At 36.5% G+C, this 72,089-nt stretch overlaps 3 protein-coding genes across 7 annotated transcripts; 2 read left to right on the top strand and 1 right to left on the bottom strand.

The window, feature by feature from the left end:
* The first annotated feature begins 16,863 nt into the window (after nucleotides 1–16,863).
* On the top strand, nucleotides 16,864–28,658 carry LOC141438927 (odorant receptor Or2-like). Of its 2 annotated transcripts, XM_074103001.1 has the most exons (5): nucleotides 16,864–17,698; nucleotides 23,134–23,233; nucleotides 25,777–25,881; nucleotides 27,636–27,791; nucleotides 28,574–28,658. In XM_074103001.1, the coding sequence occupies exons 1-5, from the start codon at nucleotides 16,893–16,895 to the stop codon at nucleotides 28,628–28,630; spliced, it is 1,224 nt and encodes a 407-aa protein (XP_073959102.1). In that variant the 5' UTR covers nucleotides 16,864–16,892; the 3' UTR covers nucleotides 28,631–28,658. The 2 variants fall into 2 exon arrangements, with proteins under 2 accessions (XP_073959102.1, XP_073959103.1); XM_074103002.1 differs by lacking the exon at nucleotides 25,777–25,881.
* Nucleotides 28,659–29,231: 573 nt separating this feature from the next.
* Nucleotides 29,232–39,302, top strand: LOC141438928 (odorant receptor 4-like). 2 transcript variants are annotated; one of them, XM_074103003.1, is made up of 5 exons: nucleotides 29,232–30,058; nucleotides 30,931–31,030; nucleotides 35,999–36,103; nucleotides 38,196–38,351; nucleotides 39,214–39,302. In XM_074103003.1, exons 1-5 carry the CDS (start codon nucleotides 29,265–29,267, stop codon nucleotides 39,265–39,267), a joined length of 1,209 nt encoding a protein of 402 aa, XP_073959104.1. In that variant the 5' UTR covers nucleotides 29,232–29,264; the 3' UTR covers nucleotides 39,268–39,302. The 2 variants fall into 2 exon arrangements, with proteins under 2 accessions (XP_073959104.1, XP_073959105.1); XM_074103004.1 differs by lacking the exon at nucleotides 35,999–36,103.
* Nucleotides 39,303–45,369: 6,067 nt separating this feature from the next.
* LOC141439046 (lipase 3-like) lies at nucleotides 45,370–53,110 on the bottom strand. Of its 3 annotated transcripts, none has more exons than XM_074103158.1 (7): nucleotides 53,042–53,110; nucleotides 52,069–52,196; nucleotides 51,097–51,173; nucleotides 50,246–50,460; nucleotides 48,561–48,710; nucleotides 46,364–46,525; nucleotides 45,370–45,827 (listed from the first exon to the last, which is right to left on the bottom strand). In XM_074103158.1, the coding sequence occupies exons 2-7, from the start codon at nucleotides 52,119–52,121 to the stop codon at nucleotides 45,444–45,446; spliced, it is 1,041 nt and encodes a 346-aa protein (XP_073959259.1). In that variant the 5' UTR covers nucleotides 52,122–52,196; nucleotides 53,042–53,110; the 3' UTR covers nucleotides 45,370–45,443. The 3 variants fall into 3 exon arrangements, with proteins under 3 accessions (XP_073959259.1, XP_073959258.1, XP_073959260.1); XM_074103157.1 differs by lacking the exon at nucleotides 53,042–53,110 and adding an exon at nucleotides 52,682–52,763; XM_074103159.1 differs by lacking the exon at nucleotides 53,042–53,110 and adding an exon at nucleotides 52,435–52,462.
* Nucleotides 53,111–72,089: the final 18,979 nt, after the last annotated feature.

Raw genomic sequence — 72,089 nt, 5'->3', positions numbered from 1 at the left:
ACATGCTGATTACTAGCACAAAAGCATGCTACTATCATTGAGTGTTCCATAAATTATAAGCACAAACTCTAAATGCAATAAAACAGTTTGTATCGATTTCGATTAATGCATTTTATTATCTTAAAATATTAAGCAATAAATTTAACAATTTTTCTGACAAGAATTCGAAAACTTGTCAAGTATACACTGGCCATAAGCTTTAGCACAGATTTATTGATTTTGAATGCTTTCGTCCAGTTTCTTTTGAAGGCTTCGATTTGATTCGCTTGCCTTAGTTAGACCCCAAATTGTTTCAATCGCTCTGATTTCGGAGCAGTTTGGCGGATTCATATCTTTAGGCACGAAATTGCTAGGAATTGTAAACAGTTCATAAGCATGCTCATAGTAAGCATACTCATAGCACGCTTTTTAGCATGCTACTCGTATTCTGGAGCATGTGTAACCTTATATTCGAAATAAATGATATCATTCCATTACGAGATTTCACTACTTTTCAAAAGATCAAGACTTGGCACGTTGTTACAGGCACGTTTTTGTTGGGATTTAATCTGCTGTGATACAGCGGACTTGGTCATAAGTTCAGCCTTGCAATCTCGTTACATAGAGACACTAGTCTGTGTAATGGCATGGATTAATGACGCGGGGAATGAATTATTGTTCCCTTAATCGTATTACATGGCGAGGCCTGTAAGACGAGGAAGGGACTAATTGGAGGATGTTCCTCACACTGTACTGTAACGTTAACGAATACAGGACTACAGTTTTAAGTAGGTATCCATCACAGTACTGCCATGCATGCATGCAAAATGATTTGTAGTTTTTTACCAATTGTTGGCTTGAATAATACATATAGTTATACCAGATGTGTCCGCGTAGGAAAAGTGCACTTTTTGAAATAGTGCACTTTTTGAAATAGTGCACCTTACAAAAAAGTGCCCCAATTGCGAAAGTTTACCTTTGGGACCGTTCAAGTATTACGGAACGCAATTTGGGGGGGGGGGGGTCTTGTAAAACGTCACGAAGATGCGTTACAGTGGGGTTCTAATAACTACATAATATAATATCCTCAAAATGGGGATATTTGAAAATTTTGAAAGTGCCCAAATTGGGAAAGTGCACTTTTCGAGAAAGTGTACGTTTTGGGAAAGTGAGTTTTCGAGCCTGACCCATTTTCTTACACAATCTTTTCGGATATCTTCCATGTACAGACTTTCGACCCTCTTCAGCTTTATTATATGTATAGATTTTAAATATTTTGATTTTTATTTGTTATTATGTTTATTTATTCTGATAAATTTTCCGGTTATAATGCATTTTTAACGTAAAAACTTAGTCGATAAGTACTTATATAGAAACAGTTTGTTAGTCATGACGATGCATTTTATTTATAAATAAATATAAAACCATTAACCTAATCTAATGAATTAGATTATGCTATGCTACTGTTAAAACAATTATATCTTTTAAAAAAATCGAAGTGTCAATCTTGCTAAGAAGTCAGTTTGACGTTTATTGTGAAAAAATCTTGGAGATCTAAATGAAAAAAAAAATATATATATATTTCCTATCGACTATGCACCTAAATGTAAACGTTATTTTTCTTTCAATTAAGCGGTAAAACTAGAATAATAACTAAATTAAATCTTAAAATAATTATTAAATTAAGTTTTGGGTGTTTTTGGTGTGATTGAAGCCTCGGACGGTAATGTAAGTAACCAAGCAAATAGCGGGACCTGATATTGTTATAATGTAGTTAAAATCAAAATTGAGTAGGCTGCCAAAAATCCATACCTGAATAAAAAATAATTATACCTTTTTGTGCAATACCGTGTAGTGCCCCAAAATTATACTACATATTATTTCTTTATATTTAGAAAAAAATAATAATATTAAAACACTCCACTGTAGACATTTTGTAATTTGGAGAAGTAAAATACCGTCAGTACAAAAAATTCCAGAAAGAAAGGATATCAGTCAAAGATCTGGTCGCTCCGGTTCCTGATGGCTGCACCCTGGCACTGGATGTATAGCTTCTGATGCCTACACTCACTCACTCATTTATTTCGTAGAATGTCCCACACGTTTGTTTTTGGTGCCATCAGATTTCGTCCTCGATAGCCTGGAGTAATATTTTTGATTTCCTCTGGTGTATAAATAGAATTTCTTATCGTTAGCGGTATGTTTTCAAATTATTGTCTTTTACTTCCGACGTAGAATAAACTGCGTGTTTATATTCAGCTGCAAAAAATAATTTAGTTTGTCCGGCAATACATCTGTTTATACATGTCACAACACGCTTTAGGATACTACTTTGCTGCCATAACCAAAGACAAATAAAGTATTTGGCATTATTTTATTGGGTATCAGCGTTATTCGTTCCATTAGTTTTTCGTTCAATTCGTATTTCGTCTCATTCTATATTTGTCACACATTCTTTATTCGTCTTGTTCATTATATGTCTTTATCTTTCTAAGTCAGATTCTGCACATGTCTCATTCTTAATAAGTCTTAATCGTATTTCGTCACATTCTTTCTTGGACTATGTCTTTGTTTTACTCACTCGTTTGTAGTATCATTCGCACTTTATCTTTAGTCACATTCGTTATTGGTCTCTCTCTTTTTTTGTCGTTATTGGCAACTCGTCTTGTTCGTTTTTGAGCACGTTCGCTACTCGAACCCGCATTCCATTATGGGAGTAAACGTAGTTTAAGGATATATCCGTCTCTTCTACCAAGATATGACCGCTATTTTTATATTTCATGCTAAAAAAATATTTATTAATGATAATTTAAGATTAACGGGAAAAAGTAGCTACAAATAGCGACCGAGACGCAAAACGAATGTAACGAACTTAGAATTGGACTAAAAACGAATGAGACTAATAACGAATGTGACCAACATCGAACGTATGCAAAAAATTTAGTCGAATAATTGAATGAGACATAAATCGAAAAGGACGAATGAAGAATGAGTCCTAGGAAGACCGTTACGAAATACGATTAAGACTTATTAAGAATGAGACATGTGCAGAATCTGACTTAGAAAGATAAAGACATATAATGAACAAGACGAATAAAGAATGTGTGACAAATATAGAATGAGACGAAATACGAATTGAACGAAAAACGAATGGGACGAATAACGCTGATACCTTTTATTGTAGTCAACTCCGTCGGCAGTTTTGCCTAAGTTAACAAAATTTTAATGTCTCTCAATAAATAACATTGAAATCACTTTCTTAGCTTCTAACGTATCATTTAAAACTCGCAGCACGTTAATCCTAAAATTCTCTAAAACAAGCATTCAACAAACCTTAGGGATGCTGCAATTTCAAAGCTCCTTTCAAAAATGCCTGTTACTTCATTCATTTCCATTCTCCGAGGCGTCATAAAACGATTCTCTTGTGTTATTCTCAATAAAGTTTCAACCTTATGTTAGAAGCTCTTAGGTTGTGTTTTATTTTTCTTTTATAAAGGGTTAAGCGTGGCTCTTACGGGTTTCTTAGCCTTCAAACAAATGGCACTTGAGAGCGCCACGTCGGCAAGAAACTAAACCTTAAGAAATACTCGCCAATATCCGAGTTAATCCTTTTTACCAGGGGTTGCTAACCTGTCGAGAGCGATCGATTGTCATTTTGCTATAACCAAATATCACAATATCCTGCACCAAATGTTTTTAGGCAAAACATATTTTCTTAACCTTCAAATAACCTGAAATATTATATGCCTAAAGTTTAAAATGTTGAATAATCAAAATAACCAAAAGTCAAAAGTCACATTATTATAAATGTGAATTTTAAATTACACTATGTTTTTCAATTTGTTTGGGAGAAACTTCTGACACAATATTTCGTGTACTCGATTAAATTTACAGGTATAATGAGAATGAGACAGTGTCATTTTACTCTTTAGACCTGTCTACCAAATGGTATTAAGTAAGTATAAAATTAATTAATGTCCTAATATTAAGCACTTCCTGTGGTTTTCCTGTAGCGAATGATGGAAACAATTTTACAGAACTTTTGGTTTTTCACTCACCTTTAACTCCGGATATTTCGATGCGGTTAATGATGCGTTCTTCTTATTGTATTATTATCAGCGATTATAATCACAATTCCTTAAATTTTGCATGGTTCTGCTGCTGCAAACGACAGAAGACCTAAATACTTTTTATTTTTCTTCTCTTTGTGCCACCATAGAACAGGGCGCGCGCGGAGCTTAGATGGGTGGCAAAATACTTCCCATTTAAAGTAGGTTTAAACAAGCAAGAAATATAATAGGGTTTATTTATAATAATAATTTACTTTAAGTGACATTATTAAACAAGTAATTAACACTCAAAATCATAAAATATCTCATAATTTTAGTCGACGGCATAGTTCCCAGGAGACAAGCAGCGTTTCTGCGTTGAATGGTGGGTCCAAACGTTGACAGAAATAGATAGGTAGCTGCCTGCCTGGCCGCCAGCCATTACAATAAACAAAAAAATGTATTTATTTATGCTAAAGCTAAATAATGTACTTTTAATAAAATTCATAATATTCTTGAATAGATCTTGAATTATGCAAAATCCAAATTAATCAAATTAGTTTGGGAACATAAATATTTACAGAAGAAAGTACTTTTTATTTAAGTTGGTTCTCAAAAAGTGTCTCGATTATTGACAAACTTGCGGAAATTTTACAGAGATAGGATAGGGTTCGTTGTGTTAGCACTTAATCTTCTTTTCCATAAAAACAAACTTGTGTTCCTACGATTTCATCAATTTTGATTTGTTTTTAATAAATCGAGGATATACCATACAAAGTCAATTGAATTGCAAATTTCTCTACATACGCACTCTGTTCGGTTTTTCCACGGAGGCATTCTTTGCATTATTCATATGGGCTATTTGCAGGGCTCTAGTAATCCCCTGGTGTTCATCTGGGGTTTCTTTGCGAATAATTGTAGGGCAAGGACGTTTTTTAGCACTTAGGCTGCTATCTTGAACAGCGTTGAGGTTTCTGAGTGTTTTTATCGTCATTGTTGAGGCTTTGGCTATATTATGTAGGTAGCAGCAGTGGCAGCAGTGGCACTTGGCAAAATAACAACTCGATTGCCGTCGGGTTGCTTAAAAAACGATTGTCAATGATGAAAAGTATGGCAAATGTGTACAGGCGTGGAATTTAAATCACCTACCAGGGTGAGACCTTTTCATTTTCTTGATTTCTTTGGCAGATGTATGGAATGTCCATATGACATCAGTAGCACAAATTTTCCATCCTGGTTCGCAATTCAATTTCTTTGCCTGTACACTAACAGCGAGCCTTTACTTTCCTGGGTGAGGATCGCTTCGCTGTCCGTCCATCTGTCTGGCAAGGCCCTTTTTCTCAGTAACGCGTGAAGATGGCAAGTTGGAATTGACATGAAACACTTTGCTATTGTCTCACGAAATAGTGAAATATCGAGACATCAAAACATTCTCATTTTTAGGGTTCCGTAGTCAACTAGGAACCCTTATAGTTTCGCCATGTCTGTCCGTCTGTCTGTCTGTCCGTGAGTAAGCTCAGAGACCGTTAGTACTAGAAAGCTGTAATTTGGCATGAATGTACATGACAGTCACGCCGACAAAGTGTTACAATAAAAAAAGTAAAACATTATTTTAGGGTACCTGCCATAGACGTAAAGAAAGGGGGATTTTTTTTCGTCGATTAACCCTGTAGTGTGGGATATTGTTGGATAGGTCTTTTAAAACCAAGTTGGTTGCTAAAACTGTTATATTTAGTGATCTGTTTGTGAAATATTTAACTTTAAAGTGCAAATTTTCAATTAAATCGAGCGTCCCCGCCTCTAAAATCTAAAACTGTTAAGTGGAAAAATTTGAAAAAAATCAGTATGGGAGTAAATTGTATCAAATTTAGAAGTAAAGTTATAGCGGCTAAGATTGCTTGAGAATAATTAGTAGTTTAAGAGTAAATAGCAGCCTCTGGTATAAAATATACCTTAACTTGGAAGATTCTGTACACAATACGAAATACTTATAAAAATATTATTTGATTTTTTCGTAATGGCTACGGAATCATATCCTGGGCGTGTCCGACGCGCTCTTGGCCGGTTTTTAATGTGTATTTTCTTACCAAAGCCGTTACTTTTAGAAAGCTCACACAGTAAGTGTCAAAAAAATCAAAACGTTATGCTGTACAGTCGCCATCAGATATATGGTAGCGGCCAAGGTACTCAAATATTTCGGAGCAGCATTAAATTTCAATATATTAGTTACGATAGATAAGGTCTATAATATCGGACCATATAATTCGCCATAAATTGGGAGCAGCGACTTTTCAATTAATTCGTGACATACAATAAGATAAATATATCGTAACAAACAGATCGTCAATGGTATCTGAGCAGTCAGGGTGGTCATAAAGATCGGATCATTTATGGAAAATGTACCTTAAAATTGTGTAATACAATTTAAAATAGTTAAGATTGGACTCATGAAAATAAGGTTTCAGACAGGCATTGATACTATATGTTATCATTAATTTAAATTTAGAACGAAATGGTTTGTTGTGGCATTCATCGAAAAGAGTGTGTGTGGATTTGTCATCGTGACAAATATATTTCCGTCTTTTTCGAATTAGACAATTTTTTTTTTAACAAAACTAAATGCCTTAAAAACGTTGTTTCGACGCAATGTCAAAATTGGCGGGCGTAGAATGAGTAGCTTAATTTCGTCAAATTATGTCAGATACTTTATGGCGTAATTGATAGTCCCTTGACTATTAAAGCACAAAGTCATGGGTTCAAATCTGATGCAAGTAAATGCGTGAATTGTGTTTCTCTTTTTTGATTTCTTTGGATGTAAATAACATTATTATTATTATACTAGCAGCTATTATATGTACTAGCTATTTTATTCAACCCAGAGAAGTTAAAGTTTTTTTAGTAGTTAGGTATCTAGGTAGTAATAGTAGTAGTAGTAAAACACTTTATTGTACAACAAAAGAAAAATACAACTGATTAAATTACAAAGAAAAAATATTACAAATGCAAACTTAATTGTTGTTGGTAGATACTTAAAATGATTAGTATAGGTATCTTATATCTATCACGTTTGAATTGTTGATCAAGTACTAGAACCTACCTTTCACGTGCGAACTCTTTTAACGCGTGTAGTCCTAATCAAAATTTTAATAAAGTAATTTTTATGGACGAAAAGGTGTTCTGTTCAGCAGATAATGGCAGAAAGAGTTTATGGAGACCAGACAATACGCGTTATCTGGAGCAAAATGTAGTGCCTAATCGCCAGAGTGGGCGTATTACAATTGGATTTTGGGGCTGGATGTGTAAAGACGGCCCAGGGGAGCTGGTAGAAATTACAGGTCGGATGAATGCGGTGGATTACAAAGAAATACTTGAGGAGTCGTTTTTGCCTACTGCCCAAGTATTTTACCCCAATGAGCATAAAACATTCATGCAAGACAACAGCTCGGTGCATAATGCTCGCTTGGTTCAGGGATGGATTAATGATCACAGAGATGAGCTGACTCGCATAAAAATGCCTGCAAAGAACCCCGATCTCAACCCCATAGAAAATCTATGGGGTAAAATGGTGCAAGAGTCGGACGGAAACCAGTGTCGCACCAAAGATGCTTTAAGACGCCACGCTCTCAACGTTTGGGAGTCTTTTAGAGGGCGAAACGTGTGTGAAAATCTGGTCGGCTCAATGCGAAGACGATTGCAAGCTGTATTAAACGCCGAGGGAAGTTACACGAAGTACTAACGTTTTTACAGGCTGAAGAAAAGTAGTTTTATTTAGTTTACGGGTAGTGAAACACGTATTTAAAGGTTATTTTAATGGTATGAGTAAATAGTGTTTGTGTTTGATTCTTAAAATAAAAGTATTTTCTACTAAATCATTATTTTATTTATATTAAGTTTTTATATTAATATGAATACTATCAATTGATACAGTTTTCGAGAATGCTGCTTGAAATTATCTCATGTGTCTAAGAAACTCACTTGCTCACCCAAAATAGTCGTCAAAATCATCCTTGACATTGACAACTTAAGTCAATAGAACTCAAGTAGATAGTAACGAATTCAAATGTAGGTACTATGACACCAGATTTACAGTATATTTTTCCATAAATGTTCCGATCTTTATGACCACCCTGACTGCTTCGATACCATTGACGATCTGTTTGTTACGATATATTTATCTTGATGTATGTCACGAATTAATTGAAAAGTCGCTGCAACCAAATTTATGGCGAATTATATGGTCCGATATTATAGACCTTATCTATCGTAACTAATATATTGAAATTTAATGCTGCTCCGAAATATTTGAGTACCTTGGCCGCTACCATATATCTGATGGCGACTGTACGAAGGCTGTTAAGGGATTCTTCACATGTTACTTTTTACACTACTAATGGACGAAGAACTTGGCAGAAGGTCATTATGTCGTTACAGTTTTCCTTGTTGGGCATGCAATTATGTCTATAAATATGGTCTGTTAAAAACTTCCATTGTGATTCAGGATTCAGTTGGGCTTGGGTCAATTATACCGGTTTTCTGTGACCAAAGTTGATAATGATAACCTTTGAACAATACAGGTTTATCGAAAATACAAACTGAGACATGGATGCATAGAAAAACCAGAAAAAGAGACCAGCGCTGGGAATCGAACCCAGGTCCTCAGCATTCCGTGCTGCGTGCCATACACTACCACTAGACAGGAGTACAGACACGAATTTCTCCTATACACACTTATGAGATTATTCTCAGGTTCCTTTTTTTTTACTAAGCTACTTAAACTAACGCTACTTTAACTTAGTTTTTGTATTTTCGATATCGTTTTACTGGATGACCGTAAAAGTAGCAAATTTGGAGTTGTAATATTAAATACAAAAAGACTCCAAATAACCAATCATAAAACAGATATATAATATATTTTTAGCAGCAAACTTGTTGTGTTTCACTAACACAAAACCTAGCCTATTTGGGATATAAATCAAACAGCAGAACATAAAGAAAGACCTCGAAACTTTTTCAATATCACTGTTTTAATAAAAAAGTTTGATTCGGTTTGAATCCACAAAGAATTTATTTTGCTCTCTGAGTGCAAAGAGCACCCTTTCTCGAGAAATATTAAGGACTTTAACCCCCCCTCCCCCTTCTCGACAATAATTTAAAAACTTTCTGAAATTAGAATCTCACGATTATCAGTTTGTTTGCAATATTGAATTTACGCAGCCATCACGGTTATGGCTTAATTTAATAATACACCAGCCAAGCACGTGTCTGAACAGGCACAGTCTAATCTAATAGGTTTCACCCAAGGCAAACAGAGGACTTTAGTCTTACTATGACTTCCTTTTTCAAATGTCGAATGTCATTTACTAGGAAAAGTTTATGCTCGTCAATTTCACATTTAAAGTTAAGTATAAAAATATGTGAGTCATCAAATCATGATACCTAGCATTTCTCCGATATTTATTTACGAGCCTCAACACACGACACTTGCAAGATACCCACATTACACAGTTTAGATCAGTGCATTCGCACTATTTACATGCATATACATAGTGAACTTCGTCTGCGCAGGATTCGTGTATCTATCCCGCGGGTACTATGCATTTTTCCTATGTCCTTCCTGGGGACTCCAACTATCTCTTTGCCGAATTTCGTCTAAATCGGTCCAGCGGTTGAAGCGCGAAAAGGTAACAAACAGACAGACAGACAGACAGAGTTACTTTCATATTTATAATATTATTAGTAGGGATTATGCATTTCCACCATGAAAAGTCTAATTTCATTCAGAACAGGACGGCTCCCGGAGTGAATCAATTATTGTATTAAATATTAAATGAGTGAAATTTCACATCCATATGGAACTTTATTATTATGTAGTGTCAAATGTCAAAACGGGTGTACCGGTCGGCCAAATAAGTGGTCTATCAATTTTTAAACAAGTTCCTATCAAATGAATATGTCGCTAAAGTCGAACTTTCAAGTTGACAGACACCTCTATTAGCATTATTTTATGACATGCAAACGATTATCAACTTTAGGGTGGTAGACCAAATATTTGGCTGATGGTATGATGCTCACTAAAACTAATTGAAAGCGCACGATAAATACGAACTTTTCCAATCAAATACGATAGAAACCATTATGCACGACATCTGTTCAAGAATTTGCAGATCTAAAAGTTCTCCACGAGCACTGAAGCAGTAGTAGGTTCATTATAATAGAATTACCCGACTTTAATTTTTTTTTTTTTGGTTATGAAAATTTGATTTATCGATTTATGGTATAAAAATAAATGGTCCGTGGTCTTTTTTTAGTCATTTATACATTTACAGCAGTGGAACTATATACCCGAAAATCACTCAAAAATATCTATTAGTTTAGGGGGAAAAAATATTTAATTTTGTGAGTTATTACCGTTTGCAGCAAAACTAAAAGCCCAAGAGCACTTAAGGTGCCCCTGTAGACCCTAGTTAGGCCGGCATAAATTAAACAACGTAGAATTTAGATTTAAATATAATATAATTTATTAAATTTAATACCGCACAATAAGGGGAAAATAATCACAAACACAATTTTATTATTGAGTTATAACACATATACAAAATTTAAAAAAATACAACTACTATCTAGTCTACTTACTATTTACAAAACTTATACTAAATAGAAAACGTCTTCAAGGCTGCTGCTTTGGGGGGCCGTTCCTAGGAGGCTAAAAAGTATGCAACACGCAACACTCATGCAGCGTTGTAATGCTGCACGTTTTACTACGGAACTACTTGGTTTTTATATTAATATTTTGTGTGTTATGTTGTGAGTAAACTATATAAAGAAAATCAAGTCAACTTAGCTCAAGGGCAGATGTTGTTCTCTTATTCGGCTACGGCCTTTAAAGTCAAAGTCAAAGTATCTTTTTTAAAACGGCGAGTGCTCGATGCTCTGACAAGTGAATGCTCAAGTTTATCAGCTCCTTTAATAACTCTATTCATAGAATACTAAATGTTTTAGGCGTCTTACTGTTCATAATCATTATGTTGACGTGTGACGTCACACGACACGTCTTATGATATCCAAACGAAACGTTATCATTTTTCCCGTAACTGAGATATTTTACAGCGCCATCGGCAGTATCTCGTGTAATTACAAAATAATCGAAATTCCTTCGGGGAAAGTGCTAAATTCCTCAGTTGGAATTTATCAATGTATATATCCATACCAGTAACATTCTTGCTTTCTGTTTATTACCTCTAACGGCTTGCCTTTCTTCATGAGATCGATTTATTAGTAAATTTGGTTCCATATTACTTTTAGTTTGGCTTTGGTTTGTATTTTGTAAGTGTAGGATATTCTTGACCTTTTTTTTAAGGTGTGACGCGCCGTAAGCGTCAAGACTTTACCGAACAAAAGTCTTGTCGTTTACGGCCCGTCACTGCGATTCCGCACCGTTTGCGTATTTTAAGCAGCGGTGTGGAAAGCATACATAAAAACGGTGCGCAAACGGTCACTGCGATTCCGTGCCGTCACCGTATTTTAGGCAGCGGTGTGGAGAGCATGCGATAAAAACGGTGCGCATACGGTGCGTCACTGCGATTCCGTGCCGTCACCGTTTTTCAAGTAGTGGTTTGGTTGCACCAGTCTTTACAAAAGATTACGGGTTTGTCAACACTTTTTAGGGTGCCGTAGCCAAAATGGCAAAAAAGCAACCCTTATTGTTTACAACCCTCCGACTGCTTTCCTGCGGTTTTCCTGCAATCTGCGCTTGAGGGGTGGGGTAATTCGAATCGGTGCGGGGTGGAGCGTGGCCATTCTGTACGTTAGTAGGTACTATTATATATTCTGTGCCAATACTATACCTTAACAAAGCTATGCTATTATCTAAATATAACTTTTTTATCTACCACCATATGCTAAAGCGTGTCTTGAGCAACTTGATGCAGACAACTGGGACGATGTCATCTATTCAAGCACGGCTGTTACAACTTTCAATTAAATGCATGCAGCCGACATTGTACAAGTATTTAAAAGTGCATTGCTCTTGGTGCAAGTAACCGTATCATCTACATTACAATAAATGTATAATGATTTATTGTATAAATATTTGTTAAATGTGTATTTGGTCTAATAAGGAGAAAGAAATATAGTTTTTTCTTTACCATTTTTCGCTCTCTTATTATTAAATAAATTAATAAATATGTTCCTATCCTGCTATGCTACATGCCCCTAACGCTAACACTTCAGTTTTTGGTCATGTAGAAAACTTTGTCCACATTATTAACCAGTTTTCTACGCGGAAGATACATTCCCCATGCATAACTACTTATCAAATTCGGTTAATAAAATGAACGGAAAAATTCCACCCACACAATTGGTTTTCTATCCGGAAGATTCCCCCTGGACAAACTCGGTTAAGAATATGGAATCAGAATTCCACCCACATAACTGGTTTTCTCCTCGGAAGAATTGTTCTCCCTGGATAACTAGTTATCTAACGTGGTTATATCTTGCTGTAGGTTATTCAAGGAAATTAAAAAGTCAAAAACACTCGAAAACCTAGCCTTAGCACACTACATAATATATGTGGAGTGTGGTATGCGTGTATTGAAGCGTGATGAGATGACGTACGTTTGAATTTAAACGAAGAATGAATACTGAGTTTGAGTGAAGAACAAATGAGATGTTATGGCAGTTGACGACGTACGACGAACGTAAATGGGCGTGTGTGTTATTGTATTTTTTTTTCCAACGTAATTCTTACGATTTGTATAATTTTTTTCAAATGCGCTTGCCAATAAAGGCTTAAAACTACTGGTAAGTTTCATTCACCAACCAGGTTCCCACATTTTTGGGGGCTCGTCACCGGGAATTTCTTTGGTTTCCGCAAGGAACCAAATACGTTCGTGAAAGTTTACAAATCCGTCAGTAGCCATTTTAAATAAATAAGTAGCCACTGACTTGGCTAAACAGCAAAGAACGACGACGACAACGGATCTAAACCACGAAGGTAATTTTTTTTTTACTGTTACGACGAAACGATGCCTAAAACCCGAAACGACGACGAAGCACCTTCTACACCGACCCTGACAAATACTTTTCACTATACGCAAGACCTTATTATAAAATTTGACGGAAAGGACAAGACATACACCATATCCAAATTCATAGAAGATATAGACGGAAACGCTGAAATTTTTCAATGGACATCCATACAACAACTCATTATTGCACGAAGGAGTTTGATGGCTCAGCAGCTTTATGGCTGAACTCAGAGAAACCATTCAAGACGCTATATAATGCGCGTAGTCTGTGCGTAAAAAATACGCAATGAGTACTCCTCTTATGGTTTAAGATATTTATTTCTCATAAGATTTACACAAATCACTTACTGAGAAAACAATCATTTCTTAAATCTAAATAAGAGAGGGTAGCATGCAACAACAGTTGACGACCAAGTACAGAGTCGCCTGTGCGTGGTAACACACAGTAAGGCCAGTCGAACCATAGTAACCACTGGTTAATTACAGGGTACGTAATATGGTTTAACTCGACCAATAAACAACTCTTAACTCTGACTACCTTGACTTGTAAGCACGTTGAAGGCTATGCTCATAATTTAAGGGATACAACACGATACAGATAGAAAAGTTGGTAACAATGTTATTAACTCCTCATAAAACTCAATTTACGAGCTTCCAACCTATTTAAGGCGCCTTTGCTTAACAAAGTTTCAATGGGATGTTTTTTATACAAAGTGCTTGCCTTTCGTTTGCTTTTTAAATGTATTATCGGTTTCAGTGCTTTCTGATTAAAGTTTTTCATATGATGTTTATTATTAACCTTAGTATGTAAGGTAGTAAACATTTTATAAGAATTGGTTGGAAAAATGTATGCGGGGCGATCCGCGCGGGTGGTCACCCACGCCCGTGCGAAGCGGTGAGGTCTCATCAGAACCGTTGCAGATGCGAATTTGTATCCGTATTAATCCATACTCTGTTTGTCTGTCTTTTTTTCTCTACGCTTAAACTTTCATATTAAGATACATTTTTATAAAGAGATATCCAGGAAGGATATACCTAGTATAGTTTTTGTCCCAAAAAATTGCATAGTTCTCGCGGATAACGATAAATGAATTCTTCGCAGACGGAGTCGCGGGCAACAGCTAATAAGCGCTATATCTAGCTAGTCTTTTAGCGTAGGTCACGTCATCTTACCTAGGTCTGACTTGCCTCTAGCGTCTGTCATACTCGTAAACCTGTAATTTTAATTTAAAATAAGTAGATATGCAATACCCATTACGTGCGGCACCTTTAGGTGCCTTAATTGGTAATTTTGCGAACTTGACATGGGTTCGGCGAATTGCCTGTTAAAACTTTGTTAAGAGATAATGGAGCGGCTGCTCTGACTTTCCTGATACTATTATCATTGTGCTAAGGAACTCTTGGTTTCTCGCGTGATTTTGTAAACAATTACTCGATTTACACACGTAGAGCTTTTGTAGTCAAATGAAATGTGTCGTTTCTGAAAAGTTTTGCTATAAATGCTATAAATTAAAGTAAGGCTGCGTTTCCACCAGAGATGTGCAAGGATGCGTTGCGAAGAATATGTTTGTCATGAACCAATTAATAGTAATTCTTCAATTACCTATTCTCGCTTCGCCGCGCTGTTTCCGCTTGAAATGAAATTCATTTATTTGCTTTAATTGTTTAGTAGATTACACATGATGTTCTATTATTTATAAGTCTCATACAGTTAAACTTTATATGTCACATACGGTTGAACACATTCTTCGTTGATCATTTGTTTATGACGTTGACTGTAACACATCCGTGCATATGTCTGGTAAAAACGCAGCCTTATAGGCTTAAGCAGATGCAGAATCAGTGGTTATATTGTCTAACGCTCTTACGTTTGCGATAGCTTAAACAATCTCTCTCTCGCATCTTATCCGTGTAACAAAAAGAAGTGGTGACTTACCTAACCAACAAAACCTTGAAAACCCCCAAGAATTGTCACTTCAAAGTTCAATATCTCAAAAACGGCTGAACCGATTTTGATAAGACATGTCTAAAAACCATTGCTAGAAAACCTGCTTTCAAATAAAAAACACGTTCAAATCGGTCCACCCGTTTAAGAGCTACGGTGCCACAGATAGACACACAGACACACATAGCGGTCAAACTTATAACACCCCTCTTTTTGCGGCGAGGGTTAAAAACTATTATGATTTCAAGTGTGTTAGACAGTAAAGCTCGGTTGGGTAAGCTTGACTTAACACGATTTTACAGTCACTTGCATTAATATCTGTCACAGCAGAGCTTGCAAAAATATCTGAAACGTTCAACCGGCCCTAGAAATACAGTGTGTGTCCCAGAACCGGCGATAATATTAAAAACAGAGGCTCTATAGGTCACCGGTAATCGGATCATCATGGTCCCACTTAATTAAAATTTAACTTTTTTTTTTCTAACAAACCTTAGTCGTAAATTTAATCTGTATCGTCCCAGAGAACCCAACTGTCGTCGCCTGTCACGGTACAAATATCTAACATTTTGCTTTACATTGCTTCTTCGAATAAACTTTAAAGTGTAATAAAGATAAAAAAATATTTTTTTAAAAAAGTCGCTGAACTAATGTTTTTCAGTTTAACCAGTACTATCTATGTTTTAATTATTTGCTCATGTTACGGGCCACACCCGGTAGAGTCGTATCAGATATTTATGCACGCTTCAGTGTGTCAAATTAGGTGCTGGAGACAGTATCTCAAGGAATAATATCAAGATAGTGGTTCTAGCTAACACTTTCCCTGGACGTTGAGGGTACGCGTGGCAGCGATGTAGGCTTTTGAATCGGATTTACGGATCGTTAATTATTTACTGTTGTTGATTTATTACAAGCGCGACAAAACATTTTATGAATTAGTAGCTAGCTTTAAATTTGCGGTTTTTAAAGGGAATAATTTATATTCTTCGTGTAATAAATTTTGTGTTGTGTGGTTACAATAGATCATTTTCGTATAGCAAATGTTTTATATTTAAAGAGTACCTCCAAAAGAAATATTTTTGTAGCTTTTGCTGAGCAAATAACTGTTTATCTAGTATTTTTTTAAAGCAAATTCTTCATTCTATTTGATTACATCATTGTGCGTCTGAATGTGCGTGCATTTGTCACCATTATTTTCTCGGATCAGATTGAAATCCATTCATCCATCCCAACCTATATACGTCCCACTGCTGGGCACAGGCCTCCTCTCAGAACAAGAGGGCTTGGGCCATAGTTCCCACGCGGCAGTGGGATTGACATCAAGAAGAAATTAATATAAGATACTCCATTTCAAAAAAACACGTATAGCTGCATTCTTTCCGTTAACATTGAAATATGTAATTTGAATAGAAGTCAGGTCCTAGAACACAAGTAAACAAAAAAATCTTAAGAATCACTTTTATTTTTCACCTCTAATGACACCAATATTTTAAATTTATCTTTCTAATGGCCAAAATGTTCAAATGTAAGAATTAAAACCACATTTTTTAAATTTAGACCGAGCTCTCAGGTGCAACACGCTTGTTATTCGCTTTTAGCCGACCAATTTAAAAATGGAGAGGATATATTTCTTTATTTTTGTAAAGGATCTCACCTTAAACGCTTAGTTGGACTCGACTATGTTTCATACATTTCTAATGGCTAATTTAACCTCCCTAACGAGTCTGCCTAAGTGCTTTCTCATATTATATGCACGAGAGTTAATTTGCGAAACACTTTTTACACGTCAGTAATTTTCTTACAAATAATTTATCAGAAATTCCATTTGAATGGTTATAAAGCGTTCTTTTGACTCGAAGTACGCAGTTTCATCAAAGCATTGTGTTATAAATTACAATGATGATTGTACAGAAAATAATTTCATTTGCTAAAAGACTTGAAGATTCGAAATACCCTTTATTGGGTCCGAATTTGAAAGGGCTCTACGTTTTCGGCCTTTGGCAAAGCGGGAGCAAATTAAGAAATAGCTGTTACAATTTCATACATTTCTGCGCATTTTTATTTGTATTCAGCCAGATTGTCGAGCTCTGGATTATAAGACATGACTACTTGGAAGCTTTACATAATCTCTCGTTGACGGCTCTCGGAATGGTTTGCATTTTCAAAGCTATTTCGTACGTTCTGTGGCAATCGGACTGGAAAGAACTAGTGGAATGTGTATCAGCGGAAGAGATCGCGCAAATTCGCAACCAGAACGATAGATGTGCAGAAATGACGGCAAGCTATAAAAAATACGCAAGGATCGTGACGTATTTGTACTGGAATGTCGTTGTTTCTACTAACATTGCCATGGTTTCTGCGCCGTTTGTGAAATACGCCTCATCTCCAGAATACCGTGAATTGATAAGCAATGGAACTGAGCCTCTGCCACAAATTTTCAGCTCGTGGTTTCCGTTTGACAAATCAGAGAATCCCGGGTATTTCGTAGCGATATTTGTTCACATATTAATTAACATTTACGGCGGAGGAGTGATTGCGCTGTATGATTCAAACGCTGTGGCTCTTATGGTTTTTATCAGAGGACAGTTAGCTATTTTGAGGGAAAAATGTAAAATCTTATTTGATGATATTGATAATGTTACCAGAAGAGACGTTTTCGATCGGATCAAGGAATGCCACAGGCATCATAATTTTATTGTAAGGTAATTTACTATCTTTACAAGCTTTTATTTAACGTGCAATACGATAACGTTTGGTTTATCGTCATCATCATCATTCTCATCATCATCATCCCAACTTATACCGGGTGTGGCCTGTAATATGAGCAAAAAATTAATACATAGATCATACTCGTCAAACTGAACAACATTAGTTCAGCGACTTTTAAAAATAATTAGTTTTTTTAATTTTTATTACACTTTTAAGTTTATTCGAAGAAGCAATGTAAAGCAAAATGCTTGATGTGTGTAGCATGACAGGAGACGTCAGGTGTGTATTCTAGGATGGCGTACATTGATAGCAGTATTTAATTTGTATGAAAAAAGGAAAATTCAAAGACTCCATTATTTTTAAAAGTCGCTGAACTAATGTTGTTCCGCTTGACGAGGACGATCTACGTTTTAATTTTATGCTCGTATTATAGGCCACACCCGGTGTATCCCACTGCCAAGCTACCTCCTTGAAACGGAACAAGAGACATCTTGTACCGCTTCGTTCACAAATATATGAATAAATAAATAAATAAACATAAAATTAAATAACTATTGCAAAGTTCACAATGTATTAAATAAGCCTCTGCTGTTTACCATGTCTGGTCTCTATTATTCGGTTAATCGCTGATTTATTTACCTAAATGATCACATTAAAAGAAAGGGTGACTATATTTAACCACAAGTGAATACATGCGTTTAGGGGCATACATGTCCAAATGTCAGAAAGTCCAGGTGTCACATTGTCCATGGTCAAAAAGTCCGAAGGATGAAACGTCCTAGTGTCTAAAAGTCCTAGCGTCAAAAAGTCCATTGTCAAAAAGTCCGAAGGATTAAACGTACTAGTGCCTGAAAGTCCTAGCGTCAAAAAGTCCATGGTCAAAAAGTCCGAAGGATGAAACATCCTAGTGTCTGAAAGTCCTAGCGTCAAAAAGTCCATACTCAAAAAGTCCGAAGGATTAAACGTCCTAGTTCTGAAGGCCTGAATCCCATAATGTCTCATTGTATGAAAATATGACTAACACAACTAAATGATAAATATAACTGAAATAGATTAGAGAGCTAGATTGCTCATCTGCATTATTTCCAGTCTGTTATCTAACACCCTGAGACCCATTCTCAGTAAGATCCAGATGCATCTATGATGCTTCGTACATGTCATGTCGAGTCGACAAGAATTGACCAGCTGATCCAGTCATGCAGATGGACTGGGGCCTCATTCTACATTGTCTCTTTCCATATTTTTATCGTATTGTCTACGTGGTGGCAGCTCTTATTGACTTGACAGTAAAGGCGATCGAGTCGAAAACAATTCGATTGCAATAGGTGTAAACAAAACCAAATTAGAATGAGTGAGACCCCTGGACTCTCGGACATATGGACTATCCGACATTAGGGCATTATAACCTTTGAACTTTTTGACAATGGACAATGTGACACCTGGACTCTCAGACATATGGACTATCTGACATTAAGGCATTATAACCTTCGAACTTTTTGACAATGGACAATGTGACACCTGGACTCTCGGACATATGGACTATCCGACATTAAGGCATTATAACCTTCGGACTTTTTGACCATGGGCAATGTGACACCTGGACTTTCTGACATTTGGACATGTATGCCTCTAAACGAATACATGGATTCAAATGAAATATAATATACTTGATGATACAACAATAAAGCTCTTCGATTTTCACAGCTCCATACATTATTCAAACTTAGAATTAACCTTCGCTTCCATTCATCGTTCGGTGTTTTAAATTAATATGACTATCTCATCTCATCGTTTATCTCTTTTACATGTTGTTTAAAATCAACCTTCAGTTTCGTTCGTCGTTCATTATTCAGAGTCGTATACCTGTCTCGCTCTTACTCTTACAAACTCTATTGCTTTCGGACTTTCGCGGCTCGATTCAAACTGGAAGGTTCTTCAATTATCGATCGGGGAAAAAAAAAAAAAATGGAGGTTTTAGGGGCATTCGGTTCTGGAACTGGGGGAAGAGAAGGTCGTTGCGCTGCTGGGTGATTTGCGCGTTTTTGTTAATTTTGATTTAATTTAGATGGAGCTTGCGGTTTGGTATTGAGAGATCGATGTCGCTGGGGAGTACCCATGCGTTTTTGTTTGTTCTTTCGCTTTTAGTCCTCCCGTCTCTTGAATCTTTGATCGGAAATAGGCTGGCAGGCCGGCGGGGAGTCTGATGTCGCTGGGCAATGCTCTCGCGTTTTTGTTTCGGTTCTTTCGCTGCTAGTCTTCCAGCTTAGCTCTTTATTCTGTGAGGTCTGATTTGAGCCTCGGGGTTGGATACCTTGCGGTGCTAACGAAAACCCCCGCTAGAATCTCCGCGGTCACCATTACCCAGGAACCAGGAACTGTGAGGTCAGATATGTATTTCTTTATCTTGTGCAACGAGTCATGTAAGTACGCCCTTGTTAACTTTACTCATTTACTGTTGTGTGCTATATATATAATATATGTGTGCTTAGGGACTTAATAGAAAAATAATGGAAAAATAATCTATTAAAGTTTCTATGTCTGAGGTTGACACAATTATGGGATACCTACTAATAATTCCATCCAAAGAAAATTCTCGACATTTATGTGTTATATTTGGTCAAAGCTAGGCATGTAGCAAAGTTCTATTCTTGACAGGGGAACGCTATTCATGTACTGAGAGCCAGACTGAATAAATCGTAAATGTATAAACTATCTGCTATCGACAGATTCTTACAAAACAATAATATAATTAATTGCAGTATTCTTAAAGTGGGTAACTCATATTGTGTTTAACTGTACAGACGGGGAGACCATTACCTCCATCCAATAGATATTAAGTTGGTTGGTATTCTATAGGTAGTGAATGAATACTACTTACCTGCAAAACTAACAATCTGCCTTTACTTGGTAAGATAAGAATACCCGATTTATTATCTACCATCCCGGTCTATAAACGGTAGGAGGTAAGGGGGGGTTATACATATAATATATATATATATATATATATATATATATATATATATATATATATTAACCCTTTCTACATTAACCTCAAGCTTATAATTAATCGTTGAAAGTGATGATGTAGATTATTTCCAAATAAATCCTATAATTCTTCATGAGTATTCAATCAATACAAATACAAGCTAAAGTAAGAGTAAACCTAACACCTAGTACATTAATATATTATAGCAAAGAAAAATATATTTCATCTACAAACAACTCTCAAGCGTTATCGCTTGTGATTATATACTTTACCTAGGTACAACATTTTAGCTTGCACTTGAGTCCAGAATTCCACCATTGTGGAACTAACAAAGCTAAAAATTAGAACTGGTAGGCGGATGAGAATTTGCTGTATACTATTGACTAACTAATCACTGGAATGTTGTTGTGAGCTTTTATTATTAAATAGAAATCATATAAATTCTTAAGGTTAATTTATCAATTAAATAAACTATTTATAGCAAGAGTACTTTTGCCATACCATTATATTATAGGAAGGAAAACCCAAATGCTATTTCTAATTGACTTGTATATACCGACTATGAATTTTATCACCTGGTGGACACATAAGTATATTACCTATATACAACTTTATTATCCTGCATTTGAGCTCTAGAATGCTCTTTATTTACTTAACTAATCCATTTAATTCTGTGTGCTTATTTCCAATTGCTGAAGTAAAATGGAAAACTTATAATACCATATTCCTGTTCTACCTATCGCTCACACAATATCCTTATAGTGTGGGTAGTATTCTGTATATCCCCATTATACTATAGCAAAAGGAAACATTATCTTATTCTCATTTTGTTTGTGTTTTATCAAACTGTTTTCATTTGGCTTATTTTACTGTTTTTATTTTACACTGTGTTTTTACTAATCCTGTGTTCTTCCCTTCTTAGCATTTTAGAAATCTTGGTTTGTTATTATAGCTAGGTGTTTTAAAAGTCATGATTTTAATAAACTTCACAGACCTATATAATCACTAGGTTAATCTCCTTAAATCTTAGATATTTTACTATGTTCTACCATAAGCATTTGTTAATGCGCTTTATTTCAGAATGTCATACCTTATAGCTATACTTGTTCCTCTCAAGTAATCATGGATACAACTTGCCCCTGTTCCCCTAACAGCATTCCATAACATACTACAGCATTCTATATTCCTAGTCAAATTAGTTATTTTCTAGTAATGTGTTCTTAGCTGCGTTATAGGTAGGTAGATAATTAGTTGTAGCTTAAATTCAGACCAACCAATCTTTACTTTTCACTAAAAGTACCGTATGGGTTACCTAGGACGGACACAACGAAGGGTCAATCATCTTATTTAGGCACTAGACAACCACTAGACGATCACATGGCCAATTCACATCATCACGCTATCATATAGTAGGTTTCAGACTTCTCAGTAGGACTCATAAGCTCTAGTTATATAGGTAGGCTGCACATAGGTAGGTCATAGCTTTGAGCTTAGGAGCTTTTGATTTAATTAACAGTAGCTTTAGATTCAGGAGGTTGAACTTCAGGTAGGTTTAGCTTTTGAGCTTAGTTGAGCTGGTAGAGTTAGATTGCTTGAGAGAGGGCAAAAAGTTTTTTATAGGGGGGGGTTCGTTACATCCTCTAAAATAACACGATGGTTAATGTTCGCTTGTTCAGGTAAAATCTTGCAAGTTTTATAAAACTCTACGCTAAAACCGTGTCGTAATGAGATTAAATGCAAATGTAAATCTACTTCAATTTGCTTTAATATCATAATAAAAAAAGCACTCAAAGGAAAATGGTTGAAACATGATATGGAGATGTCTTATAAAATTTATCTAGTTTTAACGAGTCATCTTTTTACAAGACATGATAGACCGGCTAAAGTCACGGGGTTATGGTGGATGCTGGCCACTTCCAACCAATGCAACTGAAGGTTTATGGTGGAGGCCTATGTCCAACAGTGGACGTCCTACGACTGACATGATGATGCCACTGTTACACTTTGACCCGGACTAGAGGAGTCGGGCTTGAAAGTGTGAACTGATACCCAGGATATAGGGCGGAAAGAAAAAGACGGTCTCTGCGGCTTCAATATTTATTCTTGAGGAAAGAAAAAAACAGGCAGAATCCTGCCTCGGCTTAGCTCAACGGATTACTTCCTAATTTACAAAAGTAGGGCGTGGGGGTCAGAGGAGCTAGGAGATGACTTTTGCTATGTGTTCTATAAATTTAAAAAAAATAGGCTTTAGACTAGCCGGATGGACGCCACGGCCATATCGGAGGCCGACCAAAGTAAAACTTTGGTTAAATAAAAAAAATAGAAAGAATTCACCGGATACTGATGTGCGATGCGGGAACGGCCGGAGGCACGTCAGGCAAATACCTCCCGAGAGCAGACGATGATGATCACAGATGATGATGATGATGAGTTTTTTTACAGACAGAGTGTCCTGCTTAACTCGTTGCTGTCGCCGGTCATGTTTCTTTACATACTAGTTTGTTCTGGCATGATTTGCTGCAACGTAATACAATTCACTTCGGTAAGTAAAATAACAGTAGCATTTGAATCCATTGGAATTTGCGAATATATTCTATAAGCGGCCATTTTATAAAATTCATTATAAACAGAGCCGTCCTTCTAAGCTAAATGTAGGTAGAATAGGGTTGTTTTATATTGGTATGTTGGCAGAAATACAAAAAAATCATAAATTTCGGCTTTCTTTTTATTGCGGTTCTTGAGATACAGCCCTGTAACAGACAGATAGAAAATGCAGCGGCAATACTTCAACAAAATGTAGCCTTGACGTATGGTCATAAAGTGCACTCAGAAAAATTATCCATTTTTGAGATACGAGTTTTTCTAAAAGTAGTGACGATATGTAGAGTTCCATTTTTCACCCTTAGGTCTTCTTCTAAGTCGCTGCATTTTTGACAGAGTTGTCGTGGTCGGATGAGAATGAATACGGTAAAACAGGGTTAGGTACTTTAAAATGCAGAGGCTAATTTGGAAAACAGTTGTTACGCCATGCCTTATTTTTTTAGACCATCTGTGACAGTGAGAACCTTCATAAAATACCTAACATTTTACTTCATTTATTTCTCATCTCTTCATTATTCATAATAATTCACATGTCATTAATTATCATTAAATTCTATATAGAAATGATGTCAGAATGGAATGTAACAAAAAACAATATAATAAAAATAATAACCACACAGCTAATCACAAATGTAACTACATTTTAAAAAGTTCAGACATAACAACAACAAAAAAAAACTTTATTCACCAAGAACATGGTAGGCAGTAGATAATTATGAGCAAGCAAGCACATATTCTGTCGTGAAATATTCAGTCTTAAAAGTACTTGCATAAAAAAAGCATGTAAAATAATCATCATCAAAATAAAAATAAAATAGCATCAATGAACAGCAGTAAACAGTAATAAATAATTTTGTCACAACCATGTCTACCTACTTAAGGCGAACAATGTCAATAGTTAATAATTTAATAATAATAGCATAAATAGTTTGTAAAGAAACACACGAAAACGAAGCTGGATTGAACGCGCGGATGTTTTGATGTGCCAACAAGTTATATTATTACAATTATTATAAAATAAAATTCAAAATGGCGACTCCTGGGCTGATGCATACAAAATAGCAGAGACAGGAATGGCTAAATATCATCCTGGCTAAATAAAAATCTATTAACATTAAATAATAAAAAAACAAAATACATAACTTTCCAGAAAACACGCGCAACAAGACCCAGCACAGCTCATAAAATTACCATTCATACATGCTCGTCTATAAATTCAGATCAACCCTTGCAGACCCCATGTAAATGTTCTCCAATAGATCAAACTGACACTATTAAATACTTAGGCATCCAATTTGATAGACACCTCTCATTTAAAGAACAAGTCTCTTGCCTTTCGAAAAAGATTAGAAAAGCTATATTTTTAATGAAGTCACTACGAAATTCAGCACCAAAAGACATCTTAATATTGGTTTACAAGGCATTCTGTCAATCGGCATTACTGTATTGTCTTTCAGCTTGGGGTGGTATAGTAAAATCCAATATAAAAGTTTAGAGATCGCTCAACGTGCTGTATTAAAAGTTATGCTCAGAAAGCCTTATAGGTTTCCCCACTGATGACCTGTATAAGGAATGTAAGGTGTTAAGGGTCAGACAATTATACATTACAAAAGTAGCCGTGACTACTCATCGGAAAGTAATTGTAAGACATGACTTTCCTACCCTCTCCTCTCGCCGCGTATATAGCATACCTCTGCCATCAATCAAATCTAGTTTCGCCAGACATCTGCCTCCCTACTCCCATGTAAACATTTACAACAAAATTTGCAAAAAAATCAAGAACCCCAAAGACTTATCTGCTGCCAAGCTAAAAAGTGCTATAGAAGAACATCTAGCTAAACTGAATTACCAAGATACGGAAGATCTCCTTAAAGCCTGCAATTGAACGCCTGTAAAAAAAAAACACACACACACACACACACACAAAACACACACACACACACACACACACACACACACACACACACACATACATACACACATCACACACACACACCCACCACACAACACACACACACACACGCACACATATGTACACACTCACAATCATACACACACTTCAAGTAAGTTCACTTTTATTACTTTTAGGGATTTTGTATTTTTAAGACTTCATTTGGCACTCGCGATACAGACCCAGAGTCTAGTGCGAAGGCCGTCGAAAAGTCAGATGATTTTATTTGTATTTTATTCAAATGTGTATTTCTGTAATTTTTTGTGCACTATGTAACTTTATTGCTAAATAAATTATTCTTATTCTTATTCTTATTTCTTATATAAAATTACATTACATATAGCCAAAACAGAGGTTATAGTGCGCGAACAATTTTTTTGAGGAAATATAGTGTAGTGGTTTTCTCTTGTCGTCCAACCACACACAAGATAGTAGGAAAATTCATAATAAACATTGAGGCCCGATATAAAACTATCGTAAAAGTAAATGTTTCGACATGAGCGCATTTGGGCATAAGAATTTAACCTTTCCAGGATGAGGCAACAGCTTCTCAAAAGCTCTGGGTTCTGCAGTACACTACAGCTCTTATCTCCCAGTTATTTCTCTACTGCTGGCATAGCAACGAAGTGATCGTCGAGGTAAATTATTTTATAACACTTATTTGTTACTAGATGTTGCCAGCGACTTTTTCTAGCAGGAATTCGTTTATTGCTATCCCACTGGAACTTATTCGACCATAATTATTATTCTTGCTTGTGTCTTTTCCTCGGTAGTATTACCATGACTAAAAATCGTGGTTACAAAGAGCGTTTAGTCGTCAAGGAGTTGTTTGATTCCAAAACTAACTCTGTATGTCTGTCTCTTACCCCTTCACACTTAACACCATTCCTTTCCGGGTGCCCCCAATGTGGGGTCATGAAGCTTTTCTTTTTTTTCAGAAGTCCGTGCTTCCGCTATGGGTTAACAACTCCAAACTGCCATCAAAGTGGAAGCACACTTGAACGTGTGACTTTCTCAGATCATTTTTTATGGCGACAATGAACGTGTTAAACTGCTGGCTCGATTAGCATGAAATTTGGTGCGGAGATAGTTTGAGACCCTGTTAATAACATAGGTTCGTTTTTATTCCGGAAAATTACTTAGTTCCCACGATAAACGAATTCTTGGCGTTTCGTGGGCTAAAGCTAGATAGTTAAAACAGTTTACATTTTTTTCTTGTTGTTCTTAAGCATATATGTAAATTACAAAAATATTACAGCACTCTTTTTGCCACTAAATATAAAAAGCTTTATAAAGTGAACATCAAAATTCCACGCGCTCCGAAATTACTGGCCGTTGAAAATGAACAGGCAGAAATAAAACTGGATTTGAATAATGAAAAACCGGCACCGACAGTCGCTACCTGCCTAAACTGAACCCTTGTTGCGGTTACGAAAAGTCAAATGAATAAAACGAACGCTACCTGATTTACTTAGTTGGTTCTTGAGGCTTTTTATCTCTTTTGTTACTAACTGACTTAGTATTTTCTATGTTTAACTAAAGACTACTTTGTTTCTTTGTTTTTGATATTATGTAAATTGATTTTATTTTAAGTATGTATGCTCTATTGTGAACCAGAAAGTTCTACACTTTGAGGGGCTACCGATTTTTGCGTCTGTCAATGTGGATATATGGGAGAAGGGGGGTGAAGGAGGATAGGGGCGAAGCGAAGCTGCTCAAAGCTCGTTGAACAGAACGCGCGTGTTTTTTGGTATTATTTTAAAAATATTTCATTAATAGCCTGTTGCCCGCGACTCCGTCCGCGTAGAATTTCTTTATCGCTATCCCGCGGGAACTTTGCAATTTTTCGAGATAAAGCTTATTATATGTCCTTCTAAACTATTTGTACCGAATTTCATCTAAATTGGTCCAGCGGGTTAGATGTGATGTGGTACCTAACAAACAGACTTACAAATTTTCGCATTTGTAATATAAGTGGGATAATATACTAAAACAAATCTTATTCTTCTTTATTAGCTTATAGTGGGACACTGGACACAAATGGCCAAAAGCATCCCCTTTTTTCTTCCATTCATCTCGTACTTTTGGTGTGTTTCGGCGTGGAGAGTAAGACAGCCGGTGAAATTACTGGCACTTGAGGTATCCCATCTTAGGCCTCTGGATTGGCAGCGCATCTGCAATCCCCCTGGTGTTGCAGGTGTCTATGGGCGGTGGTGATCTTTTATCATCAGGAGACCACTTGCTCGTTTGCCATCCAGTTGAATAAAAAAAAAATCTGTTTGGAAATGGTCCAAATCGTCCAAATAGATCTAAAACAAATATAGGTACACAGTTATTAAGAAAAGTAATTGGTAACATGTTTCATAACTTTATTACCCTTTTTTCTGTTTAGTGTAACGATGTAGACAGAGGCTTGTACGAGAGCGACTGGTGGAAGGGAGACGTGCGCATACGCAAGCAACTGGTCATACTCGGCGGGAAACTGAAGCGTTCCCTGGCTTTTAGCGCTGGCCCGTTCACGACGTTATGCGTGCCCACTTTTATTGAGGTACGTCTAGTTACATACAACTGTACCCTAAATAGAGTAATTAGAAGAATAAAAATGTCATGCGAGCTAAAAACGCGACGCGACTCTTAACCACTCGTATGCGAGAACTAAAAAAAATACTGCATTCTGGTCTCATCTGTTTTACTAAACACAGATGCTGCTGATTTTAATAAAAAAAACAAATAGATAGTCTTAAATTTGACACAGCGTCTTTAGCATACCAGGGGTAAAGCCCAATTTAGACATCAAAATTATAAAATTATCTAATCTGTATCTAAGTGGCTTGCGTAAAACATGGGTTATTAAATACCTACAGATATTGTGATTTAGAAAGAAAGAATATTTCGAACATAAAACTACCATGAGACTCACTCATTTTAAATGATAACAAAATGGATAACTCGCGTCTGAAATCGAGTTTAGCTCTCGAAACTCGAGTTAAACTCTATTTCAGGCGTGAGTTATTCGTTTTGTTGTCATTTAAAAAGAATATTTTACTGATAGGTACCGTAATCTATTGAAACCTATAAAAACAAGAAAAAAGCGGGAGAGACAAAAGATATTTATGTTCCTCCTATTATTAGATCCCGTGGGAATATCGGGATAAAAAGTAACCTTTGTGTGAATTGAGACGTTCAGCTATGTACATACCAAATTTTATCGAAATCCGTTCACACTCGTAACACACACAGACATACCATACTCATAAACTTTCACACTTATAATATTTTAGGATTAAATTGGGAATGATAAAAAATTTCTAAATTATTTTTTAATTACAGGTGATCAAAGGGTCGTATAGCTTTTTCACATTATTAACACAGATGCAAGAAAAATAAGAAAATTAGATACCTGAAAATATTTATTACCTACGAATACATTGTAATTTTATGAATTCAATAAATTTACTGTCTACTTTTGAATGACTATGTATTATTTCGGCAGCGTGGAAATAATAAAATTATTTTACTTTAAATTGTACGTTTACTTCCAAGTAAATTGGTGTTCTGTCACAACAAACAAAATCACAGGCATCGAACAAACTTTGTGACAGGAATTACAAAAAGTACGTAACATACCATTTTAACTGACAAATTTTGACATCAGCCCCACCCCTCAATTTACCTAAATGATAGTTACAAATCACTACTAAACAAAACTATTCGATATCTTTGTTTGTGACCATTTTACTTTACAATTTTTAAGGCTTTATTTCGATAATTAATTGAAATATTATATATCAAAATCAACGTATTCTTTGAAAATTGTACTTACCAACCTTTTTGCTGCTTCAGCACAGAGAAATCAGCATAAAATCTTTAATTCAGCGCCAAAGCAAAGTCACGTGCCACGCCAAGTGTTTCAAAGTCGTAAAAGAAAATTTGATGAATATCTCCTTTTCTATTCTACGAGTAAATTGAAGTCAATCCGAAAAAAACGTTCAGCTACATCACACGGCAAGACGCGAGGGAAATGTTAAAAAAATATGTGTCCAGATTGGAAGACCCAAACCATCCATTACTCGGGCCAACCCTCTGGGGTCTTCAGAGCTGGGGCATGTGGCAGCCAAACAGCGGCCTCAGCCATATCATTTACAATTTGTTTCATCTCGCTCTCATACTATTTGTATTGAGCCAGTACATCGAACTGTGGCTCATCAGGGCCGACCGCGAAGCGGCACTGCGAAACCTATCCGTCACAATGCTTAGTTCGATCTGCGCTGTAAAAGCGGTCACATTTGTCTTCTGGCAGAAACACTGGGGAGACGTTATTAACTTCGTGTCAACACTGGAAAAGAGCCAGCTTAAAAAAAAAGACAAAACGACTCAAGACATTATTGAAGGCTATACGAAGTACTCGCGAAGCGTCACTTACTTTTATTGGTGTCTTGTCACTGCTACAGTTTTTACAGTGATATTTGCCCCTTTAGGAGAGTATTTGTCATCTGCGGAAAAACACGAACAAATGAGGAATGGGTCCATTCCTTACCCTGACATGATGAGCTCATGGTTCCCTTTTGAAAAAACAAGAGGCATTGGATATTGGGTCGTGTTCGTAGAGCATTCTTTGATTGTTTTTTACGGAGGCGGTATAGTGGCGAGTTATGATGCAAATGCCGTTGTGTTGATGTCTTTTTTCTGTGGACAGCTTGAACTGCTGAGTGCAAACTGTAAGGAACTATTTGATAATGGTTCTGGACTTGTCAATTACTCGGATACAATGAACAGGATAAAGATGTACCACAATCACCATTTGTCCTTGATAAAGTACTGCTTTCACATATTTTAGCTGCTTCGTCATTCCTTGTACAATTCGTGAGCTCTTAGAAAAACCTTCGGGTTTCGGGGGAAATCGGAAGGATTCATTAGTAGAAAATGACAATTGTCTTTTTGACTTAGTAGCAATCCATCACGCAAAGAGTGCACTCGTTGTGTTTTCATTGATTTATATAGAGCAGTTAAAACCACCGTTACATATTTATTTAGTTTGTTATTTTTCGGAAATTGATTTCCATGGGGAGTCAACTTAAACAGGGTATTTCTGTAAATAGCCAATCATGGGAAATCGTTTATAAATGTACCTATATAAATATTTTCTAAAGAAGCTGAAGGTTTTAAGAAAAGTGTTGATCGTAAATATTTTAATAAGGTTCAAGACCGGGTTATAGAAGCAACGGGGATTTCGAAAAGTACATTAAAAATATTAAACGAAAGCAGACCAAAAAAATTCATTTGACATACCCAAGAGAACTAGATACAGTATAAAAACAGCTCTATATACTTCCAAATAAAAGTAGTGTGTTAAGGCGGGGTGTTCTCTATTTAAATTAACGATGGAAGAATTCGAAAATGTTGATTTTGTTTTATTTGTATCATGACAAAAAGTCATAGTGTTAAAATTAGAAAAAGATAAAGAAGCGTAATATTAAGTACCCAAGGTTTATTTTGTACTGATGGTTATACTTTGTTACATAACTTTTTACGGCAACTTTGAAAAGTTTTGCTAGTTCATAACAGAACAGAACCGCATATCACGATCGCGTGTCATCGTCTATACCCGAAGCATGCTTCTAAAATCCGAAGTTTTTTTAAGAGCTCACGGAGTGTAACAAATTTGAGTAATTTTCTTTATTTTCTAGGTATTCAAAGATTTTGAATTCTTTACTGTCTCCTGTTTTGTTTTTGTACGTAATCATATGTTCACTTATGATATGCGCCAGTGCTACACTATTAACAACCGTAAGTATTCTTGTCGTCGGTTTCTTTAGAATGCATGCTATAACGGATTACTTGGTGCAAAGTAAAAGTGTATTTATATTACATTAAAATGCTTAGGTACAGTCACCAGCATTAATATCTGCCACAGCGAAGCGTGCAAAAATATCTGACACGTCCTTCCGGCCCTAGAAATAGACTCGTATCAGAAATTTATGCACGCTTGTTGTGTCAGATATTGGTGCTGGTGACTGTACCTACTAAATTCACTTGTCACTGTGAGTGCCGCTCTTAAAAGTATCTCTACACCTGTAAACATTTTGTAAAGAAGTATGTACTTATTATTTCTTATTACTCGACTATCAATTATTGGATCAGCCTATATTTAATCATTTCATATGTTCATGAAATATCATAATCATTCACTCATTCAATTTATTCCTGTCAGTTCTTGTGAATCAGCCTGTACCCGGTATCCCCAATCGAAGATCCAACCCCGGGACCTCAGGCTTCGTAATCAGATTCCTTGACCACCACCACCAGGCTAGTGTTCCCGAGGACTAAAGGCTTTTAGCCCTAAATTGAAGCCTATCGGTTCTGTTTTAGGGCTATGCTAATAAAGCCGGGCTTTAAAAGTCTCATCATTTTAAAAAGCCTATGAGCCTATAAAAGCCTTTAGGCCTTTTTTGTGATGGAGTCTTTTTTTTCAAGTATTTTTGAGACTGAGCCTAAGAAAGCCATCATCAAATCATTTATGAAATAAACAACATGTATTTTACATTGCATTTAGGTATTTAGAAAAAAAATGTTTTACCTAATTATCGCCAAAACAATTCAGCCACGACGAGAGGCGTATTGAATATCGTATGTTTTTATTAGACAAACGATTTCTTTTCTTAATAATCATATTTTCTGCTTTGGAGAACGATTGTTCACTGGGAACTGTTGAAGCAGGTATAGATAAAAAATATCAAACGCCATTTTTTTATAAATATTTATGGTAGGTTTTGTGCTTGACTTTTCTACCATGCTATAACATCTCTATATCCTCTGGTTCGATCGGTAATAACAAAATAAATATTTTTCAAGCACATTCTCGTCACATCTTCTCCGTTTATATTTTATAAGTTGAAGGAAATATATATTTTTTCAGCTGAAGATTAAATTGCTCCGTAATTAATAAATACCTAAAAATTTTAGGTGATTAAATTACTACAGTTAACCAATTTTCTAAAGTTGGTAATCTTGAATAGAAGCTTAGCCTTGAAGACCATAGCCTTCATAGCCATTTCAGAGGGTTAAGCGTTACTGGTTGTCAGACTAGCCTTAAAATAGCTTAGGCCTTAGCATGACCTTTTCGACCTCCAACCAGTAAGTAGTTTTGAATAGGTTTAGCCTACAGGACTAAAAGTTTTTATATGCTTTTAGCCTTTCAAGCCCCTTAATTAAGAGTCTAGCCACCAAAAAAAAGGCTAAAAGTCCTCGGGAACACTACACCAGGCTATCCTGTCGTCGATGTATCGAGTAGGTTGTATTATCTCAAGAATCCAATTTTGCTAAGACGATAAAATCGGTTTCGTGTCTTTAGAGATGACGATAAACAGATCAACTAAGGATTATACGGAAGTTTTATCCTTTTATTTCATCGTTTGCGAAATGTGTGGCAACTAGAGCCGTATTTATGTGACAAAATATTGGGTTTTTACCTATGAAACTGCCATTTTACCGAAAATATTGTTAGTGATTACGAAAGGGTGTTAAAAGCAAAAGGGACTGGCTTCAGATAAGATATTTATATTCTAACTAGCTTTTGCCCGCGACTTCGTCCGCGTGTACTTTAGTTATCAGGGCATATGTTTAAATTAACCCCTGTATAATTGTGACATTTGTATCTGTGTGCATAGTAAAGTACTGCCGTAAACGATAGGTAACAGTTTACTAAAGTACTTCGCTATAAACAACTTTTTTTATCAGTTTTGAAGCTAGTTTATGAAAAGTTTTATGCAAAGCACGAGAGTAAATTAATTATCTCGTGTGCTTCCGGTGAGAACCGAATCTTAATCTAGAACCCGAAGTAGGTATATATTATATATTCGAAATTGCACTGTACATAATATTTTGTAAATTAGGTAAAAGATAAATAAGAACGGATAATCACACAAAAATTACGCGTATATTAATAATATTATTGATTTTATTATGCACAATCCGATATTATGCATAATTATTTGCAAATTTATTTCACAAATCATTTTAAATATCAATTTAATTTCCACATTTTAGTTGTACATTTTGTATGAAAAACCCCCTTCCCTATTGAAGTCGCCAACACCATACGGATCATTTTAAATTGTGACCAGTCATATTTTTAGTCTAGAAATAAGGAAGTCTCATAGAAACTCCCCCTTAATAAGTCGAAAGCTACTTCTTCTTTCTTTATCTTTGCCTACGCAGATCATTTTTATTTTTAATCAGGACCCTGTAAGTATACCAATTTTCATACTGCTAAGTCCAGAAATGAGAAAATTTCCATACAAACTTTACCCCCCATTTTACCCCTAAAGGGGGAATTTTATCCATTTAACCTGCACAGATAATTTTTGATTGTAATTGAAAACTTATACACCTATTTTCATACTTCTAAGTCCAGAAATGAGAAAATTTCCATACAAACTTTACCCCCCATTTTACCCCTTCAGGGGGGAATTTTATCCATTTCACCTAGACAGATAATTTTTAATTGTAATCGAGAACTTATACACCTATTTTCATACTTCTAAGCCCAGAAATGAGAAAATTTCTACAATACAAATTACCCCCATTTTACCCTTTTAGGGGGCAATTTTATCCATTTCACTTAGACAGATAATTTTAAATTGTAATCGAGAGCTTATACTTACACCTATTTTCATACTTCTAAGTCCAGAGATAAGAAAATTTCCATACAAATTTACCCCCCTATTTTACCTCTTTAGGGAGGAATTTTATTCATTTCACTTAGATAGATAATTTTGAATTGTAATTGAAAACTTATACACCTATTTTCATACTTCTAAGTCCAGAAATGAGAAAATTCCATATAAACTTCACCCCCCTATTTTACCCCCTTAGGGGATGAATTTCTGAAAATCCTTTCTTAGTGCTCACTTACATCATAAAAAAAACGCCTGTTCAAAATTTCAAGTTTCTAGGCCCAGCGGTTTGGGCTGTGCGTTGATCTATAAGTCTGTTGAGAACCGGCTTGACTTGCGCACGGCGACGTCACGATCATCGCTCCGACCGGCAGCGACCACTCGCCATACGATCTCCACCGCCGTTGGACGATCTTCTATTTATTTTCAATCTGTTCTAAAATTAATTATACCTATCGATTGTTATTAGACGGCTATTAATCCAGCCTTAATTTACAGTCCACGATTTTATTTAACGTCACAAAGACCCTAACAAAGTGACCCTAACAAAGTCAGTCAGTCAGTCAGTCAGTTTCTTCTTTTATATATATAGAATAGAAGATTGTTAAGAAGATATCGAAAATACAAACTGAGACATGGATGCACAGAAAAACCAGAAAAAGAGACCAGTGCTGGGAATCGAACCCAGGTCCTCAGCAATCCGTGCTGCGTGCTATAATATAACCCCTACACCACCGCTGAACAGGAATCTAGACACGAATTTTTTCTATGCTATGTTAAGCTGACGTTTTTTTTATTTAAATTTCTTTGAGTAACACACTATAATATGACAAAAAAAATCTAAATTGCTTTTCATTCGGTGCAATTTGCCTTATATTTAATACTAGCTGTTGCCCGCGGCTTCGCCCCCATTGTATTTTTTCTGTATTTTCTTCCATAAAAACCTTCTCCAGCAAGTAACGAACACAACAAAAATAGAGTTAGCGAAATGTGACCAGTGGTTCCCGAGTTTTGCGCTTAGCAACACATTTTACGATTCATTTTTATTATATAGAAGATAGATAGATTAAGGTAGAGAAACAAAATACAAATGACTTTTAGATACTTTGTACAAAGGCTTGTACTGAATGAAATAATAATACATTTTATGTCCAAAATGGGCCAAATATTGGAACTTCGCGAGGTATAAATGTTAACTCAGTTGTACACATTTAACAACAAAAGTTTGTTATTTTTATAATGTCAACATACAAAAATGACGAGTTGAGAACCCCTCTGTTTTTGTAGTCGGTTACAACTATTTAATAGGTAGTCAAAATACCAATCAAAAACGAACCGCCTGCTGATACGTAATATCCGATCACACAAATCAAGTGCGGGTAGTTCGCAGGACTCGCGCTGCTAGGCAGACTTGACACCCCACACTTCAGTCTACTCGTGACCATCTCGTGACCGCGGCTACTGTAATGTTGCCGAAACGTCGAGGCATAGATGAGAGTGTGTATACTGCGTCGAGGTAAATATTACTCGAGTGTGTTAAGCGTGAAAGTTTAAAACGTTATATTTAATAGGTATTTTGTCCACCGACACAATGAGGGCTATCGCGAATGAATTCGCCGCTAGAGGCGCTAGTGTAGCGTGAGGTCTCCGAAATGTCAAATCTCATAGTTTTTGGGTGAGCTGCGCGGGTTTATTTACAATTAGAATAATTTTGTGAATATTTTGCATTACCTGAAATTAATTATGGCAATTATGCGTTACGGGGCAATGAATGTCTGTGTTTTGAGACAGTTTTTTCTTTCGGAAACTTTTGTCCTCCCTTTTTTCCGAACGAAACGGGACTAAGCAACACTGTTGCTGGATATTTTTATGGTACGGTTTTAAAGTGTATTAAATATGTTTTTAATCTAAACTTTGTTTTAACGCCCGTAATAACAGACTGAAAGCCACACTTAAAAACCTCACGCAACAGTGCGCCATCTAGTGAGACAAAAAACGATAGCCCTCATTGTAACATACTTACCCAAGATGCCTGAATAATTGTTTTCCTAATAGTCTCATACCTTCCCAATGTTTCCAGCAAAGCACGACTGCTATGCAGCGTATTTGGGTTGCAGAATACCTTGTCGCACTCATAGCGCAACTATTTTTATATTGCTGGCATGGCAATAAAGTTTATTTCATGGTAAGTCTTTATTCACATAAAATATTTTCTATTATATTCGCTTTCTTTTTTATTCAATAAATAAATATCAAATATCATGGGACACTTGACGTCAATTGATCTAGTCCCAAACTAATCAAAACTTGTACTATAGATACTAGGCAACGGATAAATACATACTTAAATACATATTTAACATCCAAGGCCCGCGAACAAACATTCGTATTATTCATACAAATATTGCCTGCCTTGGCCAGAATCTAACCCGGGACCTCAAGCTTTGTAGTCAGGTTCTCTAACCACTTGGCCATCCGGTTTGTTCTTATTCTTTCGTTATTTCCTTTTCGACGTCATCAATTTTTTTTGTAATAATTGTGTAGTATTTTAAGTATCCGTGTACTTTTTGATGTCGTAAAGTTATGTCTTCTATGTCTGTGCCTGTCTGCGGATATGAACTAAAACAATTACTTACTTACTTTGCTCACCTGCGACTTTAGGATAGGCCTTAGTGTATGCAACAAATGACTGTCTCTTCCTCCATTCTGTAAAAACATACACAATAACAAAAACCAAACTGTCACCTCCACCACCACACAAAACTGACGCGTTTCGAACTCAGAGTTCATCTTCAGAACAACAGAACCGTTTACAATGCTATCAGATGTTTGACTCATCATCATCATCATCATGTCGTGTCACGCGGAACTTTAACTGGCTAGGCAATCTTCATCATTTATGCGTAATTAGCAAATGAAACAGTTTTTGGTACAAATTTAATTTTTAATAGGTAACAAGCTTTTTTTTGCTGACTGTACTTTTTATTGACTTTACTTGTATTGTCACCCAAACTATATTTTCATAGGTACCAACTTCAAGTCGATGCCATTAACCGTTGATGAGTTCCGTCCTATGGAGACGATCCTGGCCAAACTACCAGGATGTCACTACCAGATTATTGTATTGTCACGCAATTAACATAAGTAGGTATACGAAATTTCAAGTCGATCCAACAACTGGAAGTTGGTCGAATTTAACTTGCAAGATTTGATTACAGACAGACAGACAGACAGACAACGGGACAGGTGAAACTAAATAAAAGCTTGTAAAATTACGTTTCCAATATTATCTGATAGTCAACACACTACCTTATTAAGAGCTTTGTCAACATCAAATAACAGAGATGATAATAATATTTCTATTACCACGTATCTGTTACTAATAAGCTCAAGCCATTTCACCTACCTGTATCTGTACTGATACGAAATGAAATAATAAGAACGTCTGACCAACATTACGAAAGTCCCGTATAGTGCTCCCTGGTGATCAAATTGTCACGTACGTGTCAGTCTTTTTGAGTCAAAGCTGATGGCTACGAGTACGGGACAATAGCGTGATTCTAGCATTAATTATGTGCGGTGTACTAAAAATAGTAGATTGTACAAGAAGAGCATAAAACAAGCCATTTTACCCAAGACGTTCATATAGCCACCCGAGCTGGTACGGCGAGGGTGGATAGACGTCGAGGGGAAAATGGGATTAATGCTCGAGTTTTACCTACACTGCTTTTCACTTAGATTGCGAGGAAATGAAATAGCAACAGTGGAAACAATTTGTTAACCTTTTATTTTTCATGCATTATTATATAATTATATTTTTTTTAGGTTTAGGGCTGTTTCACCATCCATTGATTAGCGTTAACCGACGGTTAAATGTGTTGCCGTCTCCGTCTATTCGAACAAACAAATAGAGACGACGTCACACCTAACCGCCAGTTAACACTAATCAATGGATGGTGAAACAGCCTTATTGATTAATTTTGCTTGATTTGATGGATTTTTAGTTTTAAACTTAATCATGTGCTACTGATGAGCAAAGGCCTCTTATTCCTTCGACTCAAGGTTATGTCTGTCTGTGGCACCGTAGCTCTTTAACGGGTGGACCGATTTGAATGCGGTTTTTTTTTATCAAAAGCAGGTTTTCTAGTGTAATTCATAGACATGTTTTATCAAAATCGGTTAAGCTGTTTTTGAGATAAGTATTGCACTTTGAAGTGACAAAGTCGGGGGTTTTCCAACTTTTTGTTGATTAGGTTATATACCTCTTTATTACGCAGAGCGAGCAAGTTGACCAAGGCGTATACGAGAGCGACTGGTGGCAGTGTGGGATGCGCGTGCGTCGTTGCGTGCTACTGCTTGGTGGACAACTGCGCCGGACCATACTGTTTACCGCCGGGCCTTTTACAACACTCACTGTTTCTACTTTCGTTACGGTATGTTTTTTTTTTAGTTTAATGGTAGCTATGCTAAAGCTATGACTGCAATAGAACTCCAATGAAAAATGTATGTGCATGTTGCAGTTGAAAATGCAGTCCGTTTGTACAATCAAGGAAACTGAATCACTTATCATTGTGCTACTACTGTCATGATGATATCCCATACATCTGCCACAGAAATCATAGCTAAATTGGTTATGAAGAGGTTTCACCATGGTACGTGCTTCAGTTTTCTCGACTATACAGGCAACGCCATAAATAAGTGATCAATTTTGTACCTTGTCACTTTAACGTCATGTTTGAAAGCCATACGAAACTGTGTAACGACTGAAACCGACAAGGTACAGAAATAATCACTTATTTATGACGTTGACAGTACATGCCTTGTGTTTTTGTCCTCTTAAGCAGAGGATCTTGGGTTCGAATTCAGGCTTGTGATTCCTAGTTAATTTATGTGCAGAATTACATTTTTAATTTACCATGACCTACATGGTGAAGAAAAACATCGTGAGGAACCTGCAGCACTTATTGTACTCGTATCTTGTGTGTGAAGTTTCCAATAGCACTGGGCCTGCAGTGCGAGTGGAGACGATGATGATGGAAAATGATGAGCAGTGGCGTAGCTACCGGAGGGCTAGACGGGGCAATGCCCCGGGGCCCCCAAGCTCTGGGGGCCCCTCAGACTCTCACTTACAAACTATAAATGACAAATCTGGAGTACGTCGAATTTGGAACACGACGAATACGGAACAAATGATTTTAAATAGTTTAGTTGGGGCCCTAGTTTATATTTTGGCCCAGGGCCTTTGGTTACCTAGCTGCGCCACAGTGATGATGATTATGTTTTATTTCCTTACAGATTCTAAAATGGTCGTATAGCTACTACACTTTGCTTAGCAACAACGAAGACTAGACAACACAGATTCTCTCGTAGTAATTAGAATAGGAAGTAAACAAGAAAATATACTTTCACTTCAACTTGTCTTGTTAATTATTCATCCCTAAACTTTCCTTTAGGCTCGTTAAGCTTTATTTCCAACTTTTTGTTTTTGTTAGTATTTCAATATTACGAAATATTGAAGAGCAGCAACGAGGGTTTTGAAATATTTAGTGAATAAAATATTGATGATTCTGTCATAAATATTTTATAGTGAGGAAGAGTTTTCTGTTTACCCACTAGTGTTGTGAAGTTTCCCTGCCGGCCGCGCGGCCGCGTTAGGTATTCGTTTGGGATATTGCTGTCTTTATCGCTCGTGACATAAGCGCTCGCAGCCGTCCCCCCCATGCCTTCCGAAACGACGTCCGTAATGTATATCGAGATAGCTGTAGGCTTTTCAAGATTTTGGCGGTTGAATTTTGGGGTTTCGTTGTCCTCATATTATACGAACGGTATAGCACAGAAATCAATGATATTTTACGATCAAGATATTAATTACTTCATTAATTATATTTTCTATGACTGTGTTTTTTAGATTTTTGTAAAAATGCTTTATTAGTCTGTAATTCTCGTGCAAAGTTGACATCATTTTTTGTCGACTTTTGAGCTCCTGTAATTCTGATATTACACATTTATATGAAAATCTGAAAAACCACAGGCATAGATAACTACGTCTAGTCCATACTTACAAAATTTCATCTATTTTTGTTACCAAGTTTTCTCTGCAGGGCTACTACGAAACTCGAAACTCGAAGTTCGTGTCGTGCGGTCCCTCTGACACTTATACTATTTAATACGACAGCGAGAGGGACGGTACGATACGAACTTCGAGTTTCGAGTTTCGTAGTAGCCCTGCTGCTGGCCAGGGATGCGCATCGTTTACGCTTTGTGGCGTAAAAACAGTCCACGTGCGCCTCCGCAAACATCTCCGAAGCGCTGCAGAATTGCAGTAGCCCCATCAGCATCTTGAACGTGTAAAAGCCCATGTCGCATGTAACAGTAGTATTGACGGGATAAATTCTAAAAATGATTCTAATTCCATATCAGAGATTTTATTGTCTAGCACACTTTAACGGTTAAATGTGATGCCGTATCTATTTGTTTTGTTCGAATAGTCGCTATTCGAGGTCTGTCATCCTAGCTACATATCCTTACCATTCAATCCGATCACTGCATTAATTATGGATGTAACTGGTCTTGTAAGATTTAATTACAAAGTAAAATAACAATACCTACTGCTAACAAAAGCCTGTAAGAATACAAAGTGTCTAAATCAAAACTAAGGCTTACTAGTAAATGATACAATGAAGGCTTAATGTAAATTGTACGTCGTTGTATTTTCTTTCTTTCATTCGTTGCAATTGTACTTAAGAAAACCAATAGCAACTAGATAATTATGGCTGCCTAGCAACGAATCCTAGTTACATGTGAATAGTTTCCTGTAATAGATAAGACAGTAGCACGGCCATTTGTTTCTATTACATTATTAAAAAGAAATAAGGAAAACGTAACGGTCCGGTATGTTTATTTCACATCATGGCAAAAAAGGTGGTAGGACCTTGTGCAAGGTCCGCCCGGATTGCTACCACCATCTTGCCCGCTAATCCTGCCGCTAATCCTGTTGTGTTTCGGCGTGGAGAGTGTAGCCGGTGAAATTACTGGCACTTGAGATCAAAGTCAATAAAAAAAAGGGAACCGTTATAAAAACACTGTGCGAAAGCAAAAAAAAATATGTCCAATTTTATTTTATGCCAAAAAATTCGTAATTTCGAGTGACAACTTCACTTGGTAAAACTTTATTCAACTTGGTAAAACATCATCGTTGGCCTTATTTTTACTTCTTTATGAGTAAAATTAGTACTTAATTTTCCCCCGCTTTGCCATTGCAGAAGTGTTTGTTTTAATTTTAAAAAGATAATTGCTTTTTTCGCATGCTCTTTAATTAGCACGAGAGAAGCTTCGAATAAAATGCATAAATTAACACATGCTGATTACTAAGTACGAAAGCATGCTACTATTGAGCAAATTCTATCGACTACACATTTCGAGTATGGTGCATAAAAAAAAGAAAAGTATGAAATAATTATAAAAGAGATCCGGACAAAGGAAGAGGAAGAGACAGAGAGAAATTGATTTACATTTATTCCATACACAAGAATATAATAAGTCTTTATTAACACACTTAAAGTAAAAGATACAATATCATATTATAACTGTGGATAGGTTCGAATACATAAAAAAATCGGATGGTAAAAGTTTTTTTCGTAAAAAACAATAATAATTTGACATCAAAAAAGAAGAATGTAAAAAAGAAGATAATAATAAAAATAACTGAGCTTTTAAGAAGGATTTTAAATTATTAAGGTACTAATTATCGAGGCATTACAGCCAACAATAGTAAGAAACATGCACGACGCGACGTCCACCTAACGAGGACAAGTGGTTTTAAAATTAATTTGTGTTTAAAATTAAAATACTCGATTTGTGTCTCAAGTTTTTTGGGACATAGTACACTTGGTATAAAAAAAATGTTAGTATAAATTAGTCCCCATTTAGCATAATGTTGTGCAATTTGCAACGCGTTTCTCTATTATGTACCAACGACAAACTCCGGACTCGAGCGTAAGTAATGCGATGAGGACGGCAAGAAGAAGTCTCATGAAGGTTCACTACTAATCCTCATTGGTTGACCAAGACCACTCTGTCAAGAGTGCAGCGACGTAAAAGATTGCAAGTGTCTCTATGTATGGTATAATGTCTAAATAGCCAATTTTTAGGGGTGGTGGAAGGCCGAGAGCCCACTAGTACAAAATGGATTTTCTAACAGCGCAAAAGCACTCAGCTGGTTAGGGATCCGGCCGATGCCGATGAGCGGGGGTTCTTCCGATGCGGTTGCGGTTATAATACGTAAGAATAAGAAAGAGAACACAAAATAAGAAGTAGACACGAATGATATGAATGACAACTTCTTTTTTCTTGTACCAGACAGCACTTCTGCACTGCACATGGCCTAAAAAGGTTTTAGTGCACGAACAACCTACCTACCCTATTCAGGCATCATCATCATCATCATCAGCCGGAAGACGTCCACTGCTGGACAAAGGCCTCCCCCTTAACTATCTATTCAGGCATACGACCTGCTAATCGCTCTGTATAAAGAAATAAGAGATTATAAACCTTCATAGCACCGGCACCGTAGTTAAATTAGAAGCTTTTTATGCAGGCTACCAATCGGAGTTGTTCGCAAAGTCAGCGTTATTACTTGTTTGCTTAACAGAAAATTTAGCTTGTTATGCAAATCGCGATCATATTAAACTTTGTCAACCAATTGCTGAGTTTTACTGTACCGAAGGATAACTGGGAAGACATTTTCTTTCTCGTTGTACGTGTTCTATTTAACATTTTGTTAAACTAGGAAGAAAAAATATGAATACCATATGTATGTTGTCATATGTTGTTTTATAATGATCCACAGTATTTTCTGCAGGTTACTTTGGGTTTGACGGGATACCTCTAAATAAATTAAATTGTTAATTAAAAATTGTGAAATCGATAATTTTTTTCATTTTTAAAACCTAAAATTGCTAAAACTGGCTCCGAAGCGGTAACGTTTCGTGTGCTCTGCCTACCCCATTTTGGAATACAGGCGTGATGTTTGTGTGTGTGTGTGTGTGTGTGTGTGTGTGTATGTTAAATACCTTAAACGAGACTATCCCGACACACGAGTAATATTATACCTCGACGTTTTGACCACATTGCAGTAGCCGTGGTCATGAGTAAACTGAAGTGTAGGTCGTCTTGATTTTTTTTTTGAAAAAAAATACTTTCTGCCATGTTTCTTGCGGCGCATTCTTCTTAAGGTCGAATGATTTTTTCCGTTTATGACCGATAATTATCTCAAATTGGATTCGTCACACCATCAAATGATATACCGCCACTGATCAGCAGTCCAGTTTAAGTGATCGCGAGCGAATTTCAATCTCGATGATCATATTTTACCGAATTTATCGATTTTTTATGGCTACGCAGACATTAATAGGCAAAGACAAGCTTAGGGGAAACTATTAGTTAGTTGTTAGGATTTGAAGGATTACTTCTAGATAAAATTTAGGATCGAGAAGAATGGAAATAAAAAAAATACATATATTATATTGTATTGTAAATCTCTTAATACATGAAAAAAATTATAACAGACTGATGTTATATATCTTGATATCGTTTTTTTTAAAGATGATGATAGCATTGTTCATACAAAAAAAAACGATCCATGATTTGTTTATTTTACCTTAATACCCCAACGTACAAAACATATCGCGGGTATTAAGATAAAATAAACAAATAATGGAAATGGAAAAACGAATTGAAATTAACTGAATTATGTTCACTAGCTACTATAGCGTCAACTATTAAACACTATACATAGTGGAGACTTGCGTACACAGATACTGTTCTACTTCCCTCTAAACTTCATAGTACACCCCCCATTAGCTGTCACGCCAAACAAGTTTCTCGTTTTCGCCGAATCTCTGTCAACTAAGTTCGTATTTACTTCGCTAATAGCTATCGAACTTCGTCCAACCCCGTATTTGAATAGTTTAATACGGGTTGAGACCCCAAATCTGCTCATATCCCAACCCAACTGTTCTTGTTAATCAAACTCATATTATTATTGTGCCCTTGAAGTGAATTAGCAGCGGGCACTTTTTGTTGTAATGGATTTCGCAAAGGACTATGGAAGCTTTTTAGGGAGCGCCAAAGTTCGCACACTCTTCGCTAGTCATACCGTAATAAGCTGATTTATTTTGTATGATAAATAAAAATAATCAAAAAGCCAACTGCTTCAAAAAAAACTTTATACCGGGTGTGGCTTGTAATACGAGCAAAAAATTAAAACATAGATCGTCCTCGTCAAACTAAACAACATTAGTCAGCGACTTTTAAAAATAATGGAGTGTTTGAATTTTCCTTTTTTCATACAAATTAAATACTGCTATCAATGTACGCCATCCTAGAACACAACTGACGTCGCCTGTCACGCTACAAAAATCAAACATTTTGCTTTACATTGCTTCTTCGAATAAACTTAAGTGTAATAAAAATTAAAAAACTAATTATTTTTAAAAGTCGCTGAACTAATGTTCTTCAGTTTGAGGAGTATGATCTATGTTTTAATTATTGGCTCATATTACAGGCCACATCCGGTATAAAAATATAAAGCACAAAACAAGTCTAATAGAGGTAGAACTCTGTTAAGTAACTTGTAGTTCAATCGAGACCCAATCAAAACCGTGACCGGCCCAAAATTTTTCAGTAATGGGTCTAGTCTGTCGAATTCGAAGTTACTTGTCTTAACAGATTCCTAGACAAAATTACATAAAATCTACTCTGTGTTCTACTTACTAAAATTGTTTTTTCTTTTTAGTTTTTATATACAGGGTGGATCAAAATAATAATACTTTACTTAAACCGGTGATAGTGTTGTATAAACTGAACAACTTTCTCCAAGGAACATAAGCCGAGTTTAGACTTGCAAGAAAAATCGTGCAAGTTGCATTACATTGCGAGGCCGTAAAGCAAACGAGTTTGTAGTGGTCAATCGAGCGCCGCAATGTAATGCAACTTGCACGATTTTTCTTGCAAGTCTAAACTCGGCTATAGGTTGAAACACCGATTTTTTTTCGCCTTTCCATAGTAAGTCGGTCAGCTAACCAATACATTTTGTATGGGAGACTGAATTTTTTTTTCGTTTTGAACCTATTTTCCTTGGAGAAAGTTATTCAGTTTAAGCAAAACTATCACCTGTTTAAGTAAAGTATCATCATTTTGTTCCACCCTGTACTAGTATACCTATATTTTTTTAAAGCAGTCTGGTTTAATTAATTTAAGATTAATCTTTGTTGTTAAGGCAATTTGTCACTTTGACCTTGTAACTGAAAAAACCTTTAATGTTTAACGACATTGACATTCACTCTTGAAGTGGTTAAACTATGTATATCATACAATACAAAGTTACTTTCAGCAAAAACGATTTTATTAAATTAAAAGCATTTGCTTGCATACAACTATAGGCTTGCCATTGCCATAAAATACTATGTACGTTTTGACTCTACTACGATATTTACAACACTTGGTAATAAGTAGATACTATTCATTTAAATGTGATAGCTATTCATTGTCTTAATAACATGATCATACACCAACGTCTTGGCGTCAATGGCCCACATAAAGTCTAGATGATTAAAGCTGTACAACGGAATCTGGATTACTTCTTTAACGTTGGGTAGTTCATAACGAAGTCTTCTTATATCATTTACGGTTGCTCTTATATCGCTTAAGGAGTAGTAGAGGTGTATTGGCGCTCTCACTTCTTGTAGGTCGTATTGAGGTGGACTCCAGGTTCCATAGGTTTTTATATTACCCACATGACCGTGGTCGTATCGCCGGAATTTCTTGCTACGCATGTTTTGGGCGAAGTGGGTAAATTGACGGAAAGACGCCCCAGCAGGTACGTGGCCCAACTGGACTGGGATCATTGTCTGAGAAAAAAATATTGATTTTTGATTAAAGTTTAAGTTTTAAAGTGAATTAAAAATATATTAGCAGATGGTTGGATAAGTTTTTTTTTATTCGACTGGATCTCAAACGAGCAAGTTTGGCCGCACTAGTAACAAACCTTCAAACTGTTGTGAATATTGTCTCATGATATATTATTATTTTTTTTAATGTTCAGTCATCTGCTGAAATATTCCGGATTTGTAACACTATGCAAGGCAATTTTAAGAAACTAGATGATAAGTAGTTGATCACTTTAACATGATTTCTTAAATTTCCTTTTTCTTAGATTACACGCAAGCGTACATTCTGAGGTCTTAAATTGATACAATAATTCTTCAAACATTGTATGCAATTGCGCATTAGGAAATCTAGGTGTATAATACAACTTGCACTTGGATGATTTTTTTTCTTCGTTTATTTCTGTTACATTTGCCATTCTAGTGTACCTAAGTGAATTAATCCTGAAAAGGTGCGACTGATCAAAGGCGTGTCCAAAATAATCCTGTAGAAATCTTACCTTATTCGATTGATCTGGATTCCAACCACCAAATAAAAAGACTATATTGTAACAAACTTCCTTGACTACAATAGCGTCATCTCGGCACGTCATTTCCCCAGCTTTTTTGAACCAACGTGGGAAGGGAGGTAATTCACCCACGCCGAAAAACTCTGCTGTTTTCTGTGCAAAATAAACGTAAAATTAATTAACAATTTCCAGAAATAATATTAATCCTTTAAGGGACAGAATACTAGCTAATTACCACCCAAGATAATTTATAAATATTTTCCTAAAAAAATGATGGTATTTGGGATAGTAATGGTATTCATAGTTAACACTAATCAATGGATGGTGAAACAGCCCCTAATTGTGTAATGTTAATAATTATAAAAAATTTCTACTTAAAATTATTGTATGCCCTGGTAGGAAAATTGTAACACCTTAAATACGTAAATTTCACATAACAATAATAATATAAATTACTTTTTTCTTCTCATGCTCGTAAAGTTCAATACAATACAATACAAATATTCTTTATTGATCACCAAAAGCAGTCAGTGACATTACAAAAATAAAAAAATCAGGTAGACAATAGGCGGTCTTATCGCTAAAGATCGTGTTTATGCTGGATTTAGGCGACATAAAATTACCTACTTTTTATGCTCTATACCTATAGTACATAAAGTAAAATCTTCGTCTAAGACCAAGGTAATCAAGTGTAAACAGCTACAAACAAAGAAGATTTTACATAATTTTTAATTTATATAAAACTAAAAATAAATCAAATCAATCAAAATAGATCAATAAAACTAAAAAAATATAATTATAATAGTAATGCGTAAACAATAAAAGGTATATAGTAAGTGAACAATTGTTTCCACTGTTGCTATTTCATTTCCTCGCCATCGAAGTGAAAAGCAGAGTGTAGAACTCGAGCATTAACCTGTCCTCTCCCAGAGGCACAAATTTGTGCCCAAATTCCTTTGATCCTGTTATCCTGGGAGATGACATATTAAACCATTTTCCCCTCGACGTGTCTATCCAACCTCGCCGTACCTATATGAACGCCTTGGGCAATCTAATCTAATCTAATCTATTTGTGGGTAAAGGGTTGTCGTGGCGGTAGAACAGATGCAAGGGAACTATTTACAATTTATTTACAATTAGATACATGCATACACACATACATAAAATCACGCCTCTTTCCTAACGGGGTAGGCAGAGACTACATCCTTCCACTTGCTACGATTCTGGCATACAACTCTCGCTTCCTCTACATTCATCAATCTTTTCATGCATGCACGTCGGTTTAGAGTACTCCTGACCCGACCTTTCTTCAGAACGTCCCCAATTTGAGCGTGGTACGTTCGTCTAGGCCTTCCTCTCCCAACGTTCCCATTCACGCTCGTCTTATAGATCTGCTTAGTCAATCTGTTTTCATTCATTCTTTCAACATGCCCAAACCATCCAAGCATCCCTTTCTCAATCCGTGTGACTATACCTTCATTTACACCACAGCGTTCCCTTATCGCACTATTTCTAATTCTGTCACTCAATTTCATCACATCTAACATACTTCTTAACGCTCTCATTTCTACCGCATTTATTCAACACAATTACACAATGTTTACAATTAGATATGTACAACAAATAAAATATTTAACATAACTTGGTATTAGGTTTTTCTCTCGCTAGTAGATCGGACAGTTCTGTTGATTCTGGTGCTGTACGACCGTGCGCCGCATAGCGCAGGCGCGCGAACTTAGGTTGTGGCGGTCGAGCAGGCCGCCACATGTTCCCCCGGGCCAGACCGTAACTACGGTCGAAGTCTGCTGGGGAACCTCACGAGCCTTCCGCTTCTTGTTCGCTTCTCTGAATCTGCGTTACTATCTATAGTGTCAGGCAGTTTAGGCGACACTTCACGCATATTTACATATTTACCTTCTTTATAAAGAGCAAATTAACACTAAGAATAGGTAACTACCGAATGTACTTTATAAAGCACAAATTGTTCATTGAATAACTTAGTTGAAATAATATCCGAAATAACAAAGCTGATGGTCCATGTCAAGGTCTTGAGTATCAATTAAAATGAAGTTAGGACTCAGGAGGGTAAGGTTTTTTTTTCTCATTCGTCATTCATAACTTTTTTTTTAATATTTGGAATGAAAAGAAACAAGTTTTTTACTTGGGTAAACAAAACAGTGAGACTTACAGTGATTTCATTGGAAAAGTATGTAAGTGCTTTATCCACGGGGTTTCCAGTATTTGTAAGGTATGTTACCGGAGCCAGTGCGTTCATGGAGATGATTTTCTCATTGTACTTGGGTAACATTGAGCACATGACGAAGAATACAGTTGTGCCCTGCAAAGAAAAAAGCAAAATCTTGATTAGTTTTTATCGCACTTGCACGTAAACAGTATCAAAACATACAGGTTAACTTGGTACAGTCACCAGCACCAATATCTGATACAAGAAGCGTGCATAAATATCTGATACGACTCTATTTCTAGGGCTGGAAGGACGTGTCAGATATTTTTGCACGCTCCGCTAGCAGATATTAATGCTGGTGACTGTACGACCTTCTTGGTATGACCTATATAAATCCCTTAGACCTTTTTTAGAGTTCAGTAGTCAAGTGGTGTGTCAACTATGAAACTAGAAACCCTTATAGTTTTGCCATGTCTGTCCGTCTGTCTGCGGCTAAGCTCAGAGACTGTTAGTACCAGAAAGCTGTAATTTAGCATAAAAAAAAATTTTTTTTAGATTACCTCCCATAGACGCAAAGTGGGGCTGATTTTTTTTCTCGACTAACGGGGTATCTTTGGATAGGTACATAATTTAACCTATTGGGGCGTTTCCAACACGGGTTTTCGATTCAGTGATCTGTTTGCGAAATATACAACTTTAAAAGTGCAAATTTTCAATAAAATCCAGCGTCCCCCCTCTAAAATCTAAACTGTTGAGTGGAAAAATTTGAAAAAAATGCGGATGGTAGTAAGTATATAATTTCGGCAAAAATAATATTTTTTGTCTTACAAATAAACAATTTTATTCGCAAATTTTAATGTGATGAAAAACATTGTATGTCGAACGGGCGGTACTAGAATTACGAACATAGACTCATTAAAAATTCTAATAGACTCTCGTTCGTAATTCTTTATTTACCGCCACATTCTTTCATAAAAATACAATGAATACAAACTATGCCCATAAGTTTGTTTTCATTGTATTATTTACATTTATTAAAAGGGACATAACACACATTACCCTTAACTACTTTTCCCTCGGCTTTACACACGTAATTCGTTACATGTAGCAGTTGAAATGAAATTTTGACGAGCGGATGGCCAAGTGGTTAGAGAACCAGACTACGAAGCTTGAGGTCCCGGGTTCGATTCCCGGCCGGGGCAGATATTTATATGAATAATACGAATGCTTGTTCTCGGGTCTTGGTTGTTGTATTGAAGTGTGTATTTATCCATATAAATTCAAAATTCAAAAAATATTCAAAAAATATAAGTATGTTTATTCGTTGCCTAGTATCCACAGTACAAGCTTTGCTTAGTTTGGAACTAGGTCAATTGGTGTCAGGTGTCCCATGATATTTATTTTATTTATTTATTTATTATTTCGGCTGTTTACTAAATTCCCATAGGAATTCCCAAAAATTACATCGTGGCTTTTATTGACATGTCATTTTTAACACAACTGCCACTTTTCATGATACCTACTCATCCCGTGGGAATATCGGGATAAAAAGTAGCCTAAATATCCTCTTCATACCATAACTCATACACATCCATCCAGCCGTTAAGCGTGAAGGAAAAAAAACATACGCAAACACGCACACACACATACACACTAGTAATAAATAGATAAATATATGGTATGTGTACCTGAGAAAATCCAATGTAATGCAGTTGCTTTTTTCCCGTTTTCTCTAGCGCGTAGTCAATCATTGCTGGTACATCTAAACGCCCTATTTCATCCCACGTAAACTTCCAGAAGTCAACATCCGAGTCAGGATCGAGCCAGAGATGCCTGCGGGAGTAGACGTTGCCCCGAGAATTACCAAGCCATACGTCGAAGCCTTCTTCTGCTAGGATGTAAGCTGGAAGCAAAGCATGAATAATATTCAATTGTTTTTTTATTCTTCTGGATGGCAAACGAGCAAGTGGGTCTCCTGATGGTAAGAGATCACCACCGCCCATAAACATCTGCAACACCAGGAGTATTGCAAGTAATTTCACCGGCTGTCTTACTCTCCACGCCGAAACACAACGGTGCTTCACGGCAGGATTAGCGAGCATGATGGTGGTAGCAATCTGGGCGGACCTTGCACAAGGTCCTACCATCTGTTTTGTGTTATTAATAAGGCAAACTTTTTTGATTGTGTAATCTACAGATTAATTAAAGTTAATTTAATAGTAAATTATAATAGGCATACAGCTATCGTAAGGTCGCGGGTGAGCAAGGAAATTCTTTTAGTTCATTGATATGGACCTCCGAAAAGTAACGCCTGATTCAATAAGTTATAATAACTTTTTCTTTGTTGCTCCATTATTGCACAAAAAAGTTCACAGATGCGTGTCTCAAGCGGATGGCACTCGCGTCCCAACCGGTCCCAGACATCGTGTCCGTCAGCAGTGTCTATCTGTGCGTTGCTCGAGCGCACTTTGTATGTAGATTGAATTCTGTACTTATCGGTTTTGTGTTATGAGTTTGTACATGAATATAAAATACTTACCTAATCCTTTGCCAGGCCCCATAACTACCCAGTCTGCAGATGAAGATTGCAGGCCGTGCATTAAGAAGACCACAGGCCTGTGCATAACCAAAATATTTATATATTAAACTGACTGAACACTTAGATTCGCTGCTTTAAAACGGTGGAAGCAAACTCCACATATTTATGTTATCTATTTAATATTAATTGTAATTTAAAGTTTTGTTTTTTTGTTACTTCTAAGGAAGGTAACATAAATATCCTATAAAGCATCTCATATGCTCCGTGGTTCATCAAGAACTCGAAAGTTAATGAGCGACTAAAACTGGATATACATTAAAAGAGGAAGTAGCCTCAGTTACTAAAAGCAACAAACAAAGACTGGAGAGGCATCCAAATCTGCAATAGCCAAGCCTATAAAATCGATTAATCGCAGTAGTTAAAATCCACGTCATGTCCGCTCTCCTTCTAACATGATAATGTATATAATAATAAAGTAACTGCGTTCAATCAAAAAAATATAGTTATTTTTTAAACACAAAAAGCGTGTTTTTAATTATTTTTTTTCAATTCAATTTACTATAAAAACACTTTTTAACACTAATTCTAACAAGAACAAACACGGCTTAATAATTATGTTGGTCTGTCTTGTAATTCCAGTGCCCAGCTTCCATATCATCACCAGATCAACTTGATGATCTATGTTTTGCATTGTCAGAAGAACTGCGCAGATTGCCAAGTTCGACGTCAATATCACAATTAGAAGTGGGTGAAGAACATTCATAGATGCTAGTACGGCCGAACAAATTGAATCATGGCCCCGGATGGAACCTTTTGATAATCAATTTCACTATGATTTCCTTGACAAAAGTATGAGATGTCAACATGACATCAGTAGCACAAAGGTTGCGCCCATGGGTCATGATTCAATTTGTTCGACTGTACAAGTGAAGCTAATAATATTTAATAAATAGCGTGTTAAAAAAACCTTACCTGTTTACATTAGGGTTGCTATTGCGGTCCCTTCCACAACGGATTCGGTGCATGGTAAGATAGTAGAAATCATTTGTCCAGACTGTATGAACTTCTAAGGGGTACCCATACTTGCGTACTAGATGTGGCTGAAACATCAACTTTTATAGTTTGCAGGTTTTTTTTTAAAGATTTATCATCATATCAGCCGAAGGACATCCACTGCTGGACAAAGGCGTCCTCCATAGACCTCCAGTAGCTTCGGTTGGAAGCGGCCTGCATTCTTCGCGAACCCGCGGTTTTAACCAGATCAATCGATCTCGTTGGTTGACGTTGCACTTGCGATCCGCGGCTTTCATTCGAGAACTTTTCGACCGCAACGGCTACCTGTTCTCTGTGCTTTAATTATGGCCTGTCCACTGCCACTTCGACAAGCGAATAGCAGCAAATGAGGAGATACTCATTTCTGGTTCGACCCCGTAAAGAAACCTCGAGCGCACGAGTAACTCTGCTAATATGTCGATGAGCAACTCTAAGCCTATTTCAAAGGCATAGAATCTAACACTGAATAGATTTGCGATAGCAAAAATAAAAAAGAAAAACTTTTACACCAAAAATCACATTTCCAACCCACCACGTCCAAGCTTGCGTCTTCGAGTGTATCACTAAAGCACAATACCGTAGCCACTCCAGCCCAAGCGCACGCGTACAGCAATTCTACTCGCAACATCTCATTCGATTTGTGACCAAAACTTTACCCCAAGTACATTTTATAGCAAATAACGTAGGTACCTACGCGGGTTATCTCGATCATAAACAAAGTTTTGATGTAATTATTAACCTATTCTTTTATTTCCGCTATTGTTTCCTTACGCCGGGATCTAGTAAGTTTTTGAGACAGATTTACTTTCGTTTGATATCTTGGTCTATCAATCATTTAAACTTAAAAGCTAGAATATATTTCATCGATACCTATTTAGATCATTATACTTACGTGCAGTGTTATGAATAATGAAATTGATCAGTTGATAGTTAACTTAGGAGTAAACAAAATGTGGGGAGTCCCAGAATGATGTATTTCTATCAGCCAATGGAATTGCTCAAATGATAACTTAGTCGATATACAGCATGCAGGGACTCCCCGCTTGGTAAACTACTTTTTTAGGGTTCCGTAACGGAAGGAAATGGAATCCTATCACTGTAGCTTCGCTGACCGCCTGTCTATCTGTCAGAAAACTATTTCTCGACAACCGTAATAAATAATAATATACAGCTAAATATACACGTTACGTAATTTTTATATTTTCTCTAAGACCGACTCACGCTTGACCAGTTTATATTCCGAGTTTGAGGTTTGCATGTTTAACCGTTACAGAGATGGAACGGAAACAAAAACATGGAGTCCCATACAAAAACCACATTATTATTGTTTACGACAGTACTTAAAATAGGTACTTAATTAGGTGCCTAGACCTAGTCAGTTTGATTTTTACAAATGTACGACACCCTCAGTGCACGGTTCCGATTCTCACTTGGCCGATTTTTTATCTCACTCGTACGTATACCGTTAGGGTCATTTGATTAGATCAGTATAATTGACCCTGAAACTAAAACAAACAAAGATCTCTTAGAAGGAACAACGACATCTATTTTAGTTTGTATGATTTCCGACGAATTGTGAACAATCGTCCTTTTTTTGCAGTCCGCGAAAAATTTTGTATTAAAAATTATAAATTTACCAAAAAAAAATATATTATATAATAATAATAATAATAATAATTTATTTGTTGAAAGCAGGTGTACATAAATGATCTTAAAACTATTTTGAATCTCCACTTTCTACCTAAAGATAGGCTAAGGCCTAAGGATAGGATATATTATATCTACATGTCGGTATTTCATGATATGCCTAGGAATTTCGTGATCTGGTGGATTTTACGATCGGCCGCCGACAGATGACATAGTCTCCTAGAGGCTAGAACCGATCTTCTTATCTTGTAGTATCAGATTTACCCATATCCGTTATATCGGAAAGGAAAGGATGCTTTTGTGTAATTCCAACATCTTCATAATGGCATTTTATTCCATTAAAAAAGCCTCTCAACGACCCTATAAAAATGTAACCTCATCACGGAAACGGCCATCTTAATTGCATCAAAGATAAGATGTGGAATCACAATCTTATCCGGAATTCTTGCTCGATCCGGTTCTAACTGGATTGAGCCGGATTTATCCGGTTCCCGTCATTATGCCGGACCGCAGACGTGACAATGAATACGTGCTAGCTAGCCCGTACCTACTTGTGTAATTTTTACATTGTTTGACCCCAAAATGGGTACGCTTAGGGTTGGCTAGAACTAATTGTGAAGTAACCATTTAAAAAGGCTTATGTAAATTAGTGTGTGAATTTAAATAGGTGTCTTATTCTTTTGTTCGTCAGGTTCCATTTCGAACTGAATGCTTATAAATATTATCATCTTCATGTTAGTGTTGAAAATTCTCTAAAATATTAGGAGTAATAGTGGGCACCATAAAATAAGGTGTGGAACTGACCGTACCTACTTATGTTTAAACGCCTTCAAGGTAGAATAATCAGCATTGAGACTGTTACAAGTATGTACCTATAGGAAATTGTTCATGTTAACCCTTTACCAGGCGAAGGGATATATTCCTCCCACAAATTATATCGGTTACCGTAGTCAAGTTTTAACTCCAAACCTCCTACAAAACATTTTGTCAATCCCTGAAAATAGTATTTTATGATCTTCATTCACAACACGCTTCTAAATCGCGTAATATATCTCTGGCAGCCGTTTAAATTCACTTGAACTCTAATTTCAGTAAACTACGGAGAAATTCGAACACTTTCCTGGATTTCTATGAAACAGAAGTACATAAGGTCGAACAATATTTTGATATTTTGTAGATTTTGAGTGTTGAAAGGTAATGTCGTAAACATTACTAAATATTCATGCATTATTGTGTATGACCAGCATTAGGATGTGGATGTACATTATTCCATGGCCCGGTAAATTGTCTTGTCATGACATAAAAACTCACGTAAGTAATAAAATTGTTTTTGTGTTCAACCTAGAGCGAATTCATGTACTCGTACCTAGCTAACATCAAACCACAACATCACTGGTCAAGTGCCGTGCCGTGAATGAAGATCATAAAATAATATTTTCAGTGATTGATATAATGTTTCGTTGTAGATTTGGAGTTAAACCTTGACTATGATAACCGATATAAGATGTGGGAGGAATATATCCCTTCCCCTGATCTGAATATAATATAATAAGACAAAATCGAGTATAACATTTAATTACTTAGACAGGCGATGGGATAACCGTAACCCACATTTTTATTTCTGGTTTAAAGGGACATCTCCTACTTTCATAAATTAATTATTTACAAGGCGTTCAATACGGTTGTAACAGTATATAAAGTACGTATGAAGACAGGCTAGTTCTTAGGGGCCTGGTAAAGGGTTAAAACTATTTGGAAGGCTGATGATATTATAACTTTTTTTTTACTAATAGGGATTTTGCTAAATTCTCATAGATATTCTCAAAAATTGTAACATAGTTCTTATTACCGTTGTTGTGCCCAGAACACTAAAGATACGATTAATATTTTTGCGTCAAGGATTAATAAATATCCATTCATTTATCTTCATAAACCGTCACGTACAGCCAAGGTCATCAATATTATTATGTACAGTCACGTCTAAAAATATGTATACAAAAACAAGGTTGCATAAATATGTAGTCATACATTGTATCAAAAATATTTATCTATTACTGACACCAAAAAATTGTATTCATTAAACTTTTTCAGTATTATGTAATCACAAAATGCTTCAGAAAGTTGCATACTTAAATAAATTCCATTTAAATGTATCCACCTCGTAGGCAAAATAAGTATACATGAATGGGTTCCATATACATATAACCACACCAATTTGTATACGCCGTTTGATTCATAAATATGTAAACACGATTTGATATTTTGATTCGTTTTGAAGAATTACTGTTTTGTTAAGATTACATGTCTGTCTCTTTCGTAACCTGCATGCGGGCAGGGACATACATACTACGAATCCATACTCCATTAAAATAATATTATATACTGGTGACCCGTTCCGGCACAACACGGTTACGGTATACATAGACACCGTGAATCACACTATTTATTTGTGAAACCGCATCAAAATCCGTTGCGTAGTTTGAAAGATCTAAGCGCACAGACAAAAAAGCGACTTTGTTTTATCTATGGAGTGATGAATTGAAAGTAACTCTGTCTGTTCCGGTATCACGTCGAAACCGACTGGTTTCGACTGTCAAGGGGCTGAACATAGGGTACTTAGTTTTTATCTCCAAAAGCAACCTTAAGGGGAGAAAATGGGGATGAAACTGACTGGAGTGAGCTGGATGAGATTTGGTATGGATATATTTAATTTTTTATACACTATCAAGATCACCAAATACTTGGAAACGTCCAGAGTGGTCATTAAAGCGATCAAGTTGTTCGGGTCATCCACTGAGGACAGATCCACTGAAGCATCTATAATTTGCAATCTTTAATCATTGTAATTTTAATTATAGAAGACAGCTTCTGAATGACGATGACAGAATGGCGATCTTGCACTTGACAGTATAAGTATATGTAAGTAATTGATTTTAAAATGAAGTTCTTCCATGATGCCAGTGACTTTCTTTTATAATATATAACCTATCTGAAGTTACAAATAGGTAGTGTTTTCTATCTTTAGTCTATACATCTTTATCTATTCACTTTAATGTGAAGTGTTGGAAGTGTGGACAAGTGCAAATGATGTCTCTTGTTGTCAATTCTTTAATTCATTGTGTTTTAAAAAAATTACAGCTATCGTAATCGATGATACCCAAGTTATATCACGGAACCTTATCAAAACATGGAAAACAAAGATTTTTCAGCTGCCTCTGCCCAAATGTGTACTCGTATTACGAGATGTTTTCTGGATGTACTTGAACACTTAACATTTATGTTAAACTTTGAAAAAGAAATGGTATTGTTTAATTGGATATGCACTAGTGCACCTTTCTGAGAATGACCCTAAACTGAAATACTCAATATTTACAAGTCAATTCAATCTAAGGACTGTCAAGTGCGTCATAGAATAATCGTGAGATAGACGTATGCAGTGACAAGTCCGCACTGTTTTCGTGAATTGTCAAATTAGTTAAATATACAACTTACGATTCTATGCAGTCAGACAAGGTTGTTGTTGCAGTCTGGATACATATTTATAAATCAAACGGCGTATACAAATATTTGCCAAATTGGTGTGGTTATATGTATATGGAACCATTCATGTATACTTATTTTTGCCTACGAGGTGGATACATTTAAATGGAATTTATTTAAGTATGCAACTTTCTGAGCATTTTGTGATTACATAATACTGAAAAAGTTTAATGAATACAATTTTTTGGTGTCAGTAATAGATACATATTTATGATGAAAATGTGTGGCTACATATTTTTCAATTTTTTTTGTGTATACATACTTTTAGACGTGACTGTACATATCTAGACGTCAAAAATAGGTAAGCACCTTTATTCTACTAACTATAAGGTCGATGTATACATGTCGGCGGCCGATCGTAAAATCCGCCAGATCACGAAATTCCTATACATTATCGTGAAATGCCATCGCCATTTCATGTTATGCCTAAAAGTTGGCCAGGCATATCACGATGTGCCTGAGAAACAATACGGCAGATCGATTAAAGCAACGCATTCGTCGATATTCCTAGCTCTATACGGGGCACATCGTGATATGCCGAACAAAAAATTTTGGTACGACGAGCGAAGCGAGGAGTAGTTAGTATGAATAATTGTGACCACAACGCACGAGCCGGGGGAGCGAAGCGAGCGTGCCGCGGCAGCGGCCGGCGAAGTGCCAGGACCCATATGGCGGCGTTTCATGATTTGCCTAGGAATTTCATGATCTGCCTAAACGTCACTAGGCAAATCGTTAAACCGTGAGTTTTAAACGATATGTCGGATTCCCTTAGCCAATTCATAAAATAGCGCCATTTCACGATAAGCCTAGAAATTTCGTGATCTGGCGGATTTTACGATCGGCCGCTGTTATACATATATGTTTGACGATTTAATAAAATTTGCTCTTTTTGAGTCTCTCTTAATAAATAAATAATTTACGCTAACTCATATAGTATTTATTATATTCCACTTCCTATAGTTACTTGCATTTTATATTGAACTATTGAGGTGTATAACCATCGTTCACAATTTATGACCTTTACCTGCTGTAAATATGTGTCTAATGGTTAATAAAGTAGGCTTTATGACAGGCACTATATTGAATATCCGACCTTCCAGATCTCGAATATTTCCTGTTCAATACCTGTTCAATGTTCGTGATACGTGCATGTCAGCAACACCCTGTATTATGTGATCATTTAAATCTACTCTTTGCATGCCAGCAACACTTTTCTCAATAACTTATGCGCAAGCGTTGGCCCAAATATACTTCCAGTGTAAATGTACAAAAAATGTACTTTTCTTCTTTGATTTACTGAGCTCTCTCCCCGATGTCCGGTTGCTAAATGATGCCATTATTCCAACATCACTCACCCTTAATTCGGAGTAAGATAGAAGCGTTTTTATATTGTTAGTAGTAGGTTCTTGAAGGAGAAAAACAAGTATGCTGAAAGTCATCAGTGTTAGCCGACAGACAGACTGCTGGACTTTAATAATCCTCTTCATGTTGGCTTCGGCCCTATGAATGCCTTTCTAATGACCGGGTCCCCATGGGCCCTTAATCGGAAACCCATGCTAACAATATAATAATATAATGGCTATGGTTGGCAATATTACGATGTAAGAAATAAAATATATTAATACTTAAGAATTTGAAATTAATTTTATTTTCAATAATAAACAAAAACAAACATAATAAAACTTAAACTATAGGTAGAAAATTTGGCCTAAATAACCGTCAATGGGCAAGGTGCCCAGGAGGCTGGCCGTATTTCCTCGCTGTATAGCGATACTTTTTTTCTGTGCGAAATAGTGTCCAGCCCTCTGGTCGCCCGAGGCCTCTATTAGGCGCGTCGACAAATCTTTGTATAGCCGACGCGCATTTGGCCCCCATGGCCCCAAGGTTTCAACGCCAAACGCCGCAAACATGTAACTGGTTCCTAGGGCGGCATATTTGCGGCGTTTGAGGCTTTCAGTCGAGGATGCCGAGTGACGCTGGGGCTTGGAACATGGGACGGTGCCAGGTTATCAACGCAAGTAGCATCCCAAACTAGCGGCCGACCCATGCTCCAAGACACCAGCGACATTCCGTCGGGTCTCTTGCCGTCGTCCCTGGCCAGCCCGCTGGGCTCAAAGACTGCCGGCACTTTCGCACTGACAAGGGCCCGACGGATGATATCGTTAATACTGGCGTGGCGGAAGATCCTACCAGCGCTCCGGACACATGAGAGGCCATGGTGACCAAGTATGTCCACCATGGCGCCGCATTGACAACCAAAAGTGGCTGATTTGTTGATGCCCCCAAACGTAAGCTAGCTGCCAGGCGGCAGGTGGTGTTATCTAAAAAAGTACCTATGTTTGGAGAGGGTAGCGCCTGCAGCCACAGACCCCATTCCCACTCCGCAGTCGCAAGGAGACGAGCACGGTCTGCCGAACTAGTTGACGTATCTGGCTTTAGCCGTTGCGTTGGCGTTTGCGGCGCGATGTTGCTTTGAAATTTTTAACTTTGCGTCGACGAAGTTTTCAAATGATTGATCTAAGACGGGACAACCAAGGAGGTGAAGCGATTCTTTGTTTGTAATTTTGATACCCGGGGCGAGTTGCCTAAAAAGGTCGATTTTATTTTCCTTGTCTGGACAGGAATCAGTGATAAAAAGTTTGCACTTGGAAAAATTTAGCGATAGGCCAATTATTTCTATGTCGGTGTTAATTTTTCTTAAATCTTCAAGGACAGAAATTGCTTCTCCGCTGTGGGTCCCATCATCTAAATACCATACGTTTAATTTTGAATTTAGATCTTTAATAATGGGATGTATAGCGAAGTTGAAAATTGCTGGGCCAAGCGGGTCGCCTTGTTGACAACCTACAGAAGAAGCCAGAACTTTGTTTTTGTATAATAATTTGGAAGGAGAACTATAACAATGCCAAAGAAACATATACCAGAGAAATTTTGTCTTTTATTTGAGTCAAAAAGGCGCCCCTGTCTACGGAATTGAAAGCATTGCAAACATCCACCTTAAGCAGGACCTCTCCTGCCTTTTGCTCGAGGAATGTTCGCACGGCGTGCACGGTGGCTCCACATCCACTTTTGGAGCCAAACCCTAGTTGGATAGGTTGAAGTTCTGGGGTAAGCTTCAAAAGGATGGAGTGGCAGGCGATCTTGGCGGCAAGACGTCGGAGAGTGAAGCCAACTGCAATGGGGCGGATGCTGCCATCTTTTTTTGTTAGGGCACAAAGGTTGGCTCTATACAGTACGTCCTTGATGCCGTCTGGGACCTGACTGGCCATCATGATATTTACCAGGGCCGTCAGGTCCTTTAAGAGTATTTCCCCCGATTCACCACAGCCGCTGCACAGGAGATCTTTCAGGAGGTGAGGTGTCAGACCATCCAGACCTCCCGCAGAGCCACCGGGGAAAGACATTACGGCTCCATGGACAACCTGTGTGGTGGCAATACGGTTTGGATCACTAGGTAGGCAGGCAAAGGTTTGTAGCTGGAGGTGGATGCTTGCTGTGTAGAGCTGTAAGGGTGTCAGAGTTAGATGGGGCTACTGCATCGTCAGAAAAAAGCAAGCGGGCGGCGCCTTTTATATTGCCGTCGGTTCTACTTTTTTAAATAAACAGTTGTTGGTGTTCTTAAAAGTTTGAAAACAGGGTTGAAATGAAATATTACTGCAGCAGTTGTCTTTACTACTTTCTTAAGTCATTTTAAATTTTCATCGGAATTTATATAAAGGACTTTAAAGGTGAATGTAAGTCATCATCATCATCATCAGCCGGAAGACGTCCACTGCTGGACAAAGGCCTCCCCCTTAAGAACGCCACAATGAACGATAGCTCGCCACTTGCATCCACCGGTTTCTCCCCACTCTCACGATGTCGTCAGTCCACCTGGTGGGAGGGAGGCCAACGCTTCGTCTTCCGGTTCGTGGTCGCCACTCGAGGACTTTTCTCCCCCAACGGTTATCTGTTCTCTGAATGTTCTTCTGTAAAATGTAAGTAAGAGTTCCCAATTGCGTATGGAGTTATCTGAAAGGACTGTTTTGATTGTGTGTCTCAAGGATTTGGCAACAGATATTTGGGAACCGCGCGGAATTCGTTTTAATACCGGGCGCGAATTTTTTAATTCACTCAAAATTAGGTGAAATTGTACATCCGAAGTGGTGTGATCTGATGACTGTGAAGGCCCTGGAACGTTTGGCTGGGACAGTACTGTAGATGAAAGTTGAGTATGGCTTCGGTGATTTTTGCGACATGGATGTTAAGGCCTCTAGAGCCTTTATAATAACGAAGGAGAATTTCTAACGATGCAGTATCCTCCAGAATCAGTCTGTGAATTGGTATTCTTGCGATGTAGTAGCGAATGATGTTTCTTTCTACATATACGGCATAAAGAATAACATGACACAAATAGTTTCAATCATCAGGTAAATAATTTCATGTTAGGTACTTATGTTGTAAATGTGAACACGAATGGGCATTTCCACTAAATATGCTTCAGTTTTCATAAAAGTTATGTACTTATGTATGATGAACAATCATGGCTTTCCATGAATTTTTATTCATGTTGTTCGAATTTAGTGGTAGAAATTGTTTTCTTTTTGTTCATTGTTTGTTTATACGTGGAGCATGACTGACTCACTCTTATCATAGCTTTTTGCTGCGCCTCATGGCTCTTTGGGTTGCTAATATCTCGTTGCTAGTGTTATTATTGAATGACCATATGTGCAAAGGAGAGAGATAGCAAAATACAAGAGCCGGATATATCTGATGATATCTTCTCTTATTGTTTGACATGACTGTTTTTTTCTCTGAATCCATTAATTGTTCAAAATTGTTATAAAACAAACCTAAACTATCGCACAGTTTTCTATGGGACGACTACCTTCAAAATTTGAGAAAAATGTACGGTTTCAGCCGGAAAAAAAATACGAACAAAAATTGAAAAAGCCGCCCTACACATGCTCGTTACTAGCATGCTTATAAGCATGCTAGTACCTGAAGTACCATTATGCCACTAAAATAGCATGCTTAATAATAGCACGTGTCACATATGCTAGTAGGTAGCTGAAAACGGTAGAAAAAATAAATGCTTACCAAGTTATGGATTTATACACTTTTTAATAGATAGACATAACATTTGACACAAACACACAAGCAAAACGACATATATAGTAAAACAAAAGCTATAAAAATAGACAATAAAAAAGAGTACAAAAACATAGTTAAAAAAGAGGTCTGTCGCCAACACTACTATGTGTGAATATTTGTATTAGTGTCGTAGGCGTTGAGCAGGTTAGGCCGCAGTGCCAATGGCGCGGGATGCAGCCTATATGCCGAACCTAGGGCCTAGGGCTGTAGATGGCGCGTGCTCGGGCGCTGGGAGTGCGGCGGCGCCTGACACAGCACGCGGGCGACGTTAGCGTGGCGGGAGGCGCGTGCTCGCGCGCTAGAAGTGCGGCGGCACCTGGCATGTAAGGCGCAAGCTCGCCACAGCACGCGGGCGACATTTACGCGACATACGGCGCGTGCTCGCTTGCTGGAAGTGCGGCGGCGCCTGACACGTAAGGTGCACGCTCGCCACAGCACGCGGGCGACATTAACGCGACATACGGCGCGTGCTTGCTTGCTGGAAGTGCGGCGGCGCCTGACACGTAAGGCGCACGCTCGCCACCGAACTAAGTCTTACCCCATGTTTTTCCACCCATTGATTAAATTTATCTGACGGATAAATGTGATGACGTCTCTGTTTGTTTTGTTCGAATAGACGGAGACGGCATCACATTTATCCTTGTGTGAAACAGCCCCATAGTCTTCAATAAATTGCAAGTTAAATAAACGCTTGTAAAAAGATGAAACTATCAAGTTATGCTTGAATTATTGATTTATTAAATAGTTAAAGTAAAATCTAGAAGATAGTTCAATTAACACGTTCCAGGAAAACGGATTTCTGCAAATTTGTGAAAAGTTTCCCAGCTTATTTATTTTCCATTCGCGCTAGTAGTTACTGGTTTTAAATACTGGTAAGAAGCCTGGAATGAACGCGTCAATTGGTAATATACTCGTAATATCATATGCCAATAGCAGTTTTCTTGAGACGTCTTTTCTAGAATCATTTCTCGGTATAGCTTTAAGACAAATCGACGAGTCATGCTAACATACTCGTAATGTATTATTTTTGCAAAGAACGTTGTACGCTTCTTAAACGCTAGGATTTTGTATCTTTTGACACTACTTTTGAAATATTTACCACAGACTTATTCCAACGTAATGAGAACATGATCATAATATTAAATATACTGAGCGGCAAAAAATCTGGCCCTGAAATAAACGGCATTATAGGTAATTTTCTATGTAGCGTGGGCCAAATTTTGTGTCACTGTGTATATTATTAAGTGGTTCGAATAGATAGACATTTTATCATCTAACTGTACCTACATCACGTAAGTATTAAAAATATTATATAATAGATTCTTTTTCTATTCCGTAAGAAGGTATTTGATTTTCTCGTTAAGTGGGCTGACAGGCTAAGAGGATAAAGTGTGGAATTAAATTTGAACTTTCTCAGATCAAGAGGACGAAGACATTTCACATCAAAAAAGCAAAATAAATACGAAATATTAGCAGAAACTTTGAGCAGTAATCTCGTAAGGTAAAGAAACAGAATAACTTCATTTCAAATTTAAATAAGTGTAAGAGAAATGATAAATCTAGAATTGTCTTTCTGAGTACCTACATGTTGAAGATGTTATACTTTCATAGTCAAAGTGGCATAAAAATTACTGAGACAATTATAAGGTCTCATCTCAGTTTTACCAAAGTACCTACCTACTGTAACATAACTAGTGGTCTAAGGACACTTAAGGTGTTCGTTGACCCCTAGACATACTTACATAAATTAAACAACGTAGAATTTTCATTGAAATAAAATTTAATTAACATTAAAAACCGTACAACGAGAAAAACAAACACTCACAGCATATAAAAATGGATATTCACCAGGAGATATATAAAAAAATATTATAAACACAGAACACAAGTTACGAATGAAGATCACAGGGATTTTTTAAAGCATGGAAAAAGCGGTTTACTAATGTTTTGGCGAATAACGTTTGGCAACCTGTTTCATTTCGCAACTTTTCATTTCCCAACTGTTTAATATTTCAGAAACTGTAAATATTTCAGGATTTTTATAAAACTAACCTAACCTGTGATTGAGTGATACTCACAAAACTGGTCTTCAAAATGATACTCATTTTGATCTGAAAACGATATTTAATTGAGTGATACTCACAAAACCGGTCTTCAAAATGATACTCATTTTGATCTGAAAACGATATTTAATTTTTTAATAGCGTAATAGGAACATTTTTTTATATAATTTTACTATTATTCAAAGAAACCAATAAGATAGCTTTATCTTTTCGTTTTACAGTATAAGTACAACTAAACATGAAGTAAACAAACCCTGACATAGCGAAAATAAAACACACTTTTTGAATACATTTTCTTTTCCTCATTTAATTTTAATGACCAAAAATTAATTCACAACCTTTTTGTCCACCCAAATCACGGTATCACAGTAATTTCGTATTATAATAATACGTTATAGGTTTGATTTTTGTCACAATGTCGCGATGAAATTTCAAAACGTCAGAGCATCAGAGCCAAAAAAGTTACGGACGCTAGGTGGCGCTGATGTCGTGAACAGAGCCAATACCTTACATATAATTTTATAAAATAAAATATAGTCAGGGTCGCCGTCATTGAAACCGATGTGGAGGACTATATAATTTATTTATGTATGTGCGGGTCAAATCTTGCAAGTTATTAGATCCACTTTCAATCAGTCAAATTGACTTGAAATTTGATTTCATGTAAATCTAGTGATAATGCAATAGGTAGTCTGGTATAGCCATCCTGGTGGTCCAGCCAGGATCATTCCGCAGAAGGAAACTGCTCAATGGGACTTGAAATTTGGTACGGAAATGTAATTTAGATGACAATGTAAGAGCAGTCAAAAGTTGTATAAAATTTTATTTTTTTACCAAAACTTATTAATTTTATGTTTCCAACCCAAAGAATAAAAGAAATGCTTTTACTTGAACAAGCTTTGACGGAATTGTATACGCAAAGTTTTGATAACTAAGTACTAAAATTCAAACCTGCGCAATTCCAAGAAATTGTACCTATTATCTTACCTTATAAAACGACATCGCTGTAAAATTTCCTCCTAAGATACGTAATTCAGATTCGTTGTTCAGAGTAGGTACGTTTTGTGTGAGCACTATTAATTACATTAATTAAAATTAAATTGTCATTGGGTTCAAAGCTCGAAATTAATTTAAGTAATTGCACGTTTTTCAATTAAATTTCTTATGTTTTGTTTTAATCTTCCGATAAAACAAAAGTATAGGATACTAGTTGCTGCCCGCGACTACGTCTGCAAAAAACATGTTTGTCGCGCGCCATCGGGAATAACTTATTTTTCAGGGATAAAAGATATCCTATTATATTTATTCTGGCCTGGTTTATTTCTTTGTTTTTATTTATTTATTTTCAATTTAGGTTTTTAGTACAACACCAAAGCGCCTAGAATGCTAAAGATAACAAATCTCGATACTCGTAAAACGAATAAAATAGTAACATGAAATAAGACATATTTATTATCTATACTAATTAATTATACATAAATATTACACAATGTAGGTTATTTTTGCTATCAGTGTGCCAGCTATCGGCAATTTTGACTGAATAAACAGAGATGACGTCACATTTATCAGTCACATAGAAGTTATTTTATTTAAAACTTTCTTAGTCTACCAGTACCCTCAGTTGGGCAAAAGTTTCTCCACTGGACTCCAAATTGCCTCTCTTCACTCATATCTGGCCAGTCGCCAGAGAACACGTCTAGGTCATCTTATCATTAATAGTTTTGAAACTTGAGTAACGTTTCGTAGAAACCAGAGAACTGAAAACAGCGTCTTCTTGGCAACCATTCATCCTACACTGCCCTCGCAAACCGCTTGCCAAGCGTGGCGAGTATGACAGGATGATGAACTAAAAAACATAAATCCATCCATCCATCCCAGCCTATATACGTCCTGGGCACAGGCCTCCTCTCAGAACAAGAGGGCTTGGGCCATAGTTCCCACGCGGGCCCAGTGCGGATTGGGAGCTTCACACGCACCATTGATAACATAAATAAAAATATTATATTATTTTATCATTATTATTATTATTTTTTTCATTGTTATGCGAAGGTGTTACAATTAAATATATAATATTAAATATAATATAAACATCTCAAAGTCACAATTTGGACTCATTACGGTAAATGCAACTTAAACTTAAATTTACAAATCTTTATTGGAGGGACGCCACTATCTTCAAGCCTTTTAGCATAAATTTATTATCAATCAGATAAACCTTAGGTACGTGCCCAAGGGATAGACCCTGATAAAACGGCAAAAACTATTTGACAACTGGATAGTAAAATAGATGATAACTAGAAATTTGCTTGAACTAATCTCTCTACAGGAGTAGGGTTTATTCACTTTTCATTACTTTGGAGGACACCCAGTAAGTTGAGATTGGGCACCTTAAAAAATACTTGTCTAGGCTACTTCTAACATTACGTATATCAAAATCAAAATGAAGCCAGACAGGGGTACCTTCCCTTCACCTCCTTCGTCACTCACCTTGATAAAGTCGGACTCGCGCACGAAGGGTTCCGTACCATCTATACAACATTCATTGGACATTACATTAGCAAAAAACGGCAAAAAAATCACTTTAGTTGTATGGGAGCCCCCCTTAAATATTTTTTTATTCTGTTTTTAGTATTTGTTGTTATAACGGCTAGAGTTATACATAATCTGTGTAAATTTCAACTGTCTAACTATCACGGTTCATGAGATACAGCCTGGTGACAGACGGACGGACGGACGAACAGCGAAGCCTATTTTCCGTTTTTACCCTTTGGGTACGGAACTCTAAAAACCACGGGTTCATTTAAAACATCTTGGGCTTTCTTCGAAAAAGGAAGCGATTCGTGTATAAAAAGTATTTATTTATCTCATTTCCGCGGGAACTTTGCAATTTTTCGAGATAAAAACTGTCCTATGCCTTTTCAAGGTCTAAAGCTACATTTATACCAAATTTTATCACGATCGGTTGAATACTTTTTGCGTGAAAGCGTACCGAATAAGCATAGGCTTTGCATTAATATATAAGTAAGGTTTGTGAGTAGGGTAATTACATTTTTAGAAGCTTTTATTTATATCGTAAATACAAACTGAGACATGGATGCACAGAAAAACCAGAAAAAGAGACCTCTTCTCTGGTTCTGGTCGTCTCTTTTTCTGGTTTTTCTGTGCATCCATGTCTCAGTTTGTATTTGAAACCTCACGGGATACCCGTAAAAGTAACAAATTTGGAGTTGAAATAAAAAATACAAAAAGACTCCAAAAATCAATCATAGCTTTCTGTCTGTCTGTAATCAAATCTTGTAAGTTAAATTTGACCAACTTCCAGTAGTCAGATTGACTTGAAATTTGGAATACTTACTTATGTTAATCGCGTGACAATACAATAATCTAGTAGTGATATCCTGGTAGTCCAGCCAGGATCGTCTCCGCAGGACGGAACTCTTCAACGGTTAATAGCATCGACTTGAAATTTGGTATGCAAATGTAGTTTGGGTGACAATGCAAGTACAGTCAACAAAAAGTACAGTCAGCAAAAAAGCTTGTATTAAAAATATTTTTTTATGGTTAGGTTATTTTAAATTACCTACAAAGTGTTTAAATTGTTATTTTAAAGCGGAGTAGTTTAATGCAGTATTTTGTTTTATCCTTTTCTGATTCAGGACAGATGAACATCGCAACCAGATCGCAACCCTATTTCCTGCACCAGCAAATTGAAAGTACTTTCAATAATATTAGATTTGTGGATCATTTACAAAAGCTATTTTCATCGAAGCTGAACAAAACCTATTCGGATATTTTATTACACAAAATGAATCACGGCAACTTCACAATACCCAAGCGATAAAGGAGACACACTTGAAAAAGTCTCGAGTATCTTTATTGGATAGCGGAATTCCTAGAAGGTATTCTAGCAATATTTATGGAAGAACTCCAATAAAAGTCTCTCAGGTAGCCATCGCGATATGATCAAGCATAAATCAAAAGAAATATTTACTTTAGTTTATGCAGCAGTAGCGTTTTATTAAATATGAAAAGAGTTTTCTAATAAATCCTATCTGATCTTGAGGATGTATTCGCTGGAATAGCTGGAATTTTGTTGTGAGTTGTACGAAATAAGTCGTGTCTTTAAAATAGTGGAAATGAGAGCATGGAAATAAATAAAAAATTGAGTAAATGAAATTGATTCTTCTCGATAGCAGACTTTCGACTTCGACTTTTTAAATCAATACTTACTAACACAATCCATGTTTTTGTTTTTTTAATGACGCAGGTTACACTTTTTCGACGTAAAGTTTAATTTAAAAGGCAAATCTAGCGGATTTGTATTGCTAACTAGCTGGTGCCCGCGGCTTCGCCCCCGGTGAAGTTTTATTTTTATTTTCTGAATCTTCTTTTATGAACCTTCTCCTGACAATAGCAAACACAACAAAAAAATAATTAGCGAAATCGTTCCAGCCGTTCACGCGTGATGCGGTGACCAGGGGAAATAGGGATTCATTTTTATATATTAAAAAAAGATTATAAACATCAATGTTTTCAAACTTCCACAAAGTTTAATGCGTAAGCTTACACAATACGCTCGCAAACATTGAAGGAAGTGCTAAACGGTGTATATGTACTTTGTGTCAAAGATGTCTCGCCATTACCAAACCCATACGGATTCCACAAAAGGCTTGCATGGCCCACGCATCAGTCCCCTTATGATCATTCAGCATCATTGCCATGACCTTTTGCTTTTAGGTTCTACTTCAGAAGTGGTCAAGCGCGATTTGACTTTTTGAACGAGGCACAAAAATGTTATTTAATTTTGTATAAAACTTCTATTCGCTCGTCGTTGTTCAAACCTGATAGTAGAAATAAGTTTTTTTTAATAATTTGTTTGACAACTATCCTTAAAAGCTTATATAAAAGTAACTAACTGTTGCTCGTAACTTTGTCTGCAAATAATATAGATGATTTATTTGCTCGTTGGGCACCTTATGACAAAAAAAAACCATTTTATTTTGCACCTTTACATCCAATTGGAAACGGACTGGCTAAGCGGCATACTCGAACCTTTCAGAGTTTCTCACCTTACCCTGCATTGAGTAAACTCGCTCCACTTCCATTCACTTTGATTAATTCTTCCATCTCTAATTAAACCGCTAACAGTTTATTGTTCATATTAAGTACCGCTCCAAATGTATGTTCTACGTAACGTAACGTTACGGCATAAAATATGGGTTCCGATTCAGTATGACCCATATTTATGTGTTCTGGTATGGTAGCTCTTAAATACGACGCTTTATGCTGTTTTATTATTTACTTGTGATTAAACGATATAAAGATTGGTTTAACTGGCCTCTAGTAGCAAAAGTTATTTAGTTAAAAACTTGTGTAGATATATTTTTGCTCACCATATTTGTGTGGTACCCTCTCTTACCTAGATTTAAGTTAAATTAATATTGTTTTTCTGTATAAGTGATTTTTGTTTTTTTTTTTGAGAAAATACATATCTTAAACCATAAATAATTTAAATTGCGGTTGTTCTCAACTCGTCACCATAAATAAAATGTCAAAAGACTACACTGCTAGACTTAGGGCTTAATATGAAAACGTCATCTAGTCCTGTGCCGCTCGCATCCATTAAACTCCTGCGACCTTCACCACTTATCACTCCACCTTAGCGAGGGCTTACTCACGCTACTTCTTTCGGTACTTAGTCGCATTTTAAAACACGTTGACACTGAAAAATGTACAAGCTACAGGCTCATTACTTGGCATTTCTTTAGAGCAGTCCGAATGTTTTAGCCAAGAAATTTAGCCCATTGTCTTGAAAAACTCTTGCAAATAAAGTAGTATACCACCAGATAAAACTAAGTACATTCTCGTGCCAGCTGTCATAAAGATCCAGACAACAATAGAGTCAATAGACCAGCGTTGTTCCCACGGAATCCTAAGAAGTTTTCTTTCCGGGATTTTAGCTAAAGACGCCAAATAGTAAACCATGGCACTTCCTCGCCTTTTTCCTTATTCCCGTTTTACGAGGTCCGTAACATGAGTGACAGGGCGTCAAGGGACACGCTTTTTTCGCAATTTTGGTTTTATTACTTACCATTTGGACTTAAAAGCAATCGTAAGACACGGCTGTTAGAGCTGTTATTGGATTTACGTAGGTTTTACGATGGCAATACAAATTAGGGTAAATATTAGAAAGTAAAAAGAGAAGAACGTTTTGGGGTTTAATCTTTAGATATTAAACTCTTGCCTAACTCAAGCCGATACTCAACTTAGGCTATTTTCAGGAAGTACAAGGATTTCCTTTGCACGTGACGAAGTGAATAAAATACTGTTAATTAATTAAATAGACAGTAAAAGCCTTATCTTTTTCTTCTGTATTAATAAATGCAGTTTTCATTATTCTATTCGATTCTTTATTGGCATTTCTAAGCCAAATTATTTTAAAAAATGCTTTGACTTGTCACTATAAAGACTAATTCTGCTATAAATCCAGGAACAAGTGCGATTACGTTTAATGGAACGTCGACCTTAGCTATTTGCATTGTAATTTACTGTTTTGGGAATGAGATTTCTTATTGAATTACCTAGCCGAATTGATTTTAAGGATACACTCCCTTGGTGCCTTTTGTGTCTTTGATGCCATTTTCGCATGAAACGAAATCCACCAAAACATTTAATATGCTAGAATTATACAATTAGTTTACCAACTAATACTTAGTACTTGTCACTTTCACTTTTCAGGTAGGTTTAAACATATTGTTTGAGTATTATTAGTACATTAGCATATAAATACGAGTAGAAGATGGCTTAAAATTAACTGATTCTAGTCACTAGTCGAGTAGTGTCAACCACGTCAAGTTAAGATTTGTAATTTAACTTAAGACTGATTCTCCTAGTGTAATTCTCTTACACTAATGTGTAAAACGCTACTGTTACTTGTCACTCTACTTATAAAACTTAATGATAAGTACTGAGCACGTATGGACCTAGTACTGTTCCATAAAACGAATCCAAATTATTTCTGCAGATGGTTTGATTTCACATCTGTTTCAATATTTTCCATGTTTTTTTTGCTGTTAAATAAATGTTTCTATATGTTGGCTGGTATTTTAGGCGCGTCTTATGCTTGACTACGTTCATCAAGCATTCTGATGAAAAAACCTTAATGTTTCATGGGTCCAACTGTTTCGCATTTATAATGTAATACGAATTGTTTTATTTTATTTCCCTCAAGCAATAAATAACTTTACTTTTGAATACATTTTAACGTTTTTCCTTGAGTGCCACCAATTCTTACCCTAATCTTAGTTTACGGCAAAGTTTATCGGTAAGTCTCAGAAGGTTCGTAAACTCGAAAAATTATAAATTATGATTTACATAATACCTTTGCATAATTTGGATTTCCATAAATTAAGCAGCAGCAAAACTTGGACTTGTAATTGTTGAGATTTTGTTGGCGGATAAGAAATCTTTCAAAAGATTTTTGCAGATATTTTCTTTTTCTCTTTCTACCCTCGTCTTATCGTGTGACGGAAAGAAGTGGTAAATATTATTATGATT

The sequence above is a fragment of the Choristoneura fumiferana genome, chromosome 20 (assembly GCF_025370935.1).
Source record: "Choristoneura fumiferana chromosome 20, NRCan_CFum_1, whole genome shotgun sequence".
In the NCBI taxonomy this organism is placed as follows: Eukaryota; Metazoa; Arthropoda; class Insecta; order Lepidoptera; family Tortricidae; genus Choristoneura; species Choristoneura fumiferana.
This window is presented reverse-complemented; position numbering and strand designations above follow the sequence as displayed.

Bases quoted from the DNA above. Each gene is read 5' to 3' on its own strand.
- LOC141438927 (XM_074103001.1), top strand. From the start codon at position 16,893: ATGATGATTGTACAGAAAATAATTTCATTTGCTAAAAGACTTGAAGAT. The intron at 17,699-23,133 runs GTAATTTACTAT...GTTTTTTTACAG, and splicing joins CATCATAATTTTATTGTAAG to ACAGAGTGTCCTGCTTAACT. The intron at 27,792-28,573 runs GTACGTCTAGTT...TTTTAATTACAG, and splicing joins GCGTGCCCACTTTTATTGAG to GTGATCAAAGGGTCGTATAG.
- LOC141438928 (XM_074103003.1), top strand. From the start codon at position 29,265: ATGTTAAAAAAATATGTGTCCAGATTGGAAGACCCAAACCATCCATTA. The intron at 31,031-35,998 runs GTAAGTATTCTT...CAATGTTTCCAG, and splicing joins GTGCTACACTATTAACAACC to CAAAGCACGACTGCTATGCA. The intron at 38,352-39,213 runs GTATGTTTTTTT...ATTTCCTTACAG, and splicing joins CTGTTTCTACTTTCGTTACG to ATTCTAAAATGGTCGTATAG.
- LOC141439046 (XM_074103158.1), bottom strand. From the start codon at position 52,121: ATGCACCGAATCCGTTGTGGAAGGGACCGCAATAGCAACCCTAATGTA. The intron at 48,711-50,245 runs GTACACATACCA...TTTTCTTTGCAG, and splicing joins ATTACATTGGATTTTCTCAG to GGCACAACTGTATTCTTCGT. The intron at 46,526-48,560 runs GTAAGTCTCACT...TATTTTGCACAG, and splicing joins ACTTTTCCAATGAAATCACT to AAAACAGCAGAGTTTTTCGG.